The sequence below is a fragment of the Mesoplodon mirus genome, assembly GCF_964341445.2.
Source record: "Mesoplodon mirus genome assembly, chromosome: 18".
NCBI classification, from domain to species: domain Eukaryota; kingdom Metazoa; phylum Chordata; class Mammalia; order Artiodactyla; family Ziphiidae; genus Mesoplodon; species Mesoplodon mirus.
Window position 1 is genome coordinate 31,418,835 of NC_138994.1, and position 72,089 is coordinate 31,490,923.

The 72,089-nt window shown below is 45.5% G+C and overlaps 1 protein-coding gene across 1 annotated transcript; it reads right to left on the minus strand.

The window, feature by feature from the left end:
- Positions 1-15,184: 15,184 nt before the first annotated feature.
- Positions 15,185-43,326, minus strand: LOC309793388 (RAD52 motif-containing protein 1-like; the record flags this gene model as incomplete). Its single annotated transcript, XM_082603860.1, has 6 exons — positions 15,185-15,439; positions 16,901-16,986; positions 18,637-18,735; positions 19,686-19,854; positions 20,231-20,353; positions 43,321-43,326. 6 exons carry the CDS (start codon positions 43,324-43,326, stop codon positions 15,338-15,340), a joined length of 585 nt encoding a protein of 194 aa, XP_082459986.1. The 3' UTR covers positions 15,185-15,337.
- Between the last annotated feature and the right edge of the window lie 28,763 nt (positions 43,327-72,089).

Below are 72,089 nucleotides of genomic sequence, written 5' to 3' on the forward strand. Positions count from 1 at the left end.
TGTTTGAAAGTAGGATCTTCACTGATCCCAAGGATCACCCCACATATTATTTATCAATTACCAAGGGGAAAAATAACTTTACAATGGAGAGATATGGAATAGACCACCTTAATCAAGTGATCAGACTTAGCACTGGGCCACCTCAAGGGATGAAGTATGAAGAATACATCACCTATATAGTATTTTTCCCCAAAATGTTTACTTCGAATCTAATGAGGAAACTGACAAATACAGATTGTGGGGCAATTTACAAGACAACTGGCTTAGACTCTTCAAAAAAGCCAATGTCATAAAAAACCAAAAAAAGATAGTAGGGAAAAATTCTAGGTTAACGGAAACACAGACATGACATGCAATGCCTCATCTTTAATTGGACACTGTATCAAAACAAAACAGACTTAAAGAATGTTATTGGCTTCTGGCCAAGATGAAGTACAAGGGCCAACTTAACCTCCCAGCTGAAACAAGGAAAAAATCAGATGGAACATATGAAACAACAGTCTTCAAGAAACTGAACCTCAGGCAATACATTTCAGTGATTCCCGAGGAGATGGGAAATACATGAAGTGATCCCTATAATTGCCCTTACTTCTCTGAGAGAGTATCCACGTCATGGTACAGGGAAGAGAAGTCCAGACAGAGACTAGTGGGCTCCCTGACAGACGAAATGGAGAGAAGAGTCTGGGAAAACCAAGGTAACTAGAGTTCACAAAGCAGAGTATCAGAGAGAAAAGAAGTGCACAGACAAAGAACTCTGGAGATATGCAGAGGGAGCTCTTGAGAATTCAACAAAGTATGGGTCAGTACATTTGTGTGAGGAATAACTTGATGCCAGGAAAAGAACCACATGAAAGGATTAATAAGAAGAACAACTGGATATCACACAGGGTTGTAGGAATAGTACCTGTTCCTACAAGTCAGACTGGAAAACCTCATGATACGCAGAAAGGACTTGTCTCAGTAGTTGCAAATAATGAGCTCCAGACTAAAGGCTACTTGGACTCCTACCCAACGAACCTTAAAAGCTAGACCTAAAAGAATACAATTGTTTTGAGTAACCTAATTTCACCCAAAACAAAGCCCAGGCATTTTACAGGAATAAAAATATACATAACACACAATAAACTAAAACTCACAATATCTGGGATCATATGAAAAATTGCCAAGCATGCAAAGAAGTAGGAAAATATGACCCATACTGAGGAGAAAAGGCAATCAATCAACAATAACCCATAATCGATACAGATGTTAGAATGGGCAGAAAAGAACTTTTAAAAAGTTATTATACATGAAGAAAAGTTATTATAACTGTATTTCATATGTTAAAAAACCCAGACTAAACTCTGAAAATGTTAAGTACAGGCATGGAAAATGTAAAACAGACCTAAATTGAGCGTCTAGAGATTAAAAACAATGTCTAAATGAAAAAGATATTGCAGGAGGTTAAAGGCTAATTAGACACGGCAGAAGGTCAGTGAACATTAAGGCATAGCAACAGAAACTATCCAAAATGAAACAAAAGGAGTAACAAAACAACAACAAAATGAATAGAGCCTCAGTGACTTGTGCAACAACTTCAAGTGGCCTAATACATGTGTACTTAGAGTCCATGAAGGAGAGGAGAAATATAAAAATTTGAAGAAATAACAGCCAAATTTTTTCCAAATTGGTAAACACTATAAACCCACGAAGTCAAGAAGATCAATGAACTTTAAGCAGAAGAAACATGGACAAAACTACACCAAGGCACAAAAAATAATCGAATTGCTCAAAACCAGCAATAAAGAGAAGAATTTAAAAGGAGCCAGAGGAAAAAATTATACACTACATACAGAGAAACAAAGATAACAATGACAGCAGAATTCTTGCTTGAAAAATCGTAAACGAGAACTCAGTGGAATAACATCTTTAAAGTAGTGAATTGAATTCTATCAAGCTAGAGTTTTATACCCAGATCTGTCAAAACAAAAGCAAAATAAAGACTATCCCAGACATACAGAAGCTGAAAGAATTCATTGCTAGTAGACTTTCACAATAAGAAATGTTAAAAGAAGTATTTTTAAGCAGAAGGAAAATGACACCAGATTGGAATATGGATCTACATAAAAGATTAAGAATACTGGATACATACAACAAAGAAGACCCAATTCAACCAAAAATAAATAAACAAATTAAGAAAAGAAGGGAAAAATCATATAATCATTGCAATAGATGCAGGAAAAGAATGAAAACATCTAACATACATTCCTGATTAAAGAAAAAAAAAACAGCCCTCAGTAGACTAGGAATGGAAGGAGACTTCCTCAACTTGATAAATGACTTCTACAAAAAACCTAACATCATACTTAATGGTGAAGGACAAAGTACTTTCTCACCAGGATCAGGAACAAGGCAAGGATATCTGCTCTCATTGCTTCTATTTGACATTGCACTGAAGGTTCTAGCCAGTGCAATAGGGCAACAAAAAGAAAAGACATATTCAGAATGGAAAGGAAGAAGTAAAACTATCTTTACTTGCAGATAACATGATTATGTAGAAAACCTGATAGAAGCTACAAAAATGCTACTGGAACTACTAAATGAGTCTATCAAGTTTGCAGGGTACAAGATCCACATACAAAAAGATGAATTTGTCTCAACAAACAATCAGAGATCAAAGTTTTAAAATGCTACTTATAAAAGAATCCAACATATAAAATACTTAGAATAAATCTGACAAAAGACTTGCACACTGAAAACTGTAAAATATTGCCGGGGGAAACTAAGAAAGACCTAAATAAATGGAGAGATATAAAGTATCCATGGATCAGAAGATTCAATATTGTTGAGACATCAATTCTCCCCAAATCGATTTATACATCAAAACCCCAGTAGGCTTTTCTATAGACATTGACAAGCTAATTCTAAAATTCATATGGAAATAAAATTTAGAATCACTAAAACAACTTTGAGAAAGAACAAAGTTGAAGAACTAACAGTAACTGATTTCAAGGATTATGAAGCTACACCTTCAAGACATTGTGATAGTAGTGTAAAGAGAGACAAAAAGACCAAAGGAACAGAATACAAAGTTCTGAAGTAGAGAGAGGGGGAGAACTGACTGTCAGGTTCAAAGGCATTTCAGTGGAGAAATGATAGTCTTTTCAACAAATGATGCTGGAACAACTGAATATCCAGGTGCAAAAAGGGAAAAAAAAGGAACTTCCATCTAAACCATATACAGAAATGAACTCAAATTGGTTCAAAGATCTAAATGTAAAACATAAAAGTATAAAACGTCTAGAACAAAACAGGTGAAAAATTTTATGACCTTGAGTTCGGCAAGATTTCTTAGATACAACACCAAAAGCATAATGCATAAAAGAAAAAAATAGATAAATTAGACACCATCGAAATCAAGAATTTCTGCCCTGCAAAAGACACTCCTGAGAGAACGAAAAGATGAGTCACAGAATGGGAGAAAATACCTAGCAACTTACCTATTGGATAAAGGACTAATTTCCAGAATATATAAAGAACTCTCAAAACTCCAGAAAAATATAGATAAAAGATTCAAAGATATACAGATGGAAAATAAGCATATGAAAAGATGTTTGACATGATTAATCATTAGGGATGCTACAGTGAGATACAACTACACACCTATTAAACTATCTAAAATTAAAAATACTGAGCATAGCAAATGTTGGCCACAACGTGAAGAAAATGCAGCTCGCATACACTGCTGGTAGAGATGTAAAATGATCAAACCACTATGGAAAATAGGTATTTTTAAAAAACTTAAACATACACTTACCAATGATGCAGCCATTCTACAGGCAGGCATTTACCCAGGAGAAATGGAAGTAAACATCCATACAAGACTTGTACACAAATATTCATAGCAACTTTATCTGTAATAGACAAAGACTGAAACAACTCAAATGTCCATCAATGGTCAATAAATAAATGGTGGTACATCCATATAAAGGAATGCTATCCAGCAATAAACAGAAATGAATTACTGATATATACAACAATATGGATGAAGATTAAAATAATCATGCTGGGTTAGAAGCCAGTTAGAAAAAAGTATACACTGTAAGATTCCATTTACATAAAATTCTAGAAAATGCAAACAGAAAGCAGATCAATGGTTGCATGGCGATTGGGAAGTGCAAGGAACGATGGGAAGGAAGAATTACAAAGAGACATTAAGAAACTTTCTGAGGTGATGGACATTTTGATTTTCGTGATGTCTTCATGGTGTGTATGTATGTGTGTGTGTGAACACAGATTATTGCATGTCAGTTATACCTCAAAAAGCTGTTAAAAGAAATGATATTATATAAGAGAGACAATGGGGGAAATTTGAATAGCAACACTTTATTAGGTAATATTATTGTGTAGGAATTTAATTTCTTCAATACTGTGTATTAACAGTATCGTCGTTACACAGGGAAATAATTTTTTAATATACAGAGAGGAGGGCATCTAGCTGACAAGAGGGATCACAATTGTGGCAGATGCCGTGGGACACTGAGGAAGATGAGGCTAGAGCACTGACCAATGCGTGACGGCACGGTGAAGACAGTCATTTGTCAGGTGACCTGACAAAGACGGTTGGAACAGACTGCTAAATCCAGGGCCGTTTCCGCATACTAATCTCACGCAATCCCCTCAACTAGCCTTGGCGTAACAGAAAGTTTCTATTAGCTTGCCATATGGGAGGGGGGATGGCACAATTTAAGGTGCAGTAGGTTGTGTAATAAACTGTCACAATAGGGTCCTACAGAAATAGTTTTTTAAACTGCTAAAAAATAAAACTTGACCCTTCCCTCACAACATATATGAAAATTAACTCAAAATGAATCATAGACCTAAATGTAGCTATACAACGTCTGGAAGAAAACGTAGGAGAAAATCTTTGTGATTTTGGGTTAGACAGTGGGGTCTCAGAGAAAGATTTCTTAGATTAAGACACAAAAAAGCAAAAACCATCTAAGAAAAATTGCTAAGGGACTTCCCTGGTGGTTAAGACTCCGAGTTCCCAATGCTGGGGGCCCGGGTTCGATCCCTGGTCAGGGAACTATGTCCCACATGCATGCCTCAACTATGAGTTCGCATGCCAGATCTAAGAAGCCCATGAGCCGCAACTAAGGGGCCCATCTGCCGCAACTAAGACCCAGCACAACCAAATAAATAAATTAAATATGAAAATTTATGAAAAATTGCTAAATTAGAGTTCATCAAAAATTTAACACTTCTAGTTTTCAGAGACACATTAATATAATGAAGATAAGTCACAATCTGGGAGAAGATATTTACGAAACACATATCTGAGAGCAAGGACTTTTTCCATTGCTTTTTATATAAAACACTCTTAAATCTCAATGCAAATATCCAATTAAAAATGGATTTGAACAGACACTTCATTTAAAAAGATATTTGCACATGAATAGACACTCAACATCATCACCTATTACAGAAATGCAAAATGTGGCAAAAACCACGAGATTCAACTACACACCTACTAGAAAGGCTAAAATGTTTTTAAAAAACAAATATAAGGATCAGGTGAAGATGTAGAGCATCTGCAACTCTCATAGACTGCTTGTGGGAAAGCAACATGGCACAGGCACTTTAGAAAACAGTTCAGCAGTTTCTAAAAGAGTTCAATGGGCACTTAGCATATGATGAAGCAATCCCACCCTGAGGTATTTTACCCCAAAGAAATGAAAACATATGCTCACACAAGACATATGTTCACACACACATGTGAGTGTTTTCAGAGGCTTTGTTCATAATAGCCAAAAAACTAGAAGAAACTCAAATGTTCATCAAACGATGAATGCGTAACCAAACTGTGTATCCACACAACTAGAATACAACTCAGTGCTCAAAAGGAATGAGCTACTGACAGGTGCAACAAAACAGATGAATCTCCAAAGAGACTGGCTAAGTGAAAGAAGCCAAAAACAAAAAGCTACATACCACATGATTTCATTTATCAAATATTCTGGAAAAGGCAACATTATACGGACAAAAATCAGATTGGTGGTTGCCAGGGGCTGGTAGTGACAGGAGGATGGATTGACTACAGAGGGACATGGGGGGTCTTTTGGGAGTGCAGAAGTTTTCTTTACCTCAAATGTGGTGGTGGCTACAGAACTATACGTTTGTCAAAACACATCACACTGTATATTTAAAAAGAGTGAATTTTGTTAAATGAAAATTATACATAAATAAACCTGACTTAAGAAGATAATCAAACAAACCTAAAAATACAATTGAGTGAAAATCAATGTAAGAAAAATCAACTTACAGTGTTTCCAATTCAAGGGTCATCATGAGGATGCTTTCAATTGCTGTAAGTGACACTTGTGCTGTTCCCATGTCTCTGAAGGAGAAGCCCAAACATGCATGATATAAAACCCAAAGACAAAATTTCTAAACTGAAAAAGATACGTAACATGGGATTACTTCCACTTTGGCTTCTTACTTGCCATAGATGATAATTCCAAAGAGCTCTTTTGGAAGAAATTTAAATTTGCATCATCAAATTAATGACCTTGGTGCTGAACAGTACAATCATTTTCTATTATCCTCACTTCTCATTTTCAATTGCGTCTACCTCTTTTGATCACTCTTTTTTAAAAAAATAATGTACCCCTTATTCCTTTTTGCTTTCTTGGATAAATACTATTCCTATATGCATCTTCATGTTCCATACCTATATGTGTTCTTCAACACTGTTCTCATCCTCTGCTGGCTCTCTTACCCATATATATTCTTTCTTAATCCTTTTCTTTGCCAATAACTCTTATTTTCAATAACCCAGTTAAAATCTAAATTATGACTGTTTAGCCAAAGTACTCAATTTTTGACGAAAGTCAAAAGGAGCAGAAATTATCTCATGAGCCATGAAACTGTTACAATACTTACAAAGAGTTTAATGCTGGCACTTTAAAAAGACAAGAATCTTCCACTGTTGGCAAAGGATTACGATTGAGAATTCTGAAAAATGGAATGGAATTAAAATTATCTGCATTTTCAATTACTTCCATGAAAGTTTATAGTCATTTTTTTTGCGTATGGAACTTGAAGGTTAAAAAAAATCATTTTCTGTCTTTACCTATAAATCTCCCTTAGAATCTGTAAAACACTCTTTCACTGGGAACTACCCAGGTCTCTAGATGATAGAGTGGAGAAGAGAAACAAACAAACAAACAATAAAATAGAAAAAAAGTGGCTAGCAAAGAAAAAATATGCCAAAGTACTTTTCACGTTAAAAACCCTCGAAGTGACTATGCTGGTAGGAAGCCCTTGCTCTGTAAAAAAGTACTATTTCTAGTGTCCTCCATAATTCAAGGTGTTTTTCTTTCATCTCTACAAAGTTTGAAAAATTTCATGATTTAAACTACCCAGCTAAAGACAAAAATAAGGCTAATTCCTTGGTTCTGGAGCCAAAGAAGAGAGAAATCCAAGAGGAACTGGTGAAAGCCATACTCCCATCACATAGTCCTGTGTGTATTCTGGTGCCATAGCCTTTGTTACTGTGTATGTAATCAACTGTTTACTTGTCACTCTCCTAGATTGTCAGCAACTTGAGAGCAGGGACCACACTTTATTGTCATTATTATTCCTGTGCCTGACATAGTGCCTAATAGTTACTAGGCATTTAATAAATGTTTGCTGAATAAATAAATAACATTTTGTTTATATATCAATAAAATAAACAAATTAATTTTGGGGAACAAAATTTTATTCCAAAATGTTGGAATAGATTTTCTTCATAGTTCTTTCTTTCTTTCTTTTTTTCCCCCTTAGTTCTTTAAAACAAATAAGGGGGAAAAAAAAACAGAAAAGAAACAGGAAGAAAGAAGAGAATATCTGACTTTAGGTTAACTCTACTCAAGAATTATTAGTGTACTTTTACAGAATATTATAAAGATAATTATCAAAACTAATATCTTTTGGGTTGCCATGCATATGTGATCAGCATTTAACATTTCATCCTCACAGTAACCTTATGTGATATATATATTACACAATTGTACAAATGAGGAAACTGAGGCACAGAGAAGTTACATAACTTGTCTTAAGTCATCAAGCTCGTAAGAAGCAGAGCTGGAATTTGAACTCAGTTCTGACTCTAAAGCCTGTGTTTAACCTGAATGAAAAAAAAGGGTTGTTTTTTTTTTTTGAAACATCTGTTACTTTAACCTTAATTTTGACAGCACTAAATATAGAAATACCTTTTCAAACTTCATCTACCCATCTGGGAAAGCCTCTATGAGAATAATATTTTCTCTTTTTATTTATTTATTTATTTATTTCTCTTTTTATTTATTTTTTCCTTAATCATCTCTCGTGATAAATATTTAATTAGCCTATGGCCATTGAGACTTTATAGATTTTTTTTTAAAAATTGCAGGAAAATCAGTAAAAATGATGGAGGAAGGACATCTGAAAATTCATCCCCGCATAGAAGCAACAAAAACAACAACAAAACTGGCAAAAATGGTCAGAATCAACGTCTTCTGAACTCTGGGAATTTAACCAACACGCTGGCAGTAAATGGGGGAGCAAGTTATTCAAGGAAAACAAATTAATTTCTGTAAGAACAACGAGATCTGTGTTGCTTGAACTTGCCCTCGACCTTTGGTCTCCATGCCAGTGGTAGCCTTGAAAAACAGCCCACATCCCTGGTACCAGAACGAGCAGCATGGACTGGGAGGTCCTTCAAAGCCTCATTCCCAAAGAACTGTCATTGTTGTACATGTCTGGTGGTCCCCTGGAAGACCTCACTTGAAAGGCTTGCCTTTGACCTGACTGAGGGCTGTCTAGTGAGAAAAGCCTCTGCTCAGGTGGCATTTCTGGAAAACATTTTCAAGCAAATATTTTAACATGGCGGTGGCATGAGGCAATGGATAACAGTTTGGGGCAAAAAACAACCCAACCGCAAAGCTTTAAAAGAAAAGCTGAGGAATGAGATGTCCACAGACACTTTGCAATATTCCAATGTATTCCTGGGAAACTGGAAGACCACAAGACATATTCCTGGGCATCTAGGAGAATAACTGTTAGCATTAATAAATGACTTCAGCAAGGTTGTAGGATATAAGATCAATATTATTTCTACACACCAGCAATGAGTAATCAAAAAATGGAATTTAGAAAACAATTCCATGTGGAACAGCATCAAAACAAATATAATACTTAGGGAAAAATTTTACCAAGTAAGTGCAAGATTCACACTGAAAAGTACAAAACTGTTGAAAGAAATTGAAGAAGATCTAAATAAGTATAAAGACATGCTGGATTCATGGACTGGAAGATAATCTTATTAAAATTTCACTACTTCCCAAATCGACCTATGTTTCCATTGCAATTCCTATCAAAATCCCAGCTGACTTCTTTCCAGAAATTGCCAAGCTCTTTCTAAAATTCCTATGGCAATTCAAGGAAACAGAATAACCAAAACAATGTTGGTAAAGAACAAAGTGGGAGGACTCACACATCCTGGTTTCAAAACTCAGTTCAAAGCTACTGCAATCACAGTGTGGTACTGGAATAAGAACAGACATGTAAATCAATGGAACAGAATTGACAATATAGAAATAAACCCTCATATTTATGGTCTATTGATTTTCAACAAGGGTGCCAAAACAATTCAATGTGGAAAGAACAGTCTTTTCAAATGATGCTGGGACAACTGTACATCCACACACAAAATAATGAAGCTGGACTCCTACACTTCACACCGTATATGAAAATTAACTCCAAATGGATCAAATATCCAAATGTCAGAGCTAAGGCTATAAAACTCTTAGAAGAAAACACAGGAGTAAATCTTTATGACCTTGCTTTAGACAACAGTTTCTTAGATATGATACCAGAAGCACAAACAACCAAAGGAAAAATAGATGAATTGGATTTTATAAAAACTAAAAAGTTTGTGCTTCAAAGGACACTATCAAGAAAGTGAATAAACCTATGGAATGGGAGAAAATACTACAGGTGGGAAGAATAAGATGCAGTGGGGAGAAGAAAAGTATAGTAGTTGCTAGGTGTGACAATCTCAAAATTTTGAACTATTACAAATAAAACAGCCACCCTAATCCACCCCAAAGGGCAGACCCAAGTTATTTTTGCTTTTAGTGTTTATGCCTTTCTAAATCTGAGAAGCTGCCAGGATTCTAGTACATAGCAAAAAGTGAGGACAACACCCTCAAGTGTGTAAGCTTTTGTGTGTACATAGCTATGTAAAGGAAACCAATGCTAGCTGACTGGGGGAGCATTAGGGCGGCTCTGTGACCGCAGCTCAATTTGCCTTCATAGTGTGGCCACACCTCCCGCACTGATATTCTCAACAATGGGGTAAATAATTCAATAGGGATAAGGCTTTGATTTTCCTCTTATTCTCTCTTCGTGCTTATGTTCTTGGTACAATATTGATGTACCACGGACAAGCCAGCATGTGAATGTGCTCTGTCTGCTTAAGTTATATAGCCTTTCTACATTGTAGAGTCCTTCAGTTTCTAAAATCATGGAGCTTGTATTGTTAGATCCAATGAAGTGACTAAAAGAATTTTTAAAAATAAGCCATCCGTCTGGACCTGCATAGGTGAATGAAGGAGAAACACTTTACAGTCAGAGAAAAAAAGCATACTTAACATTTAGGATTATCAACCACTGCCGGTTTTCCATAGTATATTTCATTCCTGATTTTATCTGAAAGAGATATGATTACTACCACCATTCAAAAAGTGGTACTTTATTAATAAGCTCTTGGCTCATCTTTGAGGTAGATTTCGGATTTAAAATAGACTACCACACTGCTAACTACTTCACCTGATATTTCTCAGTAACATAGAGGCTTCATTCAAGAAACCTACTGACTTATAATTACCTGACACCCGGTGATGAATCAAGGATTTGTGCGGCCTGAACCTCATCTACTTTGGGAAATCCTATCTAATAAAAACATGCAAAGTTATAAATAGAAAAATCGCTAGGACCCCTCTCAAGACCTTGGAAGGGACCTATGCAAGTGAGGAGCCCTGAAGCCTAAGGTTCATTGAATTCATGATAAGTCCACCTCAGCTGGGGCCCTTTTCCAAACTTATTTAATGCAGGCAACTTATAAACACCCCAGTAATATGTCATTATAGGTAGTAAAATGATTTAACTCGAGGGTGGCATCTTCCCTTGGTGGCTTGCCTTTGGTAAGAGATGCAATAAAGTTTATATCTCACCATGGCAAATGTATCCTGAAGCAAATTAGCTTTGTCTATTAGAAAGACTTAGTCCAAAACAAAGACTTACTATACTGTGACAATCTTTTGAAAGTAACTGTGAATGAGTTTTCGGAGTACAGTACTAATTTATTTACAACACCAGATAGTTCTGATTCTTTCACTACCTTTTTCTGTCATTTAAGAGGAGCACAAATTCCAAAGGAACATGTTGGTGCCTCTTCCATTACAAATCTTTTCTAACCTACCACCCGTTTTCTACTTCATCACACCCCTCCCCCACCTTGTTACCCTGCTGCATAGATGCTAGAATGGCTCTCATATATGTTTTCCCATCGACATCCATATTTCTCCTTCCAGTATGAAAGCTTCTTGGGGACAAACTCCCTGCCCTATGCGTCTTTGTATCCCCAGCACTTAGTACAGTGTTCACAGACAGTGGGCATGGCACTCAGTGAATGTTTTGGAATGAATTCGTTAATTTTTAAACTGTGATTTATTTATTTATTTCCACAATGTATTGTCCTGTGTTGCCTACATAACTCTAGTGAAACTCTGATTCTTATAAGGAACTCTTGGTGTTCTAGGATGTTTAGGAAAGTGGTGAGTTTAAGACGTTGTACTGACGCTACTAAAACCTCCTGGTGAAGGGACCTCACGAGCCTGCTCTCCGGTGTGCTAACAAAAGAAAAACCGACCCTTGGTGCTCTCTCTCCAAGGTAGGCGTCAGCAAACTAACAAGGGAAAGGAAGGAGGCCGCTAAAGATAGGCATCTGCAGGAATTGTTAATCCAGCTCCAGACACAGCCTCAACACCTTCATTAACCCAAAATGTGGGAACTGTGTGAAACTGGATTTCTGAACCACAAGACAGGTAGGAGAGTCTTTTCCAAAGCCAGGTGTAGAAGAGCTCTTTACCTTGAGTCTAAAATCGCCTTCGGGCCATTGAACGTACCCACTATCATTTCCTTGTGTCATGAGAAATAAGAGAAATTTTGAGCTGAAGGGGTGTAAAACCCACACTTCTTATTGAAGAGTAGTCAGCAAAGAAAATATATTGAATTAGGCCACAGCAAAGTCTTTTCTTTATATTTTTCACACTACAGCTGAACACAAACAACGTCTTTTTCCATACCTCAAAGGTTCCTATTGGCCACAGATAATTCACTTCAGCAATATATGCTTTTTTGAAAAATAATGTTCTGGGTGGCTGGGGAGAGCCCCGTGGTGGGTGTTCAGGAATTCTTTCTGCTTTACCATTTAAAAGAGCTAATGATGGTTGGGGAAGCACCCACACCCACTGAACCACACCCTGCTAAACTTAGTTCTCTGCAGCTCTGTGTTGCATACATTTTAAGCAGTTAGGAACTTTGCACATGAAAAGGAATCAAAGTGAAATTCAAAAGTGGAAGTGCCTGGACCATTCACATATTGGAGAGGCATCCGTGGGATTCCATGACAATGCTAATCTGAGTGTTTTGGTTCGGGGCCTTTAATTGACCATGCCAAAGATCAGTACTATGGAAAGCAGAGCCTTTCATATATATGAGTTAAACAAGTCTCTTGGCCTCTTTGTACCTTAGTTTCCTCATTTGAAAAAAAAAATAAATGGCTCTCAAGACATACTTTCCAGAATTCATACTGGGCTTACTTACACCCAGCTAACCAATAACTGCATGATTGTTTTTACACACAGTTGTTTACATGTATTCATCTTCTATTTCACTTACAACTTGTGTAAAAACTGCATTCCATGCCAGGCCTGAAACGTTCCAAAGCTCAGTTCTGGGAGTAAATTGCAACCAAGATTTCTACAAAAAAAGACACAAGCAAAAGAATTAGAAAAGTAGATACTCTTTCAGAACATTTATCCTTTGGCAATAATTCTAATTTATATATGATGAAACATAACATCACTACTCCCTCCATACACTAAAGAAATCTCACTGTGGGAGATATTATGATTTATACTTTCATGATTATATATGTGGTGCAGTAGATACAAAATACTAAATGCTCATTAAATACTTGTGTTAAGTCATCTTTATTTCTCTAGCTAGGCAGCACTATTGACACTTCGGGCTGGATAATTCTTTGCTGTGGGAGGCTCTCCTGTACACTGTTGGATGTTTAGTAGCATCTCTGGTCTCTGTCCACTAGATGCCAGTAGCATATACAGTTCTGACAAGCAAAACTGTCTCCAGACACTACCAAATGTCACCTGTGTGCAAAATCACCCTGGTTGAGAACCACTGCTCTTGATACTGGGTGATGTTGGATGCTCAGCATGATCCTGCTCTGTGCTGGAACTGTCACCTCGGGATACAATGGAGACTGAGCTACAACTTCCTTACGGAGCTCTGGAGGCTGAGATGGGGTCTTCTGCTGGACTGGAGAAGGTTCAACCTCTTTAGTGACCTGTGGATTTATGGGAAGTGCCAGAGCCAGAGATTTAACAGTGACATTGTACAAGTGTGACTGCTGAGCTTCATTTACCCCATGATGAACACATGGTCAAACTACAACCTCCTTAAGTGTCTCCAAGGGCCGGGCGAGGGCCTCCTGAGGACTTGAAGTTTCTAGTTCCTCAGGGGCCTCTGAAGGCTGAGATGGAGCCTCCTGCGGAAGTGGAGGTGGTTCTACCTCTTCAGTGGGCTCTGCATGCTGAGCCTGGGCCTCTGCCTGGGGTGAAAAAGATTCAACGTCCTCAGGGGTCTGTGGATGCTGAGCAGGGGCCTCTTGATGAGGTAAAGATTCAGCCTCCTCAGTGAGCTCTGGATGACGAGTTTGGGCCTCCTGCTGGGATTCAGACATTTCAGCTTCCTCATGGGGCTCTGGAGGTTCATCTGGGCTCCCCAGAAAATCCCTAGGTATGCTCTCCTCAGGATAAAAGGCCTCCATACTTGGATGTAAATAATCACCCTGCAACTGTTGTTCTAGACACTGAGTGTTTTTTTTCAAATTGGCCTATAGTTCCAACAACAACTTTGGCAAGCCGTCGATGCTGAACTAGATCTTTCTTCAGGTTTGGGGGTGAAACAATAAAGCTCATTGGTTTTGAGCTCTTACTACCTAGAGGTGGAACAAGTATTTCAAATGATTGGTGACCTTCAGCCTGATCTAGACCTATGTGTTTAGTCTTACTTTTGTGTCGAGGAGGCAGAACCAAGGGCTGATTCTGATCCCACTCTAGCACTGGAACCGCCTCTGGGAGCTTTTGATGTTGGATTTGCTCGTTATTCAGATACTGATGTGGAACAGCAAACTGATCTGGCCCTATAGGCAGCTCTACAACGGAATCCGTGTCCGGGTATGGAGCCTCAGTCTCACTCAACTCCTGATGAGGCAGGGCCAACATCTGGACTGGAGACGAGGACGTCAAGTAATTAAAGCCCCCGGCTTCTTCCAGGGGTGTAAGGGCAAGGGGCAATTTGGGAGGGCTGTCTGAGGTGTATGAAGACCAAGTCTCGGTCAGGCGCGGGGGTTAGGGGGTCACCTGGACGCGGCTCAGGGCCCACTCTGGAGGCTGAACTGCCTGGACTAGAAGCCACAGTCGTTGCCATGTGAGGAGGAGCCGTGGGGCGCAGCAGCGACACAGAGGCACAGCCAGGACATAACATGTGGCGGCTCCCAGGCACAGCGACCCAGGCCAGCGAGAAGCCAGAGCCACATCCTCCTTCAGAGCCGAACTGAACCGTTATGCCAGCGCTGCGACGTGAGGGTTCACCGTTAGCAACCGTTAGCAACCGCACGCCCCTCCCCCACCTAACGTCCCACCCGTTATTTATGACATCTGTAGTTACTCCACCTTTATTAGGCTCCCGCGGAGATCCAATGCACGCCACCAGAGTGAGCCTTTTTCCCAGAGTCCCCAGGGCACAAGCCACCCTTCCCCTTGCAAAGGAGACAATTACCTCCTGCCGGGCCCCCTTCCCAACCCCGCCCTGCCCTCCCAGGCCCCAAACAATGAGGCGGGATTTGGGCTGCAGACCCCAGTGGCCCCAAACTCCAGCAGCCCAGGGGTGGAGGGGGGTTGGGAAGGATGCAGAGCTTCCCGAGGAAACCACAGGATGTGGCATTCTGGGAAATTCAAAAGTGCTAGTCCAGTTCTGACAATCTGAACTCTTCCTCCTCGAAGCTGAAGTCTGAGAGACATTCTTCCTCCCTTTGGCTACAGGGCTGACAAGAAAAGTAGCTGACCTGCAAAATGAGCACCAGTCAGGGTGGCGGGAGGGGAACACACCTTACAATTATTCTAAATTGTTGCCATTTCCTCCAAACTCTCAGTATTCACGTCTCATTATTAATTCACCACTCTGTCATCAGAGGTTACCACTGAATCAGTGATGACTCCAGAACTTCTGTAGGAGGGGTTTGGGGCAGGTGAGCAATTCATTCTGGGAAAGAGTGTCTAAAACCAAGCGAATGGCCCTTTATATTAGCATGGGAAAACTTCCCCCATCCCACCTTGTCTCAACAGAACCATTAATCTAGAAAAAACTACTGTGTCACTTTTCAGAGGTCTACCCTGTGTGCAGACATGGAGAAGACACTTAGAATGTTAAAGTCAGCATGTGAAGTAGTTTTCTCCAAATACTCTAACTAGCACCCAGTTTACTTTCTTCACAGTCCTTTTCATAATCTATTTAATTTTAGTCCTTTTTAATTGTCTGGTACACCTGTAACACCTAAACTCCAAGAGAGAAGGAGCTTCATCTTATTTCCAGTGCCTGGCACATAATGGTTTCTCAATGGAACTGATTCCAAGATTGGCCTCATTTAGGAATGGATCTGTTGTTACAATCAGTTTTCCGAAATCTTTACTATCAATATGGAGTCCTTTCCTCTCACATTTCACAGGAAGCTAGACTTCTTAATGTCCAAACATGGATACGTTTGAAGTTTCCTTGACTGATTTCAATTGAATTAAAATAATTATTTTGTACAGGAAAAACTTTCAAAATTTCTACATTTTTCAGAACATAACCACCTTTTCTTTCTCTACTTTCTTCCCTTCAAAACAAACTTTGCAACGTTGGGGTGAGTTAAATAATCAGAAAACTAGCCCCAAAATAAGCTCTCAATGACATGAAACACATTTTTTGCTCCTTTTTAATAAAAATCCTATATACAGTACATTAATGTTTTCTTTTAGAAGTTACGTTGACAACTTAATCCCTAATTCGAGGCATCCATATAATTGGTTTACAGAAAGGTGCTTCGGCAAAATATTTAACACAAGATATATATGAGATGCTGAGATCTGGGTAATATACCTTACTTGAAAGGCATGAATAGTTTTAAAACACTGTAGCATAATCACACTTAAGGCCATAGTTACTTTGTTCCCAAATCCCTGCAATTCTATTTGAGGGGAGTTCTAAAGGGCCTGTGTCTTCTCCTGTGTCCACAACTGTAGACGTACACTGATGGCCCTCAATCCTGCTCTCCAAACTTCAAATAATGGGCCAGAGACAAGGCTCGGGACTTGGAAAAGTCCTAGAAATTCCCTGCCTCAAAAGCAGTTTCAGAGTTTCACATTTTCCTAAGGAAGACAGAGCTGAGTAGACATGCCAAAGTCTTCCAAATCCTGCTGCTTGTTTTGAATTATGGCTACACTGGCTGTGTACCCCTTGAGTTTGTATCTCCACATACACATACTTGAATTAAATCCTGTAGTTCCTCTTTGGTTCTAGCATCTGTGACCTCTTCACAGAGTCTATATGCCACGGCTGTTTTACCAATTTCTGAAATAAAGTTAACAAGGATCAATGCAGAAGTTTTCTTGCTCTAAAACTTCCTGTATACAATGGTAGCACCCAATAATTAGACATTCTTTTGATTTCTAAAAGCAGAAAATAAGAGCATTTTCCTAGAAGTTCCCTCATCTGACACTCCAGTTTTTATCATAATTAGTTGTGAAAAAATATATAAGAAGTATCAACTTTGGTTCAAAAACCTTTATGATCTTAGAAATAAGAACTAAGGAATAATGACATAGAAATTAAAAGCTGTGGAAACAAAAATGTTCAATCACAATACAATGAAATAGGAAGGCATTAGGTGGGGGTCAAAATGAGTTCAAACCTGGAGAGATACCACTGGACTATAATAGATACTTCATATTAGAAGCAAGGCCAGGGCCTACTCCTTGGGACCAAACTTCTACCAGATACAATGAACAAAGCTTTGGAGACAGAGACAGAGAGAGACAGCATTTGAACACTCTACTGGCAGAAACTAGCCCATGTACCTTTTGGACAATACAGCTTTCCTCAAGGCAAGCTAGAGCCACCAGGCTTTTTGGTCTAAGGAGTTTGGAGTACATATAAGGAATACCTTGGCATATTAGGGACAAACAACCCAGACATTTAGTTTCGTTCTTAAAGGTTGTTACCCAGAGTTGACAGCTGATGGAGATTCTGCCTGATGACCAGGGAAGTCAAACTTCACTGGAAGGACTGCCCAGGCTGGAAGGCCAAGACCAATCCAGGGTCAACTCTTACAAGCAAATAAGGTCTCTGACAACTTTGCTCGGATTTTCTCTAAGCCTGCAGGGCTGTGAAGCAGGGGAGCAATTCTGTTCCGGGAATCTACTCATCATAAAGTTTCCTTTGGGCACAGCCTGTGACATTCTCACCACTGTATAACTCGATAGGGAACACAATCAACACTATTCAATAGCATGACCACTTTCAAGGCTCACAAAAACGTAGCCAATTATTATATAAGAATCATATTCACCCAATATATCAGAAATGAAAACTGAAATTAAACTGATTTCAAAAACATCATCTGATAAACTCTTCAACAAGAAAAAAACGATAATAATAATAGTCAATATATTTTCTCTGCTTACTATGTTTCAGGCATAGTTCTAAGCTTTTTACATTCATCATCTCATTTACTCTTACAATAGCCTCCATTAGGTGATAAGCTGTATTACTAGTCCTATTTGCAGATAAAGAAATTGCAGCTTAGAGATATTAAATACCTTCCAATGCCTCTGGCTAGAAAAGCCTAAAATTGCAACAACAACGACAACAACAAAATCTAAGAGACGAAGTTAGGACTCAAACGCAGGTGCCCAAGGCTTATCATCACTGCACTATTCTGGAAGATAAGCAAGCAATTGGGGAAGAACGGGATCAAACGCTTTCTGTAGGAACTGTGGCAAGTCACTCTACATCTAAACACTGGGGACAATAATATTTGCTGTCATTTTTCTCATAAATGCCACAAAGAACAAATTTAAGACTGCTGCTGTGAAAGCACCTGGTGAATGAAAGAATATGTAATGTTTTCGCTAACCATTATTTTCATCCAATTAACTTTTCAAGTAACTTTACTTGCTCACTGAAACTGAAGTACTTCAAGGACAATCAAAAAGGTCTTACCTAAAGCCACAATCAGCAGTTTCTGGAAGGCATCTGTCATAGCCTTCTGAATAGCAAGCTTCTGGGTTACCTTCCTTTCCATAAGGAATGATAATGACCCTAAATCCAACCAAAACAGATGAATGTAAAATGCCTGTCTGCATAACTGATTTCTAGGTTATGTGTGTAAAACTAAAAATGCATCTGTGATTCTTAGATCATTATCTTAGTGATTAAGGGCAGGCACAACACTGGGGTACGGGTGAATGTCTCTGTTGTAGGTATAGCCTGGCATGGCACATTTTGACTGCTATTCTGGAAGTTCCTAAAACACTCGATGGGAAATGCAAACCAAGAACGTGCACAAATCTCATACTACTCACAGATTTCAAAGGGACAAGCTGAGGCTGCACTGCTACAGACCCTGCTCTCCTGTGCGTAAAGGGCTGGATTCATACAGTGACATAGATTTGGCGGTAGTGCAGATGATCTGGCCTCTCCTCAACCATCACCCACTCAGGTGGATGGTGGAGCCTCCTCCACTCCATTCACTAACAGCTCTGCCTCTGAGTTAAAACCCTAAGCCCAAGTGCCATGGATTCTAGGAAAAAACTCAGTACCAATTGGAATCCCCTTTCTAGGGATCTACATTAACTTTTTCTGCTCAGGCCCTTCTATAGGAGGCAAAGGACTGAATATTTACACAAGGGTTTATTTCAATCTTTAGACAATGATTTTCTTGGGATAACTGAAGGCCAGAAGACATCTGTATTTGAAGGAATATTTTAGCACATAACAAATTATTAACAACAACCACAACAAAAACTAACTAATTTTCCTTCCTCCTAAGCTTCTTGGCAGGCGGTCAGTTCTCAAATTCTAAAGTTTAAGGTGCTGTCAGGTATTGCCTAAGATAAAAACCTATATTGTCAGGCAGAAAAAATCTGCCCAGGGCTTTAGTGGCTTAGAAAAGCGATGATGTGTCTGAAAAGGTGAGTTTCAGAAAGAAAGGAAAAAAGAGAAATCCCACTCCCTCACCTCCCCACACACAAACATACTGGAAAACAGACCTTCCTCCAACTTATGCAAAGGTTCCTCAGCCATGACAACTCCGGGACTCCTGCACTCATGGGAGGGCAACACCACCTCTAAAGCACAGAAGAACTTCAGGCTTTGCTTCTGAATTGGTGTCACAATAGCTTCATTTCCCCTTTCTTCAAGGTTAGAAAGATCCTGAAGCTGTTAGGATTATGAATTAAAGGCTAGGCTTCAAAATATCCTGTTGTTAGAAATAAAAACGAAACTCCAGCAATCCCAGGTAATAGTTTAGGTATGCAATAGCTTCAAAATCAAGTTGGGACTTGCAAATGAATGACTAGATATGGACAACTATTTTTTATCATATACCATACAAATACTGGCGAAAATTATGGACACCGCCATCCAAGTCATTGAGATTATCACTAATTCTAGGTGGCAGGCCAATGCTCACATACTTCCATGTGGAAGGCTCTCACATCTCCTCCCCATAGCCCTGTTCTATTCTTCTCTCTAAAGTCTAGGAGTTCAATGTTGAAAGGAGTCTGGTTAGTCAAAGAAAATCTACAGACTTCACTTTGATGATCCTTTTTGACCACCCATTGAAACCAAAGTAGTGATTTGCCAATTCTTGGCATCTGGAGCTGTTTAGGGCCAGCGTATTATGTTGAACCGCCTTATGTCTGGTGCCAAGACGAACCTAAAGACATAAAAGTCCTAAAAATATCACAATCCTACATAGAGACTTGTTTTGGATATACCTGAGATTTATCAATACCAATTTCCTAGAGTGGTTGTGAAGATTAAGTAGGACATTTTAAGCAATGAGCTCACAGTCAGCCCTAAATAAATGTTATTTATTATTTTTAAGTCAGTACTTTTCTGCATCATTTCCAGGGCCCCTGATTAACCGGAAGGTTCCCTGACCTCTGGTGGTGAAAGTGATGATGAAAGCAACCAAGGAAGCCCAGCAGAAGCCTATCATGGGGCTGGGGGTAAGCAAAGGAAGTGAACTGTTTTACTCGTCTCATCCTGTAGCTCCTGCTTGACAATATGACCTGAAGAGGAGGTAAGATGGACCTGCCACTGAATCAGGACCTTAATCTGTAGCACCCCCTCCCCAAGTTACTAACCCCTGTTAGAAGAGGGAATACCTATACCTCTATAAATGTAAATAAAGCAACCAAAAGAAGTAGGGGTTCATCTGCATGAACAAGCTTCTTGGAGAGTGCAAATATCGCCAGTCTTAACTCTCTAAATAACTTACATATTACTGTGGATTTTTTACATCACTAGTTCTTTCTTAAATATCTATTTCCACTTTGAACAGGGTGTAGTATATAAATATAGTCATAAAAATTCAAATAATACAAAGAAAGTCAAAGCATTGTTAATTCTTTATTGACTGGTTTGTGCATCTTCCTCTGTCACTAGTTTATGAGCTCCTTAAGTGCTTGAAGGAACCATAACAAGGAACCATTCTTTCCTTGTTACCAGAAGCAAGCATAGATCTTGGCATATAATAGAGGAGTGATGGTCTGTTGACTGAGTGAATGAACGAGTACATAAGAAAATGAAGTTACTTTCTCCAACTGAAGCTGCCTGCTGGGAAGGAGAAATGAAGACTAATTTTTAAATGTTGAGTGTCGCATGAGAGGCTAGGCCCTGTACGGTGAGCCATAATGGAGCTGTCCTGGACAATTAGGAAGCTTCAGAAGGGCTCTGAGCCCCTGGTAGTAGAGACAGTTGACATCTGGGATAACCTTGCCACAGTTCTTGCTGGCAAACATTTCCCTTCGTGCTACTGAGAAAAACTCAGATACATTAGGCCTTTCCTTCATTTTATTTTAAGATGTTATTCACTTTTCTGTGTTTATAAAAATACAGGGGAAAAAAGATAAGAATTATGTATACCTGCCAATGAATAAAGGAACACATAATTGGAACTTCCCTGCTGGTGCAGTGGTTCAGACTCTGTGCTCCCAATGCAGGGAGCCCGGGTTCGATCCCTGGTCAGGGAACTAGGTCTCACATGCATGCTGCAACTAAGAGTTCACATGCCACAGTTCAGGAACCTGCGAGCCGCAACTAAAGGAGCCTGCCTGCTGCAACTGGGGAGCCCTTGAGCCGCAACTAAGGAGCCAACCTGCTGCAACTAAGACCCGGTGCAACCAAATAAATAAATAATTAAAATTTACAAAGAACACATAATTAAAGGAGGTAATAATATCGGGGGTGTGGGTAGTAAACTAAGGCTCTGCATTAACAAAAGAAATCTAGGGCTTCCCTGGTGGCACGGTGTTTGAGAGTCCGCCTGCCGATGCAGGGGACACGGGTTTGTGTCCCGGTTCAGGGAGATCCCACATGCCGCAGAGTGGCTGGGCCCATGAGCCATGGCTGCTGTGCCTGCGCGTCCGGAGTCTGTGCTGCGCAACGGGAGAGGCCACAACAGTGAGAGGCCCGCGTACCGCAAAAAAAAAAAAAAAAAACCAGAAGGTGCAAAACTGTTTCCTATCCCAGGCTCCTATCTTCCGTCTTACAATACTGTAACTGACACTTCAGAGAATCAAAGTCCACACCGTGTAGGATTTTTCCCACCAGTACAAAACACTGGCTCAAGGGCAAGTTCGAACTGGCTATTAATTCAGTTCAGCAAACATTTCCTGAGGCCAGGCCCTGTGTTAGCAGCACTAAACGCAAAGAGGAAGCATGCCATCACTGCTTTCAAGAAACTCAGACTCTAGCAAGACAGGCAAAGCACAAATGAAAAATAGCAAGAAATACCTTCCATCTGCCGAAAGGCATGAGCTGCCCTCAAAAGAACACAAGTTCACTGTGCAGAGATGATAGGGAGAGCACAGGGGAGTTTATCAGAGAGAATGCACAAGAAGTCACCAAGACAAGAAAAAGCACATGATACACTCCAGGTGTGTCAGAGAAAGTGGGAAAGGAGCTAAGAATGCCCTCCAATGCCACAAGAAGTGAGGGCTTTATTCCATAGCAATGGAGCATGATGGGAGGTGTTTAAATAAAGGAGGAACCTATCGGGTAGTGCAGTGCTTGGGACTCCGCGCTTCCTCCACGGCGGAAAGGGGCGGGGAGAGGGTTTGATCCCTGGTCGGGGAACTAAGATCCCGCAGGCGGCATGGTGTGGTCAAAAAAAAAAAAAAAAAAAAAAGGAACCTATCATGTAGAAGTCCTGTGAACAACTGGTGATAAGCAGGCATTGCCATTAATAACAAACCACTAAGCAGTCCAAGTAATAGAGATTGAGAATTCAAGCGCAGCCTCTCCTGAGCTATACCACTCATAATGCAGGGAGCAGCAATCCTGGGCAAAGAAGACCTAAGATCCTCTGACCTGACAGTCACAACATTGCTCCGGCGGACCACGCTTGCAGACCTCCCACCACCATCTCTGTTGGTTCCGAGACTGCTCTTCTTGCCTCTTCCCACCCTCGCTCACTCTCCCCACTTTCTACCTCACCAAACGGCCCCAAGGTACAGGTCTCCTCCATCCTTCCAAAGCTCAATTTATGCCACTTCGCTTTTAAGAAAGACCCACGTTAGCGCCTGTTTTCCCAACCAAAAGAAATCCAAAGAGGTATCTATTTTCACAAAAAAGGGGGGAAAATGAGAACAGTGCCCGGCACGTGTTGTGCAGCAGCCCGTACAGAGGCAATTCGCACTGTGCGCTGCAAAAGCGGGTGCAAGGGGCACCACCCAGCTCCTTCCTGGGAACCACACTCAGCACCTCAGCATCAAGCCACCATAGCTTTGAACTGTCACTGAGCTTCTGTACTTTAGCTCAATTTATTTTGTGCATCCGTTAGCAAGATGTGTCCTATGGTCACTGCTTCTTCGCTTTACGCCACTTCGGCTTATGAAAGGCTTCATGGGAACGCTCTGCTTTCAGTCATTGGGGGAAACCCATACTTATTGTCCTCCCGCCTCCCTCCAGCCTACGCATCCACTCTCGGCCTGGCCTTTCCAGCTTTGAAAAGACAACCTGGCTCCGCCCTCTACCGCCTATATACTGCAGTGAAAGATGAGGGGAGAAGCTGACAGGCAGACAAAAGGCAGCAGCAGTGAGTGAGGCCTGACGACAGACAACGGAAGAGTTCCAGGCCCCTTCAACTTTTGAGATGTTTGGTATAATAAACAATGTAGAAACACCTAAGGGATGGGATGAGAAAGAGCTCAAAATGGACTTCAGTATTTGTTAGCATTTGTTAAATATGGGTGGTACATACACGGGGTACAATGTAAGATTCTCCACTTTTCTCAGTATGAAATTTTTAATTAAAAATATACCAAAACACGGTTTTAAAAATTACAGGATATTTAAAATGTTTATACATTTGACAAGTTAATACAACACAAAAAATGAAATCTAATTGTGTAATTCACAAGGTAATCCAACAAATATTTAGAGTATTGTATCCTCAGGCATTACATGGCCTCCCTTTAAACTTCCTCAGCTCTCCCTCAGTGGGCTATAATTCCCAGTTTACTTTAAGGGAACTTCAATATTTAAGTTATGGTTGCTGTTTATGTCCCTTATACAAACATGCATTCATTTGGGGAAATCAATTATCAAACAAACATCAAAAGTAATCATTTCTACATTACTAATGTGACTTTGCCCGTTAGAGATCAGAATGGCATTACAAGGTCATCAGTCACTTATTCTATAGGCCAGAGTTGATGCTATTGACATTTTGGGCTGAACAATTCTTTGTTGCGGAAGGCTGTCCTGTGCTTCATAAATGTTTCAGCAGCATCCTGGCCTCTGACCACTAGGTGCCAGGAGCACGTCTCCTGACTTACGACAACTAAAGATGTCTGTCTCCAGACATCAGCAAATGTCCCCTGGGGGGCAAAATCATTCCTGGTTGACACCTACTGATATAAACAAGCATAGCGTGTTTGCTTGCCAAATAACAGCAACAGAAGATGGATAAATCCATGGATTCCAAAGGTCCTAGAATTAGCAAATCTTCTCTGTAAAACTCCTAGCCCACATCTAGAAAATATTACAAAAAGAAGCAAAATGAAAAGAAAAACTAACAACACATGAGCTAAAATCTTTACTAGGGACAGAACACAGCATAGTGATCCAAAGCACAGACTTGGAGCCAGAGGACTTACATTCAGAACTCACCAGCTGTCACTCACCAACTGTGTCACTCACCAGCTGTGTGACCTGGAGCAAATGACTTAGCCTCAAGTATCTCAACTTGCTCACCTCTAAAATGGCAAGGAGACAACTAATACCTACCTCCTATGGTTATTTATTTTCTCTTAAGAATTAAGCGAAATAATACGTGTAAAGTGCTTAAAAGAATGCCTGGCATACAGTGAGTGCTCAGTAAGTGTTAGCTATTGTTATTTCACTAAAATTCCATATTTTCAATTTATACAAAGTGGAAATCACTTTACAGATTTCAACATACAACACTCTAGTTTTAGAAAATAAAATATCATGCTATGTAACTACTTTATCTACTTGACAGAGGAATTATTTTCACCCATTTTCACCATCTCGGTAAAATAATAATGGTTATGATTATGCAATCATAAGAATGATTATGCTCTCCAATAGCCATTGGAGAAACAAGTGTACTTGTACATCACTGACAAACACAAGCTAACCCCTAAAACTGGCTCTGAGGGGAGATCACAAAGCCTACCATCAACATTAATCACCAAACATATTAGCCAGGGATATCTCAATAAAAGTAACACAGAAGTAGAGATTAGGGACAGAATTACTAACTCCGGGAGCTATGGGGGGAACTGACTTAATTTCAAGAGTTAATGTCTCTGATATGTAGGCTCAGGTGCCCACCTCAGCACTGGATATGAAGATGCCTACCACAATTAATCAGGTCCCAACAGTTCATTTCTAACTGCAGTCTCCCTGAACCTCACTGCGGGTACTTCTGTAGCGTAGCTCTCCATACAAGGCAGGTCTCTGGTAACTGCCTTCTCTGGTTCTTCAGAAAACAGCATGACCTGGCTACACATACTCCTGAAGAAGTTCAAGCGTCTTCTGGAAAAACATAAAATAGAAACTGCCAGCCGAAGTCAAAGTGAGACAATGTCTCAAGCCACACTAAAATGGACTATAAAAAATACAGAGATCTAGAAACTACCTCTAAACGACGCCAGCACCAGACACACCTCACCATGTAGCCAACACTCTTGGCCGGGATACACGGATACACCCGTGTCTACAGCATGCAACCCTGCCATGTAGCGGACAGACACTGACCAAGCTGGGTCTTGTACAGCCTCTGCCACGGGGACAGAAAGGCCCGGAGAAGGGCGCTGAGTCGCTTAAACCCACCAGTGTGGGAAGAAGCACCACGTCCACCCATTGAGAAGGCCACCCCTATTTGCCTTGACTCTTTCTCTTCCTGTTAAACATTATCCGACTTTCACCAAAAGAATACACAACACTAACTTTCTGCAAACTCCTGCCCCTGTGGGGAACGGCATTCCTGGAGACAAAAAAGCTGGAATCAGTAACCAAGGTTCTAATTCAAATCCGGTCTAATTCAAATCCATTAACCCCTGTGATCCGTTGCCGATCTACAAAAAGAGCCTAACAGCACATTAGTCGTTTGACCAGCCAGCGTCCAGCCCTTTTTCTGGTAATAAAAGCCCACAAAGTCCCTCAGAGTAGGTACCTCTCCCCGCCTCTCAGTCAGCGTGGCTCCGGTGGGCTCGACTCCGCCAAAGAGCCACGGGTGACACGTGACCAGAACTGGCCAATCCCAGTCTCACAGCCTCAAACAGCGATTGGCTCCAGGTCAGACATGTGACCCCATAAGAGCCAATGAGACATCATGAGACTTTTGCTGAGGCTTCTGGGAAAGAGACAGGCGCTCTTTCCGGCTGAATCTAAACGCTGACAGGCTACAGGGGGTGAATATGCTACAGCCAAGTTTCTAACATACAGTTCCGACAACTGAAGTCCATACAGGAAAAGGCAGAGTTGACTCGTGGGGAGAACCTGAGTCCTGATGACTTTACTTGAGCCCTGAATCCAGCTAGCTGTGCCTGACTTTGCAGTTAGGTGAGCCTAACTCAAATTTCTTTCCAGCTTAAGCCAATTTAGGTTGATATTTCAGGCAGCTGAAGCGAACTGATGTATATGTGTATATCTGATTAGTACCTCACAGGATGTGAAAAATGGAATGAACTGATAGCTGGCTTGTAAAACAGTGTATATATATACATGATTATTAAAAACACTGGTCACAGGTATTGATTAATAATAACAAGTGCAAAGAGAAAAAAGTGGGCATGGGAGAGAAATGACTTAGTGTGATATGTGGTTATTCTGACTCTTGAAAATATTCCAAAACATTTGTTTAAACAATTTTATCATAAAGCTATTTCAGCAATAATAATAAGAATAATAACAAGAGCCATTTGCTGAATGCTTCCTGCGGGCCAGAGGCCGTTGAAATGACTATATTATGTAATCTGCTTGAGTCCTCATAATGACCTTACAAGGTGGATGTTATTATTATCATTCCCACTAACAGATAAGGAAACTGAAGCACAGACAAGTTAAGTTACTCACCCACAGTTACACTGTAAATAAAAGGCAGGATTCAAATGCAGACATTCTGATGCAGCTCGTGCTTTTAGCCATGACACTGAATCTGAACCTACACTCAGAGTTCTAATGCTGTTCCAGTGAAGCAGAAACTCAAACTCAGGCACTCCCCAAAGCATCAAATGGGAATGTAATATACCACTCTTTTAACCCTGGAAGAGTCTTAAGGACTAATTCCTACATAGTTCTGCATTATGAAAGTATACATATTTAACCACATTAGTGATCATCATTTTTTTAAAAAGTGTGAAAACCCTCACAAACCTCAACCAATTGCATCCTTTGGTTAAACAAAAGTCCTAGATGTTCCCAAGACTAAGAGGTATATTAATTAGTACTACCTTTCCAGAAAATAACATTTGCACCTTCCACAAAGTCAACTTTATGAGGACATTCCCATCACTAAGTTACTTTTCACCACTTTTATAGAACAGAAACTTATTTTAAAATCTACCCATCTTACTATAATATAAAAAAGAAAAAAAATTATGAACTGGACTTTCTCAAAATTAAACCTTTTTCCTCTTTGGAAGACACTATTATGTTAGAAGGATACGAAGCCAAGCTAAAGACTGAGAAAAAACCAATGGCAAATCACATACCTGAAAAAGGATTTGTATCCAAATATATAAAGAATTCTCAAAACTCAACAGTAAGAAAACAACCCAATTAAAAGCTAGGCAAAAGATTTCAATGGCACTCCACCAAGAGGATCTAATGATGGCAAATAAGCACATGAAAAGATGTCCAATGGCATTAGTCATCAGAGAAATGCAAATTAAAACAATGATAAGATATTACCACGTACCTATTAGAATGGCTAAATTAAAATCACTGATAGTGTCAGTGATGTGGAATAGGTGGAATTCTCGTACATTGCTAGTGGGAGAATATAAAATGGTACAGACACTCTGGAAAAAGGGTTGACAGTTTCTTATAAAGTTAAAAATATACTCACTATATCACCCAGCAATCCCCTCTCCCCAGAGACAGCTACCCTAGAGATAGAGAAATGAAAACTATGTTTGCACAAAAGTCTGTACACAAATGTTTACAGCAGCTCTATTCCTAAATGTTAAAAATTGGAAACAACGCAAATGTCCTTTAATGAGTGACAATGGAAAACTACTCAGTAATAAAAAGGAATAAACTTTCAATACATGCAATAACTTAGATGAATCTCAAAGACAGAGTAAAAGAACCCAGTCTCAAAAGCTTACATGTATGATTCCATGTATAGGACATTCTCAAAAAGACAAAACTATAGGGATGGAGAAAAGGTCAGTGGTTGCAGAGGTTATAGGATGGGGAGAGTTAACTGTAAAAGGATAGCATCAGGGAATTCTGGGGGGTGATAATATTATTCTGTATTCTGATTGTAGTGATGGTTGCACAAACTACACGTGTTAAATTAACAGGATAAAAGAAAAAGGTTAGTTTTACTGTATGATAATTTTAAGAATAAAATTTTAAAATTATTTTTAAATATGAATCTCAATGTCACAATGGACACGGTTTTTAAAAACTGGAAAGAAATAAAGAAGGATAAGTTTGTTAATAAAAGGAAAACCTGGGCTTCCCTGGTGGCGCAGTGGTTGAGAGTCTGCCTGCCGATGGGGGGGACACGGGTTCGAGACCTGGAATGGGAGGATCCCACATGCCACGGGGCAACTGGGCCCGTGGGCCACAACTACTGAGCATGCGCATCTAGAGCCTGTGCTCCACAACAAGAGGGGCCACGGCAGTGAGAGGCCCACGCACCATGATGAGGAGTGGCCCCCGCTCGCCGCAACTAGAGAAGGCCCTTGCACAGAAACGAAGACCCAACAGAGACAAAAATAAATAAAAAATAAATAAAAATAAATACATTGAAAAGGAGAACCTATACATTTCCCTTTCTGCAAATGTAGGTTTTCGAGGCAAGAGTAGAGCCTCAGAAAGAATGTCTGCAAACAGAACAATCACTAGTTCACTAAGTACAAAATGTAGGATACTTTTGAAGAATCCCATTACAGTTAGATAATTGGTCCAGAACCAAAAGTAAATACTGGAAGAAAAATGAAATCAACAGTGTTCCACAGAGGTGGTAGGCAGACTGGCCTGGACTAAGACATGTTCAGTAATAGATAATAAGGGTGCAGATTTGTAAGCATCATTCTCGTCCCACTGTGGACTTCCTTCTGCGACAGTATAAGGATACCACCAGATCATCTTGAAATCAAGTCATGAAATGTACTTTTATGTTTTTAAAAATCAATTCTTGTCCTTAAATTAACTTTTCTTATTAGTTTAGTCATGGTCCTCTATTACTTCTAAAACATTAAATCTTATTTGATTAGAGACAGACTTCTAAAAATAAAAATAAACTGTGATCAAATAGCAGGAACAAAGAGTAGTAACTAAAATTTCTTCAATCTAAACGGAAGATGATTTCTGTATCTCTGTCTTTTACATTTGTCTCCATTAAGGGAAAAAAATGATGTACCTCATAATTAACTTGGCTGGAATGAATCAGACTGCATTTGTAAAGGTTTCAGAAGACCAATGAGCTGTGCTAAACAGTACCACTATCCACCTGAGCAGAAATTACTATCCATAAGTTTCTTTACATAACTAACGAAACAAAAATTTAAACAAAAGAAGAACTACTAGAAAAATATTAGAGATTCATTTTTTAAGTCAATAATTTGCCTCACACATTATTATTTTCCCTGTGGAAACCCAATTATTACCCTGAAAACAAGACCACCTTAGAAAGTAAATGCATTGTGACAAAAGAAAGAAAAGGCAGATTGATACATTATTAAAATAACTCACACGCCATACCCTGAGGAGTAAGGAAGCCATGGCAGAGCAGGCCCCTTTCTCCTCAATGGACAGCACAGCTGTGGGGAAGACACTGCAGCTAGCACAAGCGTGTCACACTTCTTCAGGGAGGAAGCAAGTTACACACCACTCTAGAGAGGGCGCCCATAAACTGACGGCCACGCTCATTACCCAACGTCCAGGCCACCCACAGGCTGACTGCAACCCAACTTTCCCACCATTCCCACACAGGCCCCAGGAACCGTCAGGCCTCTGAGGCTCTGCCAATGCCCTTCCCTCTACCCAAATATCCTTTCCCTCCTCTCTCCGGACCTCAATCCTGCCCAGCTCTAAATGAACACTTCAAGGCCTATTTCCCTAAGAATGCCTCTCTCAAAACCAAAATTACTTCCTAGACAATGATCTGCCTCTTACTCATCCATTATCTTGGATTAAATACATCATGTAAGATGCCTTATCTGACCAACACAACTATTTTATAAATAGGAGTCATGTTTTATATCATCTATGACATGACATGACAACCAATCAGCTCACTAAAACCATTCAATAAATACTCTAATTGAATTTCCCAAAGAGTTGACCTAAAATAACCTAAATGCTAAGCAGTTCAAGAACTGTCCTGAACCAAATTCACTTCTCATTTGAATGCCAATGTCATAGACAGGGATGTTGTATTGTCTTTAAATGTACTTGCCTTTATCCAAAACTAGAATCTCTGATGAATCTATGGGACACACATGTAAAATATTCTGCAAAGGAAAAAAGCTTTATTTAGTGTACTGTGCTTAATATTCAGCCAGACTTGCATTTTTCTCTAAAACTTATACAATTACTGAGTATGCAAGAAGCATTAGAAGAGAGACTAAGTCTATTGAGAAGAAAACTGGAAGCCAAGGTCAGCAATCACTTTCTACGTTGAATCATTTCTTTCATAAAGAGGTAAATTCTCCTAAATTCCAGAATGAATGGAATTCAAAACAGCAAAGTAAAATGCTTTAAATACATAAAATAAATATCTTGATGGACCTTCCACCATCTGTTTTAGTAACTTAAATTATAAAAAAGAACCCTAAATTTAAGAAAAGTTATATCAAGAGCTAAAATTGAGATTGTTTTTCCATCTATTACTTTGATTTTCCTGACCCATTTTTGAGAACTGTCAGCATTCTGGATCAATAATTTCAAATTATTTCTTGAAGAGAGTGAGATTCCTCCCAAGTCATTTAATATGCTTACTAATCAATAAAGATATGAAAAAACCAAAAATCCATATTTATGAAGCAAGCAAATTATATTAAAAGACTGACTTTGAGAAAAGGTTGCTGCTTGCCAAGAAAATTTTATTATTATAAAATATTTTCTGTCATTTGTATTTCTTCATTTTCCCTTCCAGATTATCTGTGTAGCCTTGTAAACACATCATAATCCAAAGCAGTGGAGCTTTATAAATAAAATGTAAATCAACGCAAGAGAGCCAACTGCATAATTAAAACAAAAGTGTACCGGGCTTCCCTGGTGGCGCAGTGGTTGAGAGTCTGCCTGCCGATGCAGGGGACACGGGTTCGTGCCCCAGTCCGGGAAGATCCCACATGCCGTGGAGCGGCTGGGCCTGTGAGCCATGGCCGTTGAGCCTGTGCGTCCGGCGCCTGTGCTCCACAACAGGAGAGGCCACAACAGTGAGAGGCCCGCGTACCGCAAAAAAATAAAAAATGGGCATCCCTGGTGGCGCAGTGGTTGAGAGTCCGCCTGCCGATGCAGGGGACACGGGTTCGTGCCCCGGTCCGGGAAGAACCCACGTGCCGCGGAGCGGCCAGGCCCGTGACCCATGGCCACTGAACCTGCACGTCCGGAGCCTGTGCTCCGCAACGGGAGAGGCCACAACAGTGAAGGGCCGCGTACTTAAAAAAAAAAAAAAAGCATACCACCATCATCCCAACCAGATTACAAAATAGCAAGCAGATTATAAAATAATAGTCTACAAGCATGCTTTTTAAAATATATATCTATATGCACTGAATATCTTATATAAAAAGCCAAGAGAGAGAGATGAAACAAAATATTAAAAGTAAACATCTCCTTCCCCAAAACCCTAACTCCATTCCAGTCATGAGGAGGACATCACACAAACCCAAGTTGAGGGACAGTCTATGAAATACATGAACCAGGACTCTTCAAAATTGTCATTAAAAAAAGGAACGTCTGGGACTTTCCTGGTGGTGCAGTGGTTACGAATCCATCTCCCAATGCAGGAGACACGGGTTCCAGCCCTGGTCCGAGAAGATCCCACATGCCGCAGAGCAACTAAGCCCGTACGTCACAACTACTGAGCCTGTGCTCTAGAGCCTGCGAGCCACAACTACTGAGGCCACACGCCGCAACTACTGAAGCCCACACACTCTAGGGCCTGTGTGCCGCAACTACTGAGCCTGGGTGCTGCAATTACTGAAGCCCGCGCACTTAGAGCCCGTGCTCCGCAACAAGAGAAGCCACCACAATGAGAATTCCGCGCACCACAATAAAGAGTAGCCCCCACTTGCCACAACTAGAGAAAGCCCGCGCGCAGCAACAAAGACCCAACACAGCCAAAAATAAACAATAATAAAAATAAATAAATAAAGGCATCATCACATAAAAACAAATGAGGACATAATTTTTTGATAAAAGAAGAACTGGTGGGGCAGTGGTAAAGAATCCGCCTGCCAGTGCAGGGGACACGGGTTTGAGCCCTGGTCCGGGAAGATCCCACATGCTGCAGAGCAAGTAAGCCCGTGCGCCACAACTGCTGAAGCCCACACGCCTAGAGCCCATGCTCCACAACAAGGGAAGCCACCACAGTGAGAAGCGCGTGCACTGCAATGAAGAGTAGCCCCTGCTCGCCGCAACTAGAGAAAGCCCACACACAGCAACGAAGACCCAACGCAGCCAAAAATAAATACATTAAATAAATTAATTTAAAAAAAAGAAACTAAAGAGTCAAAAACAAACTAAAGAAATAAAATATATTTTGGGAAGAAATAGGAAAAATTATACATGGACTTGATATCTGATAGTATAACTATTAGTATTACTGAATTATCTTCTTAGGTGTGATAATGGTATTATGTTTATGAAGAAATATGTCCTCATTCTTAGGAGACACATGATGAAGTATGAATGAAATGCCATGTAAGATGTCTGCCACTTACTTTCAGCTGGCTCAGGAAAAAAAAAATTCTATCTATTTGACAGAGAAAGGGAGACAAGGCAAATTATGACATAACGCTAACAATTGGGTATTGATTATACTATTCTTACAACTTTGCTGTAGGCGTAAAGATTTTCATAATATAAATTAAACTAACAGTTTTCTTTAACTTAAAAATGATTCAAAACCCAAACTAATCCAGAAGTTATAATCTTCTCGTAAATATAAAATATATTTTATTTTATGCTGCTTAACTCATCTCCTCCAAATTAAAAAAAAAAAAATTGAAAAGGGGTGACTTATTTTCCATAGTAAGGAATTATAGCTAACATCCAGGAGTAATATTTAGGTTTCCTTCAAATTGATATTGAATAGAGTCTTTTTAATCATCTGAGCAGTTTATACTGATCTTGGGCTCATTAATTGCTAACTTACCTAGTTTTTTTAAATAAAAATGTTTATTTGAATACAATTACCTTATCCCTTAATGAAGCTGGAAAGAAGATTAAATAACCCAGAAGACACAGTTGGAAACTGTAAAGAAGTATAAGAAAGAGAGTCACTGGCAGAAGAGAAGAGCAGATCTCTGGCAAAGCTGCATTCCATGTACCCTGCCTGGGTCAGACATAGTTCATCTTGAGCCGAAGATCCAGTAGAGACCCATCTGCCCAAAATGCCTTTCTCCAACTGAGAAAGAAGTGAAAATGCTAAGACATATGAGAACATTTGTTGCTGTCTACAGCTAATTGAACCAGAAATCTTTAATACCATTTCCAGTCCTGAAATTCTATTATTCTACATAAAACACCTTTAAAAACAAGTATATATTATCATTTCACACCCATTAGGATGGCTACTATCCAAAAAATAGAAAATAACTGTTTGCGAGGATGTGGAGAAATTGGAACCCTTTTACATTTCTGGTGGACATCAAACGGTGCTACTGCTATGGAATACAATATGGGGATTCCTCAAAAAATTAAACACAGAATTACCATATGATCTAACAATTCTTCTGGGTATTTCCTGAAAGAACTGAAAGTAGGGACCTGAACAGATATGTATACACCCAAGTTCACAGCAACATTATTCACAACAGCCAAAAGGTGGAAGCAACCTGAGTGTCTATCAAAAACTGGATGGATTTTTAAAAATGTGGTATTTACATACAATGGCATAGTATTTAGCCTTAAAAAGGAAGAAAATGCTGCCACGTGCTACAATATGGATGAACCTTGAAGACAGGCTAAGTGAAATTAGCCAGTCACAAAAAGACAAATATTGTATCAGTGCACTTACATGAGGTACCTATGGTATGAATGGACCCTATTCAAATTCTGAGAAACAGAAAGTAGAATGATGTTTGCCAGGTGCTTGAGGGAGAGGGGGATGGAGGGTTAGTGTTTAATGAGTACAGACTTCAATTTGGGAAGATGAAGTTCTGGAGATGGATGGTGGTGATGGTTGTACAACAATGTGAATGCACTTAATGACACTGAATTGTATGCTAAAATGATTAAAATGGTAAATTTTATGTTATGTATATTTTAACAATATTCAAAAAAAACCCCACAGGTATGCAAGCCATAATACCCTCCTAACCCTCCTTAAAAGGAGTGAGGCCCATGTCCTAATCCTGATGCAAACTTAAGGAATGCTCACTGCCCATTTCCCCATCTTCCCTGCCCAGGAAGAAGAACCACGAGCTGGCAAGGCAGAGCCAGAGCCAGAGGCGGGAAATTGGTCCTGACGTTAGTCCCGCTGAAGAAACTCAGAAGAGCCACAACAGAGGGTAAGGCCCAAGAAGACGGACAGAGGCAGGCTAGGGAAGAGAAGGCAAAAGCAGAAGGAAGGAAATCCCTGAGAACATGGGCAGCTGATGACACTGGGAAGGGACACCACAGCTGTGAGGAAAAGGAGGATCAGACAACAGGGGAAATCAGAGAAGGGAACTGCCCCAAGGTAAGGAAAGAGAGGAGTAGGAGAAAAAAGAAGAATTGTAAGCAAGAAGGAGATTCATTCAAGAAGAGACTCTTCCCAAGTACCAGCAGGAAAATGACTTCGTTCCACTGAGGTGGCCATTTGTATCTAAAGAATCCAAGAAAGTTGCTGAAGCCTATAAAAAGTTAGGAAGAAACATTCTTTTCTGTGTAAGAATACTAATATACCCCCATCCACAGAGAACTGTGTACTGCCATTTTTTTCATTTGGTTTTGTCTTTTTTTCTCCCTCAAGAAGAGAACACTTACTTGTTTAGGAATAATTTCAATCAGGGCCTACCTTTTGTATTTGTACCAAACACTAGTACGCCATGAATGAGCTAAAGCGTTTTAATGGCACAGGGGTAAGAGTACAGGCTTGAAGCCAGCTCTGCCTGAATCTGAATCCTGGCATTGTGACCTGAGGCAATCTGCTTAAAAATCTGCTTTGATTTCCAAATCTGCAAAATGGGAATAATAACAGGGCTACACTTCAAGGCATTACTGCAAGAATTAAATAGGGTAAAATATGAAAGCACTTAGAACAGTGTCTGGCCCACACTAATCACTATGAAGGTAGTAGCTTCCTATTATACTCCAGACCTAGAACATGAGTTCCAGGAGAGCTGAGATTTTGTCTGTTTTGTTCCCTGTTGAAGCCTCAGGTACCTCACATCATTCTTTGTTGAATAATAAAAATGTATTGAATGCCAGCAACACAGAAGCCCAAAGGAATAGCACTACCTTTCTGTTATTACCAACAACTAAAATCTGCATAACACTTCAGGCTCACAGTTCACAGAGGGTTTTCTACACCTTATCTCAGGTGATTCTGTGACGCTGCCATTATTACCTCCGTCTCACAGACAAACGAAGGCTCAGAAGACGTAAGTGACTTGCCCAGGAATCCTGGCAATTAATGCTACTTCTGTTCACTCTAGACCCCCACCCAGAAAGCTCAGAACATACCCTACTGAACTGTTCAATTCTCCTTAACTACAGATACGCAGAGTTCAAGTTCACCAAAACACTTTATCCGATTTGCTTCAATAGAATTGATGGAGAGGGAGGAAACAGAGGAAACAACATCACTAACTATTAAAGTTGAACAATGGGTACAGTGGGATTGATTATACCCTTTCCACTTCTATACATCTGAAATTTTCCATAATAAAAAAATGTAATTAAAAAATAAACTCTTCACTCCCAACATAAGCTCTGCCACTTCCAACTTCCTATTGAGCACACCTGGGTGCGAGGAAAACACCACAGCAGAGAAGTTTCTCAGTCTGAGGCACTGAAGAGAGTGCTGCACTGGGAATCAGGAAGCTTCAGTCTTCACTCTGCTTTATCTAACTGTGAGACCTCACTGGTCCCTCTAGCTCCTCTGGGCCCTGAACTTCCTCATCTGTTCCTTCCAGGGTTAAGATTCTGATTTCACCTTTCTACTAGTTCCTTAAACTCAACACACAAAACCAAAATCATCTTTTCTCTATTCTAAACCCCTAAGACCTGCTCTTCCTCCTGACCTCTGTATTCCTGCTGTCCCATTCTGCCAGCCATCCAACCACAAATACCTCAGCATCATCTCTGACTTAAGACACAGAACTGACTGTTCCTTCCCCTCCTACCTAATCAGTCACCACATCTCTCTGTTCAACCTCCAAAGTACCTCTTGACTCCACCACCTCCTTTCATTCCCAAGCACACTAACTCAGGCACTCATCATCCCTCACCTGGAGTAGTGCCATGAACTCGACTGAAAACCCTGTCTCTAGTTTCTCCTCACTCACAATCCATCATATGCATTCTCCAAAACCCAGTCATGACCTCTCAACAGCCTCACTGTCCACTATGTTCTTTCATGTAACCCAGGGTCCGGGTAATTTGGATACTCAGTTTCCGGACATCCACCTCATTTCCAACACCACCCCTCAGCCTTTGCTCGAGCTACCCTTCCCTCCAGAATGCCCTCTTCTTGCCCTGGGGCAAGTGGTGCAATTTAATGGTGCAATTTAAATGCCACCTCCTCAGTTGAAGTGTTCCCTTACATCCGCAAGGGGGCAGTATCACTCCCTCCACTGAACCCCTAAGCACCTTGTCTGAACCCCTCTTACAGCACCCTTCAAATTCCTATTAGTCCTTTCTTGTTTTGGTGCCCCTACTCTCTCTACTAGATGATTCGCTCCTTGTCAGAGGAAATGATGCTTTATTCGTCTTTGTATCCTTCAGAACAGAGCTTCTCAAAGACTGTGCCGTGGCACTGTGGTATGCCCTGAATGAGCTAAAGAGGTTCTAGTCAGTCATCCCCTCAGCCCTCCACAAAGAGACTTCAGCAGCCAAAGTCCCACAAGTCAAGCCTCAAGCAGCCTCAAGCAGCCTCCTCCTTCAGCCAAGTATACGCCACGATGACTTGAGAAGCACTAAGAGGATGCAACACGTGGTACACAATGGATGCGCACTAAACATGTGCTGAGCTGAACCTTGGAATAACTCACCCGTTCCCCTTCAACCACTATGTTCTCAAGAAAACTTACCATCCAGACTAGACTCTCTCTGAACATTCTCCCCGAACAGGTTCTGATCATCTTTTTAATAATCACCTGTTTATTAGCTGGTTATACTTGCCTTACCATCCAAAGCCCACATCGATAGTTTACTGATTAAAATAGCAAAGGATATGAACAAACAATTCACCATGAAGAGACTCAAAGAGAAAAATTCAACATTATAGAACAAAGAAGTACAAAGGCCAATTTACACTATTAAATAAGCAAAAACTTTTAAGGAAAAAATGTATTTATATCCAGTTATGGCGAAACAGGTACATCTGTATATCTCTTAGTAGTACAAACTGGTATAACATTCTTGAAAAACAGGATGGCGATATATATATCAAAAACCATAAAAACATTCATACCATTTAACACAATAATGCATTCAAAAATTTATCCTAGAGATATAATGAGCCCGAAGAAAAGTACAATAATATCTACAATAATGTACATTAAAGTATTAACTGAAAACGAGCCAGCAACATAAATAACTAACATAAAAAGAGTTAAGTAAATTATTGACGGCATGACTTGATGAAATATTTTGCAGCCTCTCAAAGTGTAATCATGTCAATTAAAATTGTGACAACTATAACATGGAAATGTTTCATAATCTAATAAGTAGGAAAAATTCAAATTATATACATTATAATTAAAAAGGAGTACAATAATCTATGTGTGTGTGTATGTATATATAGATAGATATAGAGAGATATATATCTCTCTCTATATATTTTTAACAGAATGCCAAAAATAAAATCAACTGTTTTAGGGGTAGTAACCCAAATATTTAACAATTTACTTAATAACAATTCTTAAATTATTTTATAATTTAAGAGAGAAAGTTCTACCATACTGAGCAAACTTAGGGGTCCCAGGATGCAAACTCGATATAGTCTCAGGAAGAGGTCCACACCTCTCTTTTATTGCTCACTTTGTCCTTAACTGAGAACGCTCATGTACTTCTGATCACAATGACCTATGACAACCCAGACCCCAGCTTTCCAAGGACCAAGAAACCAGCTCAGCTAGCCTTCTGATCATCCCCATGAACCTGTGGGGGATGAATCGTGCAAACTACCCTAACTCAAGAAACAAAGAACCCCTACAACAATGTTTTACTTTAGCAATCAATAAGTAGCCAAGCCTAAGTTTAATTATAAACCCTAAAAGTATATAGCATTGTCTCATTAAAGTCTCTGGGACTAGCATTAAAAATACATCAAAAAATAATTTTAGCACTGATGCCCCACAAGGACAATATTAGAACAGTCTTCTAATTGTTTTTCTGTAGTATTACCATTTTCTTAGTTTAATACTGAATGGCCAAGATACTATAATGGACCAAGAAGATTAATTACTGTGAAATAATAAATACTCAAGACTAAAATGTCATTCTTAGGGCATTTCAGCAATAAACAAATAATTTGAAGGACTAATACAACCATTAGGGAAAAAGTTTAACCTTCTGTTTCCATTGGTATGTTCCTGGTATCCAGATCCTCAGAAATGCAGATATATAGTCATTCATGACAATACACACATAGTAGATAACAGGAAAAACAGACAATGTAACACTTAACCTGTTCATCAGAGCACTGGGCGGTCAACACTCAAGAATGTTGACACAAAAACTGAAGGACCTCTGAAGAGCCAATCATATGCAGATAGGTTGAATCCCTGTGCAGTTACTCATGCAAAACAGAAGTGGAAGATTAACCTACCCTCACTTCTCTTCAAACAAACTGACAAAGCATCAGGCAGTCTGTTTGGAGTAGGTTCACCATCATCCAGTCGGCCCCAGAAGTAGCCAATTCAGTCAGGTCACCGCTGCTGCACCAGGGCCCTACTTCCTCCACCTTGTCCCAGCTCATCTTGCTGACCAGACACCCTCCTCTAGATTAAGTCCCTTTGGTCTTTTCCTCAGGCATTACCAAGTCCTTGCTTTGTAAATAAGGCTCTCCCAGACCTTACTCACCTGCAGTTCACTGCACTGGGTATCACCCAAAGAGCCCATCAGAGCTCTTTATAATTTCTGAAAGAGAGAGAAGGAACCTTTGAATACATACTAGAAAACACCACTGCTGATGTATCAGTTCTGAAGCATTTGTATCCAGTGGTCACAGCATATGGTCCTTTGGTCCACAGTACTTCAGTAAAATGTAGCATAACCAGCCAGGACCAAGAGTCCTGAGATAAAAGTTTGGTTTAATGTTACTACTAATCAGCTGTATGACCTTGGGAAAGTCACTTGACTTCTCCAGGCCTCAATTTCCTCATCTGGAAAATAAGACAGACTAGATAGAAGCAGCAGAGCATACTGCAGTGGAAAGAGAACGCCCTTTCCAAGGCACAGCGCCAGCACCACCACTTACTGGTCTTGCGACGTTATGTTCGTTAATTCACATTTAACCTAAATCTCCTCTGCAAAGCAGAAATAACAGCTATCTTGGAGTTGTTCTGAAAACTAAAGGAAACATAATGAGTTATAAAAAGCCTAGAGTAAGTATACTGTGCATCTCATCATAAAATTCCACAGATGATAATTACCAACATTACTCCCAGCCCTAAGGTTACGTGAATTCAATTTCCAAACATTTATTTCCTTACAAGATCAACAAATCAAAACTTTACCAACCTGACAATGCAATTAACTGTTTGAGTGTTTCACTAACAATTCAATTACAGTTATCTTAAACTAATGGAAGTTTAAGATGATCAATATTAATTAACATCACAGGAAATAAGGGTGGAATACCTGCCTAACATCTAAACGGGTTCCGTGGCCATGCCTTCCATGACTTCTCCCTCTGCTTTCACTACTGCCCGCGCACCGAGTCAAGAGAGGTCTTCCAAACACCAAGTAACACCAACTGCTTTCTACGGTCAGATTAGGGGGACATGGCTAACGATGGAGGAAGGAGAGCAGAGGCTTTTTATCTTTTTTCCTATATACACTTAGCACTGCTTGGATTTGTTGACCATAGCATGCATCAGTTTTACATAAAAATAAATAAGTTTTTAAACTATATTAGTTACACATATTGCCTACTGAAAGGAAGCTCGCCTCACAGGATTATTTTCACCACTAGGAGAATATCGACAGAAGAAAGCAAAAAGGCAAATTCAGATGTTCCGAGAACACCTAAAATATGGCACAGAAATAACAAAAATCACAAACATTCACACGTCGCAATGGTTTACTCAAAAAAATGTGCCTGCATTCTTTGAAGAACCTAATGATGAATCAGGGTTTCTGGGGGTCAAAACAAGTTGAACACACAAATTCTGGCTTTAGGGGCTTCTCTGGTGGCGCAGTGGTTGAGAGTCCGCCTGCTGATGCAGGGGACACGGGTTCGTACCCCGGTCCGGGAAGATCCCACATGCCGCGGAGCGGCTGGGCCCGTGAGCCATGGCCGCTGAGCCTGCGCGTCCGGAGCCTGTGCTCCACAACGGGAGAGGCCACAGCAGTGAGAGGCCTGCCTACCGCAAAAAAAACAAAACAAAAAAAACAAATTCTGGCTTTACCAGACAACTTCCTGCCCTTGGAGAAACTGACCCAGTACAATTTACACCAGTAAACAAGTTGGTATGACTCTTTAGTAGTATGCTGAAAAACGTTCAATTTGCTTTAGACAATTGGTAGCTTTTAAAATAAAGATAGATACATATATAAATATATATGTACACACATATATATACATATAAATTAAAAATCTTCATGTTATATCTACTATTTATTTTTGAAAGAGGAATATTAACCTTATTAAATTCAGGATAGCTCAAAAGTATAATCTCAGCCACCGGTGAAGTGACAGACCACTAAGTTTTATGTGGCTCCTAGCCAGTGCTACCGAAGTCATCCTGACTACACCCAGCAATTTAAATGAACTACAAGCTGCTGCGGCCACACTCTCCACACATATCATACTTCTCTCCTAGAAAACAATTCAAACTATTATTTAGAAATCAAATTATATTTGCATGTATACTTATCTAAGTTTATGGAAATAAACAGCCATAACACTTTGTTTATAATTTTTAAGTAGCTCCTCCCCATCTCTTGTTTATCGACAAGTTGATAAACTTGGCCCCAAGTCTACTAGGCATTTCAAACTGTTAAGCATTTAAAACAACAGGCAAAGGACCTTACTTCTTGTGCTGGGCCTGTATTTAGAATCTTAAATAGAGTCTGACAGATAATTATAGACTAATTTGCATTTAATATCAATACCATGCCTACTTCTTAAACAGAGGACAAAAGTGCATGTGTAAGATCTGGTCTACTTAGTTGTAGGTCCCTCTGCAATATTCTTAGCCTTTCATGAATATGCTCTATAGTTTTAAACTACACAAGGTCCTTTGCAAGTAGAAATGATTTCCCCTGTTATTTTGGCATCACTCCCTGCTCCAGTAAAACACTGGACTGTCCATAAATGTATACAGACTTTAAAACAATGTAGATTGAATACTTATGGTATTAGAAATGAAACTTCTTGCTAACAACTGCAAAAATCAAGCACACCAGCTGATAGAGAGGCACTTACTGACTCCCCAAAACTCCCGCCTTACCTAAAAATAGTGTCCCAGCTTCCCAGCCAAAAGGGCAGACTAAAAAAGCGATGTGTTCAAAGACACAGACCCTCGCTTCACCACAAACTTCAGTACTATGGCATTTCCCATTTTAGAATGCTTCGTGTGACAACCTGTTCGGTGGCCAACCACCAACTTCACTTTGAAGTGAATACTAACACTTCACATGGTAATATGTATTCAAAGTAATATGTATTAAAAAAGGTCCAGAGGCCCGCAGACCGGTCCCCTCCTCCCCCGTACTGGTTGCCTTTAAAACCGCCCCCCCCCCACGCCATGTTTAAAAACGTGGCTTTGGGGCCTCCCTGGTGGCGCAGTGGTTGAGAGTCCGCCTGCCGATGCAGGGGATACGGGTTCGTGCCCCGGTCTGGGAGGATCCCATGTGCCGCGGAGCGGCTGGGCCCGTGAGCCATGGCCGCTGGGCCTGTGCGTCCGGAGCCTGTGCTCCGCAACGGGAGAGGCCACAGCAGTGAGAGGCCCGCGTACAGCAAAAAAAAAAACAAAAACAAAAACGTGGCTTTGGGTCTTTCCCGTCGCTCCTGCCCCGGCCTCCCTTCCCCCCACCCTTCGCCTCCACGCCGGTTCCCTCTACCCCGCCGCCCTCCTGTCCTGGAAGACACCCCGCGTCTGCATTTAATCAGCCCGAGGTTTCCCTGCTGCTGGCAGCAAAGAGCCGCTCATTGGTTTATTTATGCGTCTGTTATTGCTCTAGATCTTCGGTGCCCGGAGGCGGGCTTCTGCTTCCCGCCCCCGGGCAGACGGGGGTCGCCCTCGGGGCCCCGGAGCCCGGCAGCCCTGCAGGCCAAGCGGCGCTCTGACTGCAGCATCCGCGTATGGAAAGATACCTCTGTCCTGCCAAACCGTTCCGGGGCGGACACTGTGTCCCCGAGCCTACCGGCATCGCAGCGCGTAAGGGAGGGGGAGGGGGAGTAGTAAGCGAAAAGCAACTTTTACCTCTGTTGACTCTCCCTTCCGCTGTCTCCTCCCCTCGGCCGGTAATGCGATCTGCGACCCTCTAGATGGGGACCCCACCCCTCCCCTAGAAATGTGGTTTTGGGCTCTGCCGAATCCACCCTTTTACAGTCCCGGCTGCTTGCGAACTGGGACTTCCCGAGGCAGGTAACTCGGGGGCGCAGATGGCGAGCTCTGGCCGGGGAGCAGAGGCGCGCCAGGGCTCGAGGGAGGGGCCGGGGCCGGAAGGAGGGTGCGCCCGCCGCAGTCCACCTGCCGGGTCCCAGCCGGGCGGCGAGCGCCGGCGGCCGGGCGAGCGGAGGACTGCGGGCAGCACTCCGGCCCAAGGCTGGTTGGGGGACGCTCAGGTCGCCTGGCTGCGACGGGGCGCGCTGGAAGTAGGGGCGCCGAGATGCCAGCCGGAGAACCAGGCGAGCGTCCCCGCAGCCCACGCCCGCCGCCTGGGCCTCTGCTCCTGCCCGAGGGCTCGCTGCAGGGGAGCTGAGCGCTCTCGCGATACTCGCCGCCCGCTTTCGGTTGCGCGGGCGAGTAGAGCTTCGGCCCGCGCCCTCGCGCGGTGGTCCCCTTGCCCCGGGGCCCGTTGGTCAGTCCGCCGCACTCTCACCTCCCATTGCCACTGGTCTCTGCTTTGCAGACTTTGGGGGCCTACTCTGGTTGCTTTTTTGTTTTCCCCTAGCAAATTTTGACCAAGAGGTGTCCAAGGGAAAATTCCTCCAGGACACCAAGACTTGCGAAATTGTATTCGGTATAAAATGCTGTTGAAAGGCTCTGAAATTAGAAGAATGCACAGGCATTAAAGCCCTCCTTCGGTGCACGGGGAGGGCCTGGGGCCTTCGGGTCCACCCAAAGGTTTTACGCTCCACCAGCCCCTAGGAGAAGCCTCTCTCGAGGAACCTGGACGGTTGCTGACAAAAGCCCTGCCCCCGGGGAGCTAAAAACTCCACCAGGCAATTGTCCCGGCCAAGTGAGAAGAGTGGGGTGTAGACTCCTTAAGGGATTGGCCCGGGGTCAGCGGTGAGGGAGGGAGCGAGGTGGTGAGTCACTGCAGGCCGGCTGAGAACGCGGCGTGTCGGGAGGGCCCTCGCCTTTGTCACCGCTTCTCTGAGCTCCGAGTGAGTTGGGAAACTGGAGCCCGGAGCCAATTTCTTGGACAATCCAGGCCCCGCCGCCACGCGGGGCCGTGGGCTGGGGGCAGGGAGGCAGCGCTGCTCGCGACCCTCTGCCACTGCCCGCTGGAAAATGAGCCGCCCCGCCCGTCTGGAGAAGGCTCCAAAGTCTCCCCTTTACGCGGTAGCCAGTTACTGTTTCCAGTCCCCCTTCTGCACCTAGTCAGCCTCTCCTATGCACTGACTTACTGGTTGCTTTGTGTTTACCCGGCACCTTAATATGTGTGGTCTGAGTTTCCTGTAATTCAGCATTCAGTAAGCTGAGGGCAAGGACTGTACCTCGCTCATGTTTCTTTAGGAGGTGCTTTTCTTGGCCTTGCATAGGCCTGGACCCAGAGAAGAGCTTGATATATGTATGACTGCCTGACCCACCCGTTCGTTCAAGACAACGTGCATCCTGGCCCATCCTAGTGCAAGATGCCACCTGTGGCCTCAGCTCGAAAACCCTCCTAACTCCTTTCGCTGCCTCCACTCTGGCCCCTACTGTCTGCTCTCCATCTGACCAACCCAGTGAGGTCTGTGAAATGTTGTCACGTGAGTCCTCTGCTTAAACCCACGGGAGGTGTCCTCGTCACACTTAGAATAAAACCGAATTCCTAACCATAGCCTCCAAGGTCCCATGTGAGGGGGCTCCTCACCATGATCAGCACACTGGCCTTCAACATTCCCCTGCAGCACTGCAAGCCTCCCTCCAGCCAGATCCTTGACCCCCAGATCTGATGGCCATCATCCTTTTAGCGCTCAGGTCTCAGCTCGGATGTCCCCTCCTGGAAGAGAATTTTCATGATCCCCTGCACCAAAGCAGGGCATTCTCTATTCTTTTACCCTGGATTAGGAATGTTCTTGTTTGTCTATTTGTTGATTGTTTATTATCTGCCCCAGCCCCCTTATGGAGTATAAGCTCCAGAAGGGCACAGGCCTTGTCTAGCTTGTTCACTCAGGGCCTGGCACATATATAGGCATTCAGCAAAGATTTGTTGAATGAATGACCAAACCTTTATGAGAGCGAGGGGTGGTGGTGAAAGAGTGCAGAAGCATGGAATGAGCAGCTGACGGCCCTGCCCATCATCAGACCACTGGGATTGTACACAGCTAGAGGCAGGCAGGTAGGAGTGGAGTTGGGGGGAAACAGACCCCTTGGTCACCATTAATGGTGCTCCATTCTGATTCTGATCTGATGAACCACAGCCCCAAATAATTCCCCACTCACGCCCGCTTCCTTCCCTCACTTTTTTTCTCCCCATCCCCAGCAATGGCCACATCTTATTCTGTCCAGACCTAAGGCTCAGTCCTTGGGTCTCTCTTTTTCAACTACACTGCCTGCCCTTCTCTTTCGGTCTCAAGGCTTTGAGTAGCGTCTTTACCCTGAGAAAGGACTCTAAACCTGTAGCTCAAGCCCAGGGCTTTCTCCTGAGCTTCAGACCCTAGTCCAGCAGCTTCTTGGCGTCTCCACATGAAACTCTCATGGACGTCGCAAGCTCAACATGTCTAGAGGTGAGTTCTTGAGTTCCCCCCACAAACGTGCTCCACCATGGTCTTCCCTAGCTCCATCTCTTAATTGCTCAGGCCACAGTCACTCCTGTCTTTCTCTCAAACTCCATCTTCAATCCATCTACAAATCCTGCTTTGCCTTCAAATTGTATCTAGCAATCTACATCTCTCATCACCTCCATTGTTGCCACTCTGGTCCCATGCACTTTTATCTCCTTCCCTTTGCCCCCATTCAGTGTATTCCCAACGTAGCCACCACACTGGTCTCGATAAAGTGCAGATCAAATCCTAGCTCTCCTCTGCTCACACCCATCTGATTCTTCTCGTCTCATTCAGAGGATAAATCTAGAGTCCCACACGATTTGCCTCTGATTTGTTTGAGCTCATCTCCTGCCTCTCTCCGCTGGCTCTGTTTCAGCCATAATGGGCTCCTTTTTGAGTGTTTCCTCTTCCAGTCACACCATCTCCCCTATATTCACATGGCTCACGCCTCTGCTTCCTTCAAGCTTTGCTCAGCCCAGTGAGTCCGTCTCTCACCAGTCTATTTAAATTTTCAATACTCCCCCCCCTCCCAGACACTCTATTTCTTTCCTGCATTTTTCCCATAGCATTTATCACCTCCGAAAGTAATAAATAATTTGTTATTCAGTTTCTTGTCTGTATCTTTCCATGTGAAGAATCAGTTTGCTGATCACCAAAGACTTGTGTTTGTTACTGGGAACTACATTTCCCAGCCATGCCCTTGCCTTTGGGGCCATGTGACTAGTTCTTGCCAATAGACGTGAAGCAGAAGTGTGACTCTGAATGAGCAGGGCAGATCTGCATGACCAAAAATACATGCAAGGACTCTCAGCTGAGCAGACAACAGACCTTTATTATGTTAACCTGCTGAGAAGTTGTGATCTGTTTGTTACAGCATTTAGCACCTCAATCACTGTACCTTGGGTACAGTGGCCCACTAGAACAGAAGTTCAGTGAGGGCAAGGGCTTGTGTAGGTTTTGTTCATTTGTTTCTCCTCAGTGCCCAGAACAGAGCTTGGCATATAGTGGGTACCTAATAAATGTTTGTTGAGTGAATGAATTAGTTTCCTTTTTCCACGACCAGTCATGAAAATAAGTGAATGGTTGGCAAGGAAAGGACAATGTGAAAGGAATTTTTTGTTTGTTTGCTTGTTAAGCAGGTAGTAACTCTGGATTTCTACAGAAGCGCTGGCTACAGGTCTTGGTAAAACTAAATGGAGCTTCCTTTAATTCTGTTCTCCCCGCTTCATCTTTCTCTTTTCTTTTTCCCGCTTTTCTGCCTTCTCCATCTCTATCCCTCTAGGTCCTCCTTCTCTCTCCCTTTCTTCTTCCACTCCTTTTTCTTCCATGGATTTTCTTCTCTTTTTATTCCCACTTAATCTAAAAAAAAAATTCACTGCCTGTTAATGTGAGCTACTGCGAGTACTCAGCCAGGATATCTACTCCAGGTTACTTAAAATATAGACGTGGGAAATAACATGGGTTAAAAAATAAAGAAATATTAAATCCATGGACTCCTACTCTCCTTCTACCTTTAAGGCCCACTTCATTTCTTCTTGAAATACAGAAAAGAAGTGATGGTGGTCCAGATAATTCAGACTAACCCCCCCCCCACTAAGGACTACTAAAACAAAATAGACAATGTATTCCTCAAAACATCTGCTTGGAAACATCTGGTAGGTTAATAAGGGTGAAAACTATCAGGGGTAGACAGAACAGGGAGGTGATTCTAAGATTTGGGGTCCTTGTGCCCTAAGGTCCTTTGCTTTTGACAGCAACTTAAGTCCAGAGTAAGTATCACCTCGCACACATTTAGACAACTGTTATCAAAACCAAAACAAAAAACAGAAAATAACAAGCGTTGGCAAAGATGTAGTGAAATTAAAATACTTGTCCATTGCTGGTAGGAATGTAAAATGGTGTGACCACTATGGAAAACATTATGGCAGTTTCTCAAAAAATTAAACAATGACCATATAACCCAGCACTTCCACTTCTGGGTATATAACCAAAAGAATTGAAAGCAAGGACTCAAACAGATATTAAACACTCATGTTCATAGCAGCATTATTCACAATCACAAAAAGGTGGGAGGAACCCAAGCGTCCATCAACAGATGAATAGTTTTTTTTTTATTGTGGTATATACACACCATGGAATATTACTCAGCCTTCAAAAGGGAGGAAATGCTACACATGCTACAACATGGATGAACCTTGACAACATTGTGCTATGTGGAATAAACCAGCAGCAAGAAACAAATCACTGTCTGATTGTATTTGTATGAGGGCATCTAGAGTAGACAAATTCTTCGAGAGTAGGAAGGGTGATTGCCAAGCAGGGGGTAGGAAGGAAGGATGGGGAATTGTTAACTGGATACACATATAGCGTCTTCAGTGTGGTAAGATGAAAAGACCTCTGGAGATTAATTGCAGAACAATGTAAATGTACTTTACTGTACACTTTAAAATGACTAAAATGGTAAACTTCATGTTAACAGAGTTTTTACCACAATTTTTAAAAAGTTTAATGGTTAAGACAGTAAATTGTGCATTGTACCACAATTTTTGAAAGAAGAACAAAAATTTAAAAAGACAAACCATGCAAAAACTACCAAAAGAAGGTAGGCATTATGGCAAAAAAGCATGACTGGAAGTAAAGAGGGATGCTTCATAATGATGGAATGCTTCATTCACCAAGAAGACATAACAGTTCTGAATTTGTGTGTGCCTAATACACATAGCCTCAAAATATAGAAAGCAAACCCATGGACAGAATTGCAAGAAGGTAGAGACAAATCTACAAATATAGTGGAAGATGCATATATCAGTAACTCTTAAAATGAGCAGATGGAGAGCTAGTAAGAAAGAGATCTGAACAACTGGATAAGCAGACCTTACCTAATAGATGTATAGAGAATACTGCACCCACAACTGCAGATCACAAATTCTTCTCCAGTCTACATGGAATGTTTATGAAAATGCTGGGCCATATAACAAGTCTCAACAAATTCAAATGCTCTAAATCATACAGAGTACATTCTCAGACAGTGATGCAATTAAGATAGAAAACAAGAAAAAAACTAAGAAAATATCTACATATTTGAAAATTATTTCTTTCTTTCTTTTTTTTTTTTTTTTTTGCGGTATGCGGGCCTCTCACTGTTGGGGCCTCTCCCGTTGTGGAACACAGGCTCCGGACGCGCAGGCTCAGCGGCCATGACTCACGGGCCCAGCTGCTCCGCTGCATGTGGGATCTTCCCGGACCGGGGCACGAACCCCTGCCCCCTGCATCGGCAGGCGGACGTTCAACCACTGCGCCATCAGGGAAGCCCAAGAGGTGGTTATTATGTAGTCATTAAGAACAATGAGTTTGGGAATTCCCTGGCGGTCCAGTGGTTAGAACTGTGGCGCTTTCACTGCTGAGGCCCGGGTTCAGCCCCTGTTTGGGGAACTAAGATCCCGCAAGCTGCTCGCAGCGGGCCAAAAAAAAAACAACGAGGCAATGAGGTCAATCCGTAAGTACAGACATGGAAAGATGAGTACAGTACATTAGGAAAAAAAACAACATGCAGATCAATATGAGTAATATCCCAATTAGGTTAAATATCAAAATAAAGCAAAACAGAAAACCTGAATGTGTTTATATATGTATAGGAAAATCTGGAAGGCTGCAAACTGATTGTTAATAATGGAGTTACCTTTCATAGTGTTGGATTATCACTTTTTTTTTTCCTCATGGTACGCGGGCCTCTCACTGTTGTGGCCTCTCCCGTTGCGGAGCACAGGCTCCAGATGCGCAGGCTCAGCGGCCATGGCTCACGGGCGCAGCCGCTCCGTGGCACGTGGGATCTTCCCAGACCTGGGCACGAACCCGTGTCCCCTACATTGGCTACATTGGCAGGCAGACTCTCAACCACTGCGCCACCAGGGAAGCCCAGATTATCACTTTTTAAATTACGTACTTCTTTGTATTTTTTTTTGTCAAAGACATGTATTACTTATATAATTTTTAAATTTTGTTTATTTATTTAATTTATTTTTTGCTGTGTTGTGTCTTCGCTGCTGGGCGCGGGCTTTCTCTAGTTGCAGCAAGCGGGAGCTACTCTTCGTTGCGGTGCGTGAACTTCTCATTGAGGTGGCTTCTCTTGTTGCGGAGCACGGGCTCTAGGCACATAGGCTTCAGTCGTTGTGGCACGTGGGCTCAGTAGTTGTGGTGCACGGGCTTAGTTGCTCCGCGGCATGCGGGATCTTCCCGGTCAAGAGCTCGAACACGTGTCCCCTGCATTGGCAGGTGGATTCTTAACCATTGCGCCACCAGGGAAGTCCGTATAATTTTTTTAAATAGGTAAAAAACATGAATAACAAAAGCAGCACTGTAGCATTAGAATTGACTTGAACAGTTAGAGGTGCTTAAATACAATTTTGTTACTTTCCTTTTATTTTTGTGACCTTAAGCTTAAAGTATGTTATTGAAATGCCATGTAGATGAAGATTTTTCAAATATATGAAAATGTAATAGGATTTCCATAGCCAGTTTTTCCATATTTTAATTTTTCTTTTTATTTCCTTTTCTTTTTATTTCTTTTTAAATTTTTTTCCCATATTTTAATTTTGTATGAAGTTATTTTTAAGTACAATTCCATTTTCTACAATAATCAAGGATATAACTCCATTGGTCCAAAAGTAAATAGGTGAAGATTAATATTTTCCACTTTTAGGCAGGATATCTAATTTATTTTACTGTGACCTCAATTTTTAAAAAAATACCAAAAGAAGGGAAGATTGATTAGAGATCTTGCAATAACAACTCCCAATTAGGGCTTCCCTGGTGGTGCAGTGGTTGAGAGTCTGCCTGCCGATGCAGGGGACGCGGGTTCATGCCCCAGTCCAGGAAGATCCCACATGCCGCAGATCGGTAGGCCCGTGAGCCATGGCCGCTGAGCCTGCGCGTCCAGAGCCTGTGCTCCACAACGGGAGAGGCCACAACAGTGAGAGGCCCTCGTACCGGAAAAAAAACAAAAAAACATCTTGGGAATTTCCCGGTGCTCCAGTGGTTAGGACTCCATGCTCCCACTGCTGCAGGCCTGGGTTCAATCCCTGGTCAGGGAACTAAGATCCCACAAGCCACACGGTGCAGCCAAAAAATTAAAAATTAAAAAAAAAAGTTAAAAAAAATATCCATCTTGCTGGAATATTTTCAGAATTCAAATAATGACAACTATTGTGATTTGATTTCCATTTTAGAAAGTTAGCTCTTTAAATCAGCTCACAGTGTAGAGTGAATCAGAAAGGGAGGAGATTAAGGAGACCAGTTAAGAGGTCATAGTTTTAGTTAAGAATGAAAACTACCTGAACTAGGATAGCAGCATTAAAAAATAAGGATGGTGCAGATTCAAAAGTTGTGGGCAGTGTGAGTTGAGGGAAGGGGAGAAGTTAAGGCAGAGGACACGGAGGAGCAGTCCCTGGGGGCAGCTACCACTTAAATGGGATCCTCTGCACGGGTTTTGTCTGCAGGTTGGTTTGTGCCCAGGCCCCAGTGTAACCAGACCGGTTGGTCACAAGTACCCCAGTATCTACTGCCTTGGAGCCTGTATTCATCTGCCCAGGCTGCCGTAACAAAATACCACAGGCTGGGTGGCTTAAACAACACATACTCACTTCTCACAGTTCTGGAGGCTGAGAACTCCAAGATCAAGGTGCCGGCAGACTGGGTTGCTGGTGAAGGCCCTCTTCCTGGCTTGCAATGACTGCCTTCTTACTGTGTCCTCACATGACAGAAAGAGACTGGGAGTTCCCTGGTTGCCTAGTGGTTAGGATTCCCGGCTTTCACTACCGTGGCCCGGGTTCAGTCCCTGGTTGGGGAACTGAGATCCTGCAAGCCTCACGGTGTGGCCAAAAAGAAACAAAAGAGAGAGAGACTGATATCTCTCTCTCTGTTCTTATAAAGCCACTAATTCCATCTGGAGGGGCCCACCCTTATGACCTTATCTAACCCTAATTATCTCTCAAAAGCCCCATCTCCAAATATAGTCACATTGGAAGTTGGGCTTCAAGTTTGAATGGGGGAGGGGGACATGAGTCCATAGCACAATGTAAAGTCCATGGAAGGAATGGGCCTCTTTACCGAGTGTGTGTGTGTGTGTGTGTGTGTGTGTATTAGACTGGATTTTTTGCCTTTTGTCTGCTATCTTCTTTCCTTCTTCCTTCCTTTATAACTGTAGTACAACTGTTTTTGTTTTGGGCATTCAGTTTGGCAATATTTAGTAAATTTTCAGCTGTGGCCCAGCTATTTCACTTCTCTGAGTGTCCATGTAAAGGAAAAACATACTCCTGTGTGTTTCGTCTTCTCTCAGTATTCTACTACAATGCTGATTCACATTTTTAAAATTAATTAATTAATTAATTAATTAATTTTTATTTATTTTATTTTTGGCTGCGTTGGGTCTTCGTTAGCTATGCGCCGGCTTTCTCTAGTTGTGGTGAGCAGGGGTTACTCTTCATTGTGGTGCACAGACTTCTCCTTGCAGTGGCTTCTCTTGCTGTGGAGCATGGGCTCTAGGTGCGCAGGCCTCAGTAATTGAGGCACGCGAGCACAGTAGTTGTGGTGCACTGGCTTAGTTGCTCCATGGCATGTGGGATCCTCCCAGACCCGGACTCAAACCTGTGTGCCCTACATTGGCAGGCAGATTTTTATTTATTTTATTTTTATTTATTTATTTATTTATTTATTTATTTATTTTTTGTGGTACGCAGGCCTCTCACTGTTGTGGCCTCTCCCGTCGCGGAGCACAGGCTCTGGACGTGCAGGCTCAGCGGCCATGGCTCACGGGCCCAGCCACTCTGCGGTATGTGGGATCTTCCCGGACCGGGGCAGGAACCCATGTCCCCTGCATTGGCAGGTGGACTCCCAACCACTGCGCCACCAGGGAAGCCCTGGCAGGCGGTTTTTAACCACTGTGCCACCAGGGAAGTCCCTGATTCACTTTTTTTCCCCAATGCACTTATAATTTATTTATTTATTTATTTATTTATTTATTTATTTATTTATTTTTGGCTGCATTGGGTCCTTGTTGCTGCATGCGGCTCTCTCTAGTTGTGGTGAGCAGGGGCTACTCTTCATTGCAGTGTGCAGGCTTCTCACTGCAGTCGCTTCTCTTCTTGCAGAGCACGGGCTCCAGGAATGCGTGCTTCAGTAGTTGTGGCACACGGGCTCTGTAGTTGCGGCTTACGGGCTCTAGAGCACAGGCTCAGTAGTTGTGGCACGCTGGCTTAGTTGCTCCACGGCATGTGGGGTCTTCCCAGACCAGGTTTCAAACTCATGTCCCCTGCATCGGCAGGCAGATTCTTAACCACTGGGCCACCAGGGAAGTCCCTCCTGATTCACTTTTGACACTAGATGTGTGTGGGTTTTCCACACATCAGGCAGGAATTGTTAAATAAATTATAGTGTATCTATACTATGAACTGGTATTCAGGCAAAACTAAAGTAGAGCTGTATCCACTGAGGTGCAAATATATCTAGGACCACATCGTTTACCAAAAAAAAAAAGCAAGTTCCTATATATAATGTAGAGTCTGGATTCATTTCTTTATTTTATTTTTTTAATCTTTATTTATTTATTTGGTTGCACTGGGTCTTAGTTTCTGCCAGCAGGCTCCTTAGTTATGGCTCACTGGCTCCTTAGTTGTGGCATGTGAACTTTTAGTTGTGGCTGTAGAAAGAGAATCAGTAGGCTTTTGCATCTGCCCTGGGGTGCACCGAGGTTGCGAGCCCAGGTGACTGATGGGGGTGCCGGGCGTGGGCTGAAGGACAGGCGGTGTTTGTATTAGATCCATCAAGCTGGAACTAACCCTCCATCCAAGAGGAGAAACCCAGCAGGTACCGGGGCCTCCGCTGGTTCTGTGTTCTCTCCCTTCAGAAGAAGAGCTATTTGTCCGCGTACCACAAAAAAAAAAAAAAAAAAAAAAAAAAAAGGAGAGTTGTTAGTAATCCTGGGGAAACCTGGGGTGTTCCCGTGTCACAGCTACTGGGTGACCAGTGTCACCTGAGCTGCGGTCTTTGTGTGGCTCCAGCAGCTGCTGGGCCTCGGGCAGGATGTGCTTGCATCACCCCCCGGGAGACAGCCACTCCGGGTCAGGGGTGCACAGAAGTGATGAGAGGAGAGACCAGCCCTCCCTCTGCATGTCGCCTCCTGCCGCCCTTCCCAGATCCCCTTTCCTCCTCCTCGCACGGGTGCCCTGCCCTGACTCCTCCCCTCTAACATATTTGACTGGCGCTTACTTCTTTCCCACCCAGGAATGTGGCATCACCCCAGAAAGTGAGAACCTGACCTTGTCACCGAAAGGAGCTATTGACCAGTCGTCCTGCACGGGGACGCCTCTCTCCTCCACAATTTCCTCCCCAGAAGGTACATGATGGTGGGTGGGAACAACTGCAGGTCCTTCCCCATCAGCCGAGTCCTCCCGGATGGACTAGGGAGCAGCACTTTAATACCTAAGCGGCAGACAAAATAGGCCCCAGCTTGAGAGGAAGTGAGACTCGCTCCCTTGCAATGAGAGGGCGGTCTAGCGGCTGAGCTGGGGGAGAAGCAGGTATCTCACTCCCAGTCCTGCTGTCATAAGTGTTTCTTTAACATTATGACAGGGAAAAGCAAATCCCTCATCCCTGAGGTTGAGTTTGGAGTTCTAAAATATAAAGCAGCCAAACCTTGGAAAACCTTCCATCTAAACCCTATTTGGTGAGGGCAAGGCCAGGCCGCTGGTGTCCTCACTGCCCGGGTGCAGCGAGAGAGCTCTGCGACTCTGCTCTAAATGAATCTATTTGGGCATGGAGAAAGGCGCAAAAATACCTCCAAAGCCTTCCGATTTGGCCTGACCGTGCCCCCTCCATCATGATCTTGCAGATCCCATGGCAGGGGGCCTGGTCTTGTTTCCATCAACAGGCAGTTTAAGGCAGACACGGCCTCTGTGATAAGGTCTTGGAAAGAGAGCCTGAGCCCTTGAAAAGGGAACCTGTAGCCCCTCAGAGGAGAGTGTTTAGTTAGGATCAGAGGGGAATTTCAAAGCCTGCATTTTATAGACTAGCTCTGTGACCCAGTGAGCCCTGGGCTACCACCAGTTGCCTTGTGCTCCCTAGATTTGGATCCCAAAGGAACGATCAGGGGTCGAGGGTGACTCTTCTCCCTGGAGCCCTAAGTCTATAAATTCAATCAGGGCCATCAACGTGCCCCTTATTCCTTCTCATGACACTAAACTGAATCCGGGATGAGTTCTCAGGAGGAGCCCACCTGTCAGTCACACTCTGCGCACTGATGTCTCTCTGCTCCGTGCTCACCAAGGGCTTCAACAACCATGGCTCTAAAGCCACATCTTGCCCGGTGGACTAGGTCGAAATTGCCCCTCCTGGGTTCACAGCAGAGACTGCCTTCAGGTTGCGTGGTTTGTAATCTCTTAAACATGCCCTGGACATACTTAAGCTTCAGGACAGCCACGTCCCGTCATGGGTCCAGTGCTTTACTCTCTTGGCGACGTGGTTACAGGTGCTGGAGGGACACAAACTCCTGTGGTTGCCACTCTCCATCAGCTTGCAAAAGACCCAGGTCCTCACCCCTCTGGCCCCATGCAGGCTTGTGGTGGAGGAAGCCGTAATCCCCAGAGACGCCTCCCACAGCCTTCCCAGGGGCTCTCCGGTCCCTTCCCACTTAGCGTTGACCCAGCCAGGCCTGGGTCAGAGTGGCTGAGGTCCAGGGTACACTTCACTTCCTGCCTTCCCACTCTTTACCTGGCTTCTGTCTGTCCATTTGTTTCTCATGTCTTTTTGCCAAATGTACGTCTGTCTGTCCGGTTTGTTTATTTTGAAACTCATTTAGGTTATCCAGACTTCGTGTGAAAGTTCATGTTCACCCACACCCAACCCCAAGCTTGCTGGGCGCGTGCACATCCGGGGGGCCCTCGCTGAGGCTTCCGTTCCTAACTGGCAAGAGCCTGTATTTAATATGCTGAAATTTTCCAGGAAAAATAAATATTTGTGAGACTAGATTAATCCCTGTTCCACAAAAGCGGGGATGCTTCTGTGGCAAAGGTTACAGGCAGGATTTGTTTTGGTCACTAGTTGGGGAAGATGCCATCTCTGCCCTCACTCCGCCCTGAGTCTGTGGCAGCTGTGCCGGCCAGCCGCTCACTGGGTTTCAAGAGAGGAATCTAGGCTCCTGCCTCCCCGCAGTGGCTCCCCACCAACCCCCGTGTTTGGCAGAGAGAGCTCCTGGGAAATGTTTCAGCCACCCATGCTGGTGGAAACTGACCCCAGGCCTTGTGCTTCCTCCTCTCCCTAACTCCTTCGGGCCAACCTGCTGGTGGATGTTTATTCCACTCTGGGATTGCGGCAGGGGAGCGAGACCTGGAAGGAAAACAATGCCTGGGCTTCTTTATGGTGATCTCGAGAGCCAGCCATTCTCAGATTAAACTGGCTTCACCGTTCAGGCCAGACATGAAACCGAATGACAGTGGCGGCTGCCAGGAGAGGGAGTTGAGGGTCGCATCGTAGCCTCACCCCGAGATCTCAAGGGCTCTTACGGTAGAAGGAAAGTGCATCTGCTCTCTTGGTAAAATGTTTCTCGGGTTCTGCTGTTAGCGTCACACTGGTAGTAAAGAGCTGGGGAACTCTCTGGAAGCATCTGTCGGGTTAATGTCAGGTTAATGACAGGAGCATCCACTGTGGTAGTTCCCGTGGAATCAACAGACCTCACCACGCTCAGCTGTAAGTTCAAAGTTCCATCCTATGACTGAGGTGCCTCAGGCTGGCTTGGCCATCAGGACAGCTTCTCAGGCACTTGGTCTCCCTCTCCACGCTGTTTCCCTCCCCACACGGATGCCACTCCCCTCACGGAGCTCCCACAAAGAGGGAGCCCGGGGAGCATACCATGGTCCACCCTCCCCAGGCCCACAGGTGCTCTGCCAGGAGCCCCAGCTCGCGGCAAGGATGGCTCAGGTCCCCATCCTCGCTGCTCTCATCACCCTTGTGGGAGTGATGTTGAGAAAGCACCTGTGTCATTCCAGCACCTCTTCCGCTAAGAAGCCTCTGGGTCTTCTTTGGCCCCAAGACCAATGCGGTGCGGCGGGTGGGGGGGGGGTGCGATGGTATGTTCTGAGATTGTTCTGCAAGGTTCACAAAGGGAGGAAATCTGAGTTGACCATTGTAGGTGGTGAGCCGATTAGAATCACGAGGCTGTGCTAGGTAGACGGGCCTCCAAGGAATCTGATGGAGTATCACACAGGCGGCAGGAGAGTGGCCAGGGGACCAGTGACAATTCTGTGAAAAGGCTCTGGGGAGTGTGATGGGAAAAAGCAAAGATAATTTGAGTTTATTAGTGGAAATACAAATGTTTTTGTTTTGTTTTGTTTTGTTTTTTGTGGTACGTGGGCCTCTCACTGTTGTGGCCTCTCCCGTTGCAGAGCACAGGCTGCGGACGCACTGGCTCAGCGGCCATGGCTCATGGGCCAAGCTGCTCTGTGGCATGTGGGATCTTCCCAGACCGGGGCACGAACCCATGTCCCCTGCATCGGCAGGCGGACTCTCAACAAAGGGTAAGCTGTGAAAAAGCGAAAGAGAGGCATGGACATATATACACTACCAAACGTAAGGTAGATAGATAGTGGGAAGCAGCTGCAAAGCACAGGGAGATCAGCTCGGTGCTTTGTGACCACCTGGAGGGGTGGGATGGGGAGGGTGGGAGGGAGGGAGATGCATGAGGGAAGGGATGTGGGAACAGATGTATATGTATGACTGATTCACTTTGTTATAAAGCAGAAACTAATAAAAAAATAAAAATAAAATAAAAATAAAAATAAATACTTGGGAAGAAAAAAAAAACTTTGCCTCAAGACAAGCTGGACATGGAGGAGTGAGAGAGGGCAAGGGGTAGAGGGAAAGACATATTTCTGGGTGGGAACAGGTGTACCATCCCCTGGGCACAGCTCCTGCCCAGAGGCCTGATAAGGAGCCCTCACCTCCACCCACCCCCTTCAACCAGAGAACTTCCAACTGCAGCTCCTCAATAACTGAAGAGCAGGAAAGCTGGTGACTGGAGGGAGGCTGGGGGAGGGGAGGAGGAAGGACCACAGTCCACCGTTAGTCCGTCACTTAAAGGCTGGTGAAATTAATGGGGCAAATGACCCCAGTCAAAGAATTTGGCAAGTCCACGGCTTTCCTGGCTTTCACCCAGCGGCTCTGTTTCCTCGGCTATCTGGAAAGGAGGGAGAGCACTTCCGAAGAAGCCTCTGGAATGTCAGCTTCTGGGAATCTTGCTGAGGACGGGGCGGGGAGGGAGCGCTTACCGGGAAACACTGGATTACCCTAGCCGCCTTGGGGTGCCTGCGACCGGGGCTGCGGTTTCTGCGGACCTGAGCGGCAGGTGGCATCGGAGAGTCAGACCTGCTTGCGGGCACCAAGACGACACTCGGTCGGGAGACCGGGACAGGCCGAAGAAACGTGAGGAAGTGCCACTCGCAGCCCAGAGGAGAGGAGAGGAAAGGAAAGCCCCAAGCATGCACCCAGCCCTGGCCCCCGCGCCACGGGCTGCGTCCCAGGAGCCATCGCCACCTCTGAGCAGCCCAGATGGGAAGGGGGTGGGGCGGGGACGGTTCCCGCGGCGAACTGCTCGCCAAGGGCCCCGGGGCCTCTGCGGGAGCGCCGAGCCGCGCGCCTCTCCGAGCCCTGCGCGGGGCCGTCGGGCGGGAATGCGCGGAGCCGGGACGCGGTGGCGGGTAGGGGGCTGGGTCGCGCGCGGGAGAGGGCGGCAGGAGGGAGCTGGAAGAGAGTTACCGCGTGAGAGAGCGGTTAAGAGCCCGCGGTCTCTGTGGAGATGCCCTGGCCAATGGCAGAAGCGGAAGCTGTTTATATGGGCGGGGCGTCGCCACGGCAGCAGGGGACGCCTTGCGAGCGGCTACTGAGTGCCGGTCCCCGGCCGCTGGCTTTCAGAGAGGCGCCGGCGGGCGTGAGTGGCGACGAGGATTGCTAGCTGGGCCCTGGAGCTGGGAGCAGAGAGCCGCGGTGAGGGTGGGCGGTGGGAGGAATTTCTTTGAGAAGCTTCCTTTGGCCCGGGCTGCGCTCTGAGCCAGGTAAGGGACGGGGAGGGCTGCCGGCCGTGGGAAGGGAGGGCGTCAGTACCAGCCCGCTCTCCCATCCGTCCCCGACGGAAGTGGTGGGCCCGGGGACTGACATCAGAGGCGTTTGGGGGACACTCACTTCCCGCCCCCTTATAACTCTCTGTATTGTTTCCTTCCTTCCCCTTGAGCCCCATCCTAATATCCCTTTTCAAAGATCAGACGACCTCCCCCGCCCCCCGACCCGTCGTACTGCCCTCCTGGACTCTCTCGCCCCATTTCCATTGTTTGTGGACGGAGAGAGGGGGGTTAATTCCCCGCTTTGAGGGAGAAAGGGGTGACCTCGCATGCCCCTACACTATTCCCTCGTTTGGCTAATTAAGTCTCCTCTAAAAGATCCAAGAGGAAAAGAGCGAGGCGAACCCCGTGTGGGTCGGACTCCCGGGCACACCTTCTGTTTCCCCGACGTCGGCAGTAAAAGATCCTCCCCAGCTGCAGGAAGGATTTTAGTAAGAGCCTCCCCCCTCGCCCACACTCTCCCCTCGGGGGTGGGGAAAGAGGGCTCAGTTCCCGCTCTGGTCCCCGCAGGCACCACATTCCGTTTGGAGGAGGCTACCCCCGGATCGCGGGATGGAAGCCCGCTTCCGGGAGGCTGCGTAACTGAAGCCGCGGGAGTCAGCGGGCCGGAGAGCTCGGCGGCCACCCTCGGCTCGGCTCGTGGATGTTGACAGCCCCCTCGGAGAGTCCCCGCAGATATGGCGGAGAGCTGGCTACGCGTCTCGGGAGCAGGGGCAGCGGAGGAGGCCGGACCGGAAGGCGGCCTGGAGGAGTCCAACGCCCTGAATGACAGCCTGACCAGCCTGCAGTGGCTGCAGGAATTCTCCATTCTCAACGCCGAGCTCCCCGCCCTGCCTTCGGGGGACACCGACCCCCACGGCTCCCACGAGCTGGCAGGCTCGGCCGAGCCGGGGTCTCCCCTGGCGGCGGACCCCGCCTGCCTGGGGCAGCCGCACACACCCGGCAAGCCCACGTCCTCCTGCACGCCGCGGAGCGCCCCCTCGGGGCTGCAGGCCTCGCCTCCCGACGACGTGGACTACGCCACCAACCCGCACATGAAGCCGCCCTACTCGTATGCCACGCTCATCTGCATGGCCATGCAGGCCAGCAAGGCCACCAAGATCACCCTGTCGGCCATCTACAAGTGGATCACGGACAACTTCTGTTACTTCCGCCACGCTGATCCCACCTGGCAGGTAGGGAGGCACTCCCTCCCTCCCTCCCCATGCCTGCGAGGACTGGACTCACATCCCAGATCCGCAGGCCAAGTAGGCGCGGTACGGCCAGGGCCCCGAGAGAGGAAGGCCGTCCAGGAAGGACCTCAAGGGAGCCCAGTGCTTGGACTGCTGCCCCTTTGACTTCAGAGGTGGAGGAGGGAGGATGTTCAGAGGGCTGCAGGGGTGCCGACATAGAGGTTCAAGTGGAAAGAACTTGTCACTCGTCTGGCAGGCTCAGCCCAAAGACCAGGGCTGAACTATGCGTGGACACAGCCTCCCAGGGTAGGTTGATGGACTGAGGGACACATTTTTGTCCCAAGTCCTGCAATTCCTCGACACTACCCTCCTCAAGGTCAGTTTGTCAGGGCCTGACTGGAGGCAGAGCATCGTTCCTGCCAGGCTCTGCATCCCGCCTGCTTTCAGTTGGCTGGAGGGGCTCTGGGAGGGGAGAGGGGCGTGCTGCGGGGTGTGAAGGCCATCGGTGTCCCAGTGGAAGGGCTACGGGGCCTTCCGAAAGCTGCTGTGCCAGCCCCCACCCCAAGCCCTCCCTAGTTTCCTGCCTACACTCCTCCCCCTCTTCTCATCAACCTCCCTGGGGGGACAATTACCTCAGCCACGTGCTTTCCACAGGGGCTCTTTCCTCCCACACTGGCTTCATGTTCCAAGTGTCCGGAACCTGGCACAGAGCAGCCAAAGGGCACAGACCACCATGTAAACCTCCCAGTCTTGCCAGGGGGCACTACTCACCTGCCGGCCCCACCCACCAGGCCCCAGACCCCTGTGCCCCAGCGTGGTTTGGACTGTGCACCCAGGCGTGAACAAGGCAGGATGGTGATTCAGGCTGGGCACACACGGCCCTGAGCCTCTTCGACCATCAGGATCAGGGGCTACTTGGGGACAGAGACCCTGAGGATGCACAGATCCTTCCCTGTGGCACAGGTCACAGGATCAGAGTTCCTGTGATCACAGCTATTCCACATTTGCTTGGGCCCTGACCCTGGGGCAGGTACCATTTGTAACCTTGGTGAGAAAGCAGAGACCCTCCACCACCCCCCACCCTACCCCAAGCCTGAGAGGCCCCAGGAATGAGCGCTATGCTCTTGGCTGGGTAATAATCAACTGAGGCCTCAGAGCCTGGGGTGGGAGGAGGGGGACATGGTGGGTGAGGGCCCAGGCCAGCAGCCGGCTCTAGAAACAAGGAAAGTCATCAGATCCTCCCCCACTTCATCCCCCCCCCCACACACACACACCCTCACACCCACTCACTCATTTCACAAACAGAGAAGGCCAGCCAGGCCCGGGCAGAGGGAGATGGCCGTCCAGGACCTGGGGGAGCCAAGGCCTTTGGCCAGAGGCCGCAAGCAGCGGGGTAAGGGAGGGAGGGCAGGACAGGCTGGCACTGAGAGCCACCCTGCGGCTCAGGGCTCGGATGACCGAGCAGGCAGATATCCTGGGCAAAGGGAACAAAAGCCCCCGACAGCACTCCCAGCTCCTGGTGCCCCGTGGCTGGTGTCCCAGAGCCTCCCGCTCGGAGCAGCTCCTCTGTCTCCCCTGCCCCCATCGGAGAGAAGGTGGTGGTGGGACTGGCAGTGGCGCTAGGAGCCCCCCATCACTGACCCCACCCACTCTCCCAGCTGTCTTCCTTCTCTCCTACCTCCCTGTGTCCAGAACTCCATCCGCCACAACCTGTCCCTGAACAAGGGCTTCATCAAGATGCCTCGTGAGAAGGACGAGCCAGGCAAGGGGGGCTTCTGGCGCATCGACCCCCAGTACGCCGAGCGGCTGCTGAGTGGGTCCTTGAAGAAGCGGCGGCTGCCCCCAGTCCACATCCACCCGGCCTTTGCCCGCCAGGCCGCGCCAGAGCCCAGCGCCGCCCCATGGGCCGGGCCACTGACCGTGAGCACCGAGGCCCAGCAGCTGCTGCGGGAGTTCGAGGAGGCCACTGGGGAGGCGGGCTGGGGTGCAGGCGAGCGCAGGCTGGGGCGTAAGCGTCAACAGCCGCTGCCCAAGCAGGAGGCCAAGGTCCCGCGGCCCTCCAGCCCCCTGCTGCTGACCCAGGAGGAGCAGGGTGAGCTGGAACCCCTCAAGGGCAACTTTGACTGGGAGGCCATCTTGGACGCTGGCACGCTGGACGGGGAGCTGGGCACGCTGGAGACCTCGGAGCTGATCCCGCCGCTGAGCCCTGCCTCACACGGGGACGTGGACCTCACCATCCATGGCCACCACATCGACTGCCCTGTTACCTGGGGGCCTCCAGCGGAGCAGGCTACCGACAGCCTGGACTTTGATGAGACCTTCCTGGCCACATCCTTCCTGGAGCACCCCTGGGACGAGAGCACCCGTAGCTCCCTGCCCCCCGAGCCCCTCTTTGAGGCCGGGGATGCCACACTGGCCTCTGACCTGCATGACTGGGCCAGCCTGGGCGCCTTCTTGTAAGAAGCCAGGCCCTGCCCCACCTCCAGACAGCACCGAAGTCTGGGCCCAGACTGCCCCCCTCCCCGCCAGTGCAGGCCCATGGACACCCTACCGCCCAGGCAGGGGCTGGGCCAGCTCACCCCACCAGGCCACACGGCCCCCAGCCCAGGCCATCCTCAGATTCTAGTCCAGCAGGCTGAGAATTGGGGCCCAGGACCCAAATTGCTGCCTCCGCTCCCCAGCCCCCCATACACACAGTGTTTCATTGATCCACTTCTTCCCTGCCCCAGAGACACGCTAAGGGCCCTGCACTATGAGAGCTGCGGCTTGGAGGGGCCCTGGCCAAGCTGGAAACATCAGTACAGGGCCCGCCCCAGAACACCTTAGCTTCCAAGCTTCTCTCTCTCCTGCTCTCCTCCCCAGGTCTCTATCCAGAGCAAGTTCCCAGGTACAACCAATGCTGATTAGGTGACTGCAAATGAACACCCAAGAGGCCTCTCCTGGCAGTCTGTGAGGAGGAGCTAGGCGGAGGGGGGAAGAGAGAGGAGACAGAAAGGAGGCCGGGGTGCCGGGTGGAGCCAGGAGATTTTCTAAGGCCTCTGGGATCTTCTGGCTTCATCCCTAGAGGTGGGGCAGAGGGTATGTGTCCCTAATCTTTGAGCCCAACTTGAGGCTGAGAGCAGCGGGGAGATGGGGATCTGGGGTTTCGGGGCTGGGGCAGCCAAGCTGCGGAGGGAAAGGGGACAGACAGACTAATGTAGTGAGTGTAGCTAGAGCTGAGGCTTAACTGGGAGGGACGCAGTGCTTGCTAGAACCACTGGGACCAGGAATGGGGGGATGGCCCATTGCCCTTGCTTGCACTCCTGCAGGGGAGTGTCTTGCTCCACCATAAACGCCCTGGGCTGCATCCCACATCCCCTCTCCTAACCCATCGGGCAATTTAACCTTTTTCATAGAAAGTGATTTACAATAAAAACATTTTTAAAAGTAAAGTTTTAAAAAGTCTCAAAATGGACCTGCTTGCAACTTTCTCTGGGGAAAAGCATGGGCCAGTTTTGGGGAGGCCACGGCCCAAGGGGGAATGGCTGGGAGGAAGATGGGGGGCACCAAAGGCCTGCAGAGTGTCCCCTGATGCACTCCTCAGGATCTCTGGGTGCCCAGAGAGAAAGGGGCTGAGAGGCGGCCCTCGGGGGTCCCCTGCAGCCAGGGCCTCGGCACCTCTCTATGTGCAATGGGGAGACTGTACCCACAGCCCCGAGGAGCAGGCGGCAAAGGAGGCACAGCCCCCTCCCTGGCCCTGGGGACTCACTCACAAAGGCCGTTCTTGCCCAGGGCTCGGCTCACGTTCCCCACCTCGCCCAAGTTGAGGGCCTGCCCAGACTCACCTGCGGTCCTCGCCTGGGCCTGTCTCCAGCTCCTCCCTCCCTTGGTCCCTTCCTGAAGGGACAGGGTGTGAGGTCAGAGGGCCCCAGCCCCTGGGGCCCCACTTGCCACCCTGGGGTTCATTCACCCCGCCCAGGGCCTTCCCTCCAATGCAGGTTGGGGCTGAGGGAGGCCATCAGGGCAGACGGAAGACGGGGTGCCTAGACCCTACAGCTCCAGCCTGTGAGGAATCAACGTACCAGAGTTCTGATGGGGAAACTGAGGCACAGCAAATATGTGACACTCAGCAGGCACCTTTCCACCCCCTCACCCCAGCTTTGCCTGGAACCCATCTCTCCCCCGAGCCCGCACCTGGCCCCGCCAGCACGCCCTTGTGGTGCACAGCCCCTTCCCCCAGCACTCACGTGCACGTGCGCACAGACACACACACACACACACAAACGGGCACTGTCCTACACAATCCTGCCCAGCCTCCACGGGCCCCTTTCTCCTGAAGCCCCTTTCTTTCCTTGCACTGGAGGCTGGCTCCAGGACAACCTGGCATTCCCCCGCCAACTTGCTGCTTTCCCTTGCTAATTACTCAAAATATTTCCGAAGGGTGCGCACACTGCAGGGCCAGGCGGGTTGGGGCCTTACAGAGCTCAGGAGGCAGCCCATCCCCTTCCCACCGCTTGCTGAGGAGGCTGCCCCAACCTCCCTCTGAGACTCCCTTCACCCCCTAAGCAACGACTCCCTCCCTCTCCCCACCACCCTCCGGCCTTCCTGCCCACGCTCCCCAGCACTGGGGGAACATGGGGGCTCCAGCCTCTCCACTGGTCCCCAGGCTCAGCCTCCAGCCCCCGACAAAAGGGGTACACCCTGGATTGACAGGTGGGGCTGGTCACTGTCCCTCCTCCTCACCCTCTGCCTGGGCCCATGCTGGGGAAAGAGGGGCAAGGTCAGGGGCTGGCAGAACTGCCTGCCAGGTAAGGAAAGGCTGAAGAAGCTTCTGGCTGTCAGGAAGAATCCCCAGGAGCTCCTGAAAATCCCTATGCTTGGGACTAGCGTCTCTGGGGCTGGGACCCAAACACTGGCACTTTTAAGGGTCCATGGATGCTGCCAACGAGCAGCCAAAGCTAAGAGGGGGCTCCGAAGCGGCCACAACACAGGGCTTCACACACCCTTTCAGCAGGCAGCGTTTGGGGGTTGGCGGTGGAGGGGGCGGGAAGCGTGAGTGGATCCTGTCCCTCCTATTCATCCCTGCCCCGGCCCTTGGCTGGGTGGCTTTTTGAAAAAACGTTCAGTGACTCCGTATTTATTTAGAGATTCGATGTAATCCCAGTCAATATATATTTTGCGCCCTTAACAGTAAGTTGCAGACAGGCTGCCCCATTAGCACTAGATACTTTAGTGTGTGTTTCCTTAGAACAAGGACACGCCTCCATAATCCCAGTACCACCATCACAATCAGGAAATGAACACTGACCTGGTAATCCCATGTAACCGCAGACCCCCTTCACGTCTTGCAGATCACCCCAGGAATGCTCCTCTCCATTCCAGCATCCCAATCCAGGACCCCATGTTGCAGTGAGTTGTCCTTTCTCTTTTGCCCTGTGTGGCTTTGAGCCCATGACTCAAGCTCTCTGGGCAGGTTTCGCATTTCCTTTGATCTCCACTTTTGAGGTGAGAAGCCCTTCAGCCACTTCACCCTCAGGTGTGGTACAGTCCCTTCCCGAAGCAAGAAGCCAGCTTGCTGTCTCCTCACTTTCCACCTCTTCCCTATCCTCCCTCCCCCATGTATCGCCAGCCAGGAAAGGGATGAGGGGCAATGTTCAGGAACTCAGTGTTTGGGGACCCTCGCCGTCTGCCCACGGGACAGGCCACCCCCAGCTCCAGTGACGGGAAGGCCCCCGGGATGGGATTCCATGCTGGCCTGAAGCAAATGCGCCAGGCCTCCTGAAGAGCTGAGCTGAGGGCAGGAAACACTCTTCTCCCCGCCTCTGCCCCCCTCAACATACTGGGGACCCAGACTTGAAGAAGGAAGGTCATGTCCATGGTGTCCTCCCAGATCAGCACCGACACCGTCTCCTCCATGTCCGGCTCCTACATCGCCCCTGGCACGGAAGAGGACGGGGAGGCTCTCCCCTGGCCCCGGGCCGCCAGCAGGACCCCCTCAGAAGAAGGAGACGTAAGAGAGGAGCATGGGATCGCCCTCGCCGCTCTGCTCTGCTCTGTACTCGAGTCCCAAGGAGCTCAGTCCAGGGCCTGCCAGGGAGATCGGCAAAGCCCCCCAGTGCTCGGGAGGGGAGCCCTGGAAAACACGGTACCGGGTTGTTGAATCACAGACTCCCTCAGATGTGATCTTCCATGTGGCACCACTTCTGTCCTGAGGACTTGGTTTCGGTTTGCTGCCAGGCGAGCTGGGTAGGAGAGCCGGTGGCATCTGCACCTTGACTTTTGTTGCTCCTTTGCAGGTGACGCCAGCGGCGTCTCCAGACTGCAACTTTGCGGGCCTCGTCGCCACCGCTGAAGAGGAGGATGCAGAGGTAAGAGCAAGGTGGACGCTGGTGCCCCTCCCCGGTCAGAGGGACTGCCGGCGCTGGCACAGGATGCAAATAGGATGGGGGCTCTTCTGGAAGAAGCCTTCCAAGGTGGTGCACTTGGATCTGTTAGAGGCAGGGTGCAGAGCAGAGGGACTGTCCGGTTAGCAGAGGGCGCTGGTCTCAGCGTAATAGGCGTGGGGTGAGTTCCAGAGGGAAGTCTTCCAGGCCAGACCCTTGAGAGGGTGTTTGTCCTCCAATTCACTTAGTATTTACCTGGCACAGGCATCTCACATCTTCCTGGCACTGGGGGACACAAAGACCGAGTGACATGGCTTTTGCCTGCCCACACCCCCAATCCACCCATCCCACCCATCCCGGAGCTCCATCTGATGGAGGAATCAGAGTTATAACTCAGCGTGAGAAGTGCTCTGACGGAGGTGTGCCTGAAGTATATGGAATGCCCAGCTCCCAGTGGGGACTCTACAACTTTCTCTTGAGCCAGATGTTCTCAAAGGAGTATCTGGATGGGATTGGGGATCCTAAAGGGTTCCTGAAAGTTTTATGATCTCACGGTTTGCTTTTTCATTTGACAACTTTGATTTCCACCTGAGAGAAACAGTGTGAGCTAAACTATGACCAAGGCTATTCCTGACAGTCCCAGGGTCCCTCTGTAAGGTGCCTCAGACCTGGTCCCTCTGGAACGTGCCTCAGACCTGGTCCCTACGGGCCGATCCTGCCTCGCCAAGCAAAATCTGCCTCTGCTGGGCCTCCCAGCCATCTCACACAGACAGGAAATGTATGGATACCAGGAGGGTGATTAGTTCTGTCTTCTGACAATCAGTAGGCTCATTTCACTGCTTTATGTGCCTTCCTTCTGTCCTAGGGAAATGAGGTTCTAGAAGAAGAGGACGGATCACCCACACAAGAAGATGGTAAAAGACCTGGTCTTTTGCTCCCTTTTATTATATTTCTTTCCCGGGTATTCTCTGAAGGGTAGAGAAAGGGGCACTGGTGTGACTTGGTGGCACTGCTCAAGGGTGTGGCTTTGGGGAAAGGTTGTCTTCTTGATGGAATATCAAAGCAAGCAGGGTATCTGAGGACCTCAGCAGCCTTCCTGGCTCTTTCTGGGCCTCTGAGCCAAGGCTGCAGAAGACACATGGAGTTCTCCATCTACGTTGAGTAGATCCTGAAGCTTCTTGGGCAACTGCCATCACCTTCCTTCCTGCTTCAGCTTCTCAGCCGAGTCTCACAGAACTGCTCTAGCAGCCCCAAAGTTCAGCTGCAGCAGGAGAACAGCTTCCTCCCCTTGGGGGAACCGAGTGTTAGGCAGTAGGTTTTCCTGCTTTAGTGAAGAAAACGGCTGATGTTACAGTAGCAGAAGGATCACAGCCCTGGCGGCACAGCAAAGGTGAGGTGAAGAGACGTTAGCAGCTCAGCGTACACTAGTGTTTGTAGGCTATTGGAACGAGTCTCTTTACCATCATTCAGGCCTCAAGTAGATATTTTTTTTAATTGGAAGAGTTGGTTTACAATGTTGTGTTAGTTTCTGCTGTACAGCAACGTGAATCAACTATACATATACATATATCCACTCTGTTTTTAGATTCTTTTCCCATATAGGCCATTACAGGGTACTGAGTAGAGTCCCCTGTGCTCTACAGCAGGTCCTTATTAGTTATCTATTTTATATATAGTAGTGTGTATATGTCAATCCCAATCTCCCAATGTATCCCTCCCCTCCCTTGCCCCCCGCCATAACCATAAGTTTGTTTTCTACACCTGTGACTCTATTTCTGTTTTGTAAATAAGGTCAATCATATCTTCAGTCGGAAGAATTTGGTTTCTAGTAAGCCGAGAAGCGAAGGAACGACCTACATATAGAGCAAGGAAGTGGCGGGGGGGGGGGATGGTAGGCGAGCTGGGAATCCCTCCTGGGATTGTAGGACCAGGCGTCCCAGGAACCGGTGTCTCTTCCGTCTGCTCCTCTGAGGTGCCTCCACAGAAGGGCAACCTCCAGAGCAAACCTGGATCCCAGCCTGGATGCAGATGTCATGCTAGTCGCTTCTGCTTTGGGCATGGCAGTTGCTTGGGGGGTTGTGTGGTGTGCAGGGGGTGCGCATGTGCACATGACCACTCTCTCCTGGCCAAGTAGTGCCGGAGGAGGGGTGGTCGCCCAGGCTGTGCCTCTGCCGCACGTGCACGCCAACCAAGCCGGAGTTGGGCGCTACCTCTCCTCGGTTGATGTCTTCAGGGCGCAAGGCTCTGAGTTCTCCATTGTGATTGTCGTCCCCAGTAGAATATTTGCTTCTAAAAGGCACAGGGCAGTACGTGGTTTCCGCCTGACATTCCATATGTGGTTTCCACCTGACATGCTGTACACAGTAGATGTATGTTTCTTCCTCTCCCTTTCACCAAGGAAAAAAAAACCGGGTGGGGGCTTGAAAAAATAACATCTAAAATTGTCCCCTTCCCATCTTACACGACTGTAGGTTTCTGGTCAGCCCCTTAAAACATCTTCAGAATAGAAAATTAAGTCTCAAAGAAAATAAATCATAATTTTGCAAGCAATGCGATTCTTTGATTTGAGGTGCAAAATTACGGGACCAAAGAGCTTTAATTGCCATTTTATGTATTAGTCATTTCGCAGAGCCTTGTGGTCATAAACACACCTCACGTGCACCGACAGACACAGGCCTGAGCCCGGGGTCACTTCCCCCGTGGCTCTCCTAGCTCTTCCAGCCTGGCTTAGGCTCTGCTCTGGGCCCGGGTCTGCGTGTCCGAATCCCACAGACCTCCCCAGGGTCTGATTTCCCTGGAACGAAGGCTGGAAAGGGGCCAGTTAAGGAAACAGAGCAGAACAGAGCGAGAACACAAACGTACCCACGCAGTTTCCTTTATTGTCCTCTCTCCCCACTTAATTATTGTCTTTTTTTTAACATATGATTTGATGTTTTTTGTCTCCATCCTTAAGATTTTTATTTTAAGGACAGCAAAGCAGAGAAAAACACAGCCAGGTCCTCTCTAACTGCCTTAACTCCGTTACAGGCCAGAGGACATTCGCATTTCTAGGTATGGAGTGTGACAATAACAATGACTTTGACATCGCCAGCATGAAAGCACTGGACAATAAGCTGTGCTCTGCGGTCTGCTTACCCGGTGAGTGGCAGTCTGCTGAACATGAACTTGGTGGGAGACGCTCCCCTGCTCGCACCCCTGCTCTCACCCTGGGACACCCATCTCCTGCCCTGCAGTTCCTGCAAGAAGGCATGGGCTTTGCTAAGGTGCTGGGAGCCAGTTGCTGAAAGGAAGTGAGGCAGCCTTGGGAGAGTCCTTGGGCAAAGAGCGACTCTGCTCTAAGCGAATCTATTTGGGCATGGAGAAAGGCACAAAAATACCTCCAAAGCCTTCCGATTTGACCTGACCGTGCCCACTCCATCATGATCTTGCAGATCCCATGGCAGGGGGCCTGGTCTTGTTTCCATCAACAGGCAGTTTAAGGCAGACACGGCCTCTGTGATAAGGTCTTGGAAAGAGAGCCTGAGCCCTTGAAAAGGGAACCTGTAGCCACTCAAAGGAGAGTGTTTAGTTAGGATCAGAGAGGAATTTCAATGCCAGCATTTTATAGACTAGCTCTGTGACCCAGTGAGCCCTGGGCTACCACCAGTTGCCTTGTGCTCCCTAGATTTGGATCCCAAAGGAACAATCAGGGGTCGAGGGTAACTCTTCTCCCTGGAGCCCTAACTCTATAAATTCAATCAGGGCCATCAACGTGCCCCTTATTCCTTCTCATGACACTAAACTGAATCCAGGATGAGTTCTCAGGAGGAGCCCACCTGTCAGTCACACTCTGGGCACTGATGTCTCTCTGCTCCATGCTCACCAAGGGCTTCACCAACCATGGCTCTAAAGCCACGTCTTGCCTGGTGGACTAGGTCCAAATTGCCCCTCCTTGGTTCACAGCAGAGACTGCCTTCATGTTGCGTGGTCTGTAATCTCTTAAACATGCCCTGGACATGTTTAAGCTTCAGGACAGCCAGGTCCCGTCATGGGTCCATTGCTTTACTCTCTTTGCAACATGGTTACAGGTGCTGGAGGGACACAAACTCCTGTGGTTGCCACTCTCCATCAGCTTGCAGAAGACCCATGTACTCACCCCTCTGGCCCCATGCAGGCTTGTGGTGGAGGAAGCCGTAATCCCCAGAGACGCCTCCCACAGCCTTCCCAGGGGCTCTCCGGTCCCTTCCCACTTAGCGTTGACCCAGCCAGGCTTGGGCCAGAGTGGCTGAGGTCCAGGGTACACTTCACTTCCTGCCTTCCCACTCTTTACCTGGCTTCTGTCTGTCCATTTGTTTCTCATGTCTTTTTGCCAAATGTACGTCTGTCTGTCCAGTTTGTTTATTTTGAAACTCATTTAGGTTACCCAGACTTCGTGTGAAAGTTCATGTTCACCCACACCCAACCCCAAGCTTGCTGGGCGCACGCACATCCGAGGGACCCTCGCTGAGGCTTCCGTTCCTAACTGGCAAGAGCCTGTATTTAATATGCTGAAATTTTCCAGGAAAAATAAATATTTGTGAGACTAGATTAATCCCTGTTCCACAAAAGCGGGGATGCTTCTGTGGCAAAGGTTACAGGCAGGATTTGTTTTGGTCACTAGTTGGGGAAGATGCCATCTCTGCCCTCATTCCGCCCTGAGTCTGTGGCAGCTGTGCCGGCCAGCCGCTCACTGGGCTTCAAGAGAGGAATCTAGGCTCCTGCCTCCCCGCAGTGGCTCCCCACCAACCCCCGTGTTTGGCAGAGAGAGCTCCTGGGAATTGTTTTAGCCGCCCATGCTGGTGGAAACTGACCCCAGGCCTTGTGCTTCCTCCTCTCCCTAACTCCTTCGGGCCAACCTGCTGGTGGATGTTTATTCCACTCTGGGATTGCGGCAGGAGAGCGAGGCCTGGAAGGAAAACAATGCCTGGGCTTCTTTACGGTGATCTCGGGAGCCAGCCATTCTCAGATCAAACTGGCTTCACCGTTCAGGCCAGACATGAAACCGAATGACAGTGGCGCCTGCCGGGAGAGGGAGTTGAGGGTCGCATCGTAGCCTCACCCTGAGGTCTCAAGGGCTCTTACGAGAGAAGGAAAGTGCATCTGCTCTCTTGGTAAAATGTTTCTCAGGTTCTGCTGTTAGCGTCACACTGGTAGTAAAGAGCTGGGGAACTCTCTGGAAGAATCTGTCAGGTTAATGTCAGGTTAATGACAGGAGCATCCACTGTGGTAGGTCCCATGGAATCAACAGACCTCACCACGCTCAGCTGTAAGTTCAAAGTTC